Genomic DNA, 72,089 nt, shown 5'->3' with positions numbered 1-72,089 from the left:
TCAAGGTGCCCAGTCTTTTATGTGCCCGGGCAGAGTCTCTCATCCGGTATCAGCCATGGCTTGGACTCTCGCTTGCTGAGATGTTCCTACGAGTATCTCTGTGTATCTTAGAAAGCTATTTCTTGATTTAAGGTGTTGGCATGCTGGCTGATATCTAAACAGATGATTTGTTTTATTTAGTTTTAGTCTATGGTTTTGTCTGATAAAATAAATTAGGAGGATTTTGCCTTGAAAAGTAACAAAAAAGTTTGAAAGAAACTCTGCATATTTTAACAATTCATGCCTTAATTATGTTAATTTTGGATTGGGTGTTACTGATTTTTTTTCTAGTAAAAGGTAAAGGTTTCCCCTGACGTTAAGTCCAGTCGTGACCGACTCTGGGGGTTGGTGCTCATCTCAATTTCTAAGCCGAAGAGCCGGCGTTGTCCATAGACATCTCCAGGTCATTTGGACAGCATGACTGCATGGAGCGCCGTTACCTTCCCACCGGAGCGGTACCTATTGATCTACTCACATTTGCATGTTTTTGAATTGCTAGGTTGGCAAGAGCTGGGGCTAACAGCGGGCACTCTTTCTGCTCCCGGGATTTGAACCTGGGACCTTTTGGTCCACAAGTTCAGCAGCTCAGCGCTTTAACACACTGTGCCACCAGGGGCTAACTGGGAGTCTTTTCCCTTGGAAGGTGGCAAACCAATTTTGAAAGACACAAACCTAAGTATCCACCTAATATTAGAGGAATTATCTACTGAAGCACTTTCAAAGAACCATGGAAATTGGAAATCATGAGAGAGTACAAGTATAAATCTGATGGCTTTATTTTTCATACTTGCTCCAACAGCCCCTCTTTCAATCTGATGCATTCATCCAAAAACATGAAGATTCACTATGGGAGACAGACATATTTGTGATAGACAACAATATTTTCATCTTCAGTAAAGCCACCAAAGGATTAATTGATTTCTCAGCAGTTGTAACAAAGCCATCACAACAGTTGCACATCAGAGGCTCCTTCTACACAGCTGTATAAAATCCAGATTATCTGCTTTGGACTAGATTATATGGCAGTGAAGACTCCGATAATCCAGTTCAAAGCAGATAACGTGGATTATCTGCCTTGGTATTCTGAATTATATGGCAGTGTGGAAAGGCCCTGAGGCATGACTTTAGATCAAAGTAGATTCCCTAAAACATTTTATCAGAAATTTTATAACATTTTTAGGTTCATTGAATGACCTTGGATGTTATTGAAATCCAGCCTCTTATCATGGGAAACAAGAATAAATCAAAATGGGATAGAATTTTGCTTGGCTTGTTTTTCATAAAAACTTTCCAAAAGTCCAACATATTTTCATGTATATATTCATATATATTTGCAGTCGTCCTGTTTTTAAGTGGTCTTAAAGGATCTGCTGTGCACCTTGTCCACTGACCAAATTGAGTATTTGGACCATAATAAAGATTGATGCTGATGATAAAACATAACAGAAAGAATTTCAAATGTTTCTTTAAATGACTATGGAAGAGTGAGAGAAACTGGCAGATCTAGGATGTGAACACTTTGCACTTTAAAAATTGGCCAAAATAATACATCATCAAATTTAGCTACAATGACAGAGCTCATATAACAACGCCACTCCTTAAAAAAAACAACTATTTATTCCTCCTGGCAGGCCTAACCTGAAGGATTCCCGAGGGGATGCAGATTGGGTTGTTGTGTAATAACCATACCATTCTATTTATTGCTAGATTTTTCGAGAAGAGGCAGCTGGTGACATATTTCAGGTACTGGCAAAACTGCTTGCCCCAATGTACCTTGTGACCAGCGGATTTTTGCATCATCATTTCTAGGAGCTCCACTTCTTTGATTGGGATACTGCCAGACACATAGGTAGTTTTTGCGGGTCATGTGTGACCATAGGAGCCTCTGGTGGCCTAGGGGATAAAAGCCACGTGACTTGAAGGTTTGGTTGCTGACCTGAAAGCTGCCAGGTTCGAATCCCACCCGGGGAGAGTGTGGATGAGCTCCCTCTTTCAGCTCCAGCTCCATGCGAGGACATGAGAGAAGCCTCCCACAAGGATGGTAAAACATCAAAACATCCGGGCGTCCCCTGGGCAACGTCCTTGCAGATGGCCAATTCTCTTACTCCAGAAGCAACTCCGGTTGCTCCTGACACGAAAAAAAATGTGTGACCATTAGTGAGTGACTGTAAATGCAAACCCCAGCAGATATGAGGTTGTGAGTCGAGGTTATGATCTTTCAATTACTAAAGATATCAGGCTTGATTTTAAATCCTATGCATTTAGACATGTTTCTTATATTGATCTAAGCTTCTTGGTTCTCTCTGGACCTTTACACACAGCCATATAACCCAGAATATCAAGATAGAAAATCCCACAGTATCTGCTTTGAACTGGATTATCTGAGTCCACACCGTCATATGTTCCAGTTCAAAGCAGAAAATGTGGGATTTTATTCAGCTGTGTGGAAGGAGCCTCTCTTTTCTTTTCAGGGTTCTCATTTTTAGAAGCTACATGACAGGCTGACACACTGGAGATTTGGGACTTCTTCACATGCGCTGCTGGAAATTGTTCGGTGACGGCAGGGTTTTTTTCCAGTTTGGCCATGGAGCCGCCCAGAAGTACTTCTACTGGGTGTGATGGGAGCTTTAAGACTCTGTGGCCAAACTTGCAAAACCCTGCCACCACTGCCAAAAAGAAGACTGTGTGAAGAGGTCCTACGCCACACAAAGGTGAAATTCAGCACAGAAACAGGACCAATACGTTTGGTGACTGTCCCTATCACATAATGTTGTGTAATAGCTGTTGCTAGTCCCCAACCTTTCTGAGATGAAACCACCATCAACTACTGATAGTCAAAGCCAATTAATAACTTCCAACTGAGTCATAGTTCTGGGACTTACCTGATGAAAAATATATAGAATGTAGAAAAGCATCACACATTTATTTCTGTGAAGGACAGAAAAAACTTGAGATTTTAAAAATTCAAGTGGTAGAGAGAAGAAATCTGACACAACGTGAGCCAATATGTCAAACATCTCCACCATTTAACTGTAAAATGTAATTTACAAAATTATAAGCTACATTGCAGGATGAAAAAATATTTTAAAAGTTGTGAAGTAAGTAATTGGGTAAACTTCTTTCTGTCTCAAAGAAAATAAACCCTTTAACAAAAACAAACTACAGTAGAGTCTCACTTATCCAACATAAACGGGCTGGCAGAATGTTGGATAAGCAAATATATTGGATAATAAGGAGGGATTAAGGAAAAGACGATTACACATCAAATTAGGTTATGGTTTTACAAATTAAGCACCAAAACATCATGTTTAACAACAAATTTGACAGAAAAAGTTGTTAAATATGCAGTAATGCTATGTAGTAATTACTGTATTTACGAATTTAGAACCAAAATATCACGATGTATTGAAAACATTGACTATAAAAATGCGTTGGATAATCCAGAATGTTGGATAAGCGAGTGTTGGATAAGTAAGACTCTACTGTATTGATTTTTAAAAAATCACCAGAAAATAGTTTTTTCCAAAAATGTTTCTAATTGCACCAGATATCCCAAACCTGCTATATAATGGTCTGATCTGCTTGGCAGTGGGTCGCCTACAAATGATCAGTTCTTTGTTCTAATTATAAAGGTATAATTGCATTGTATTGTGATTTAAAACATCTGTACCTTATTGAGAGCCAGTGGCAATTTCCTTGCAGTATAGCTATAGCTTTGTAAATTTTGTTTTACAGTTAAGAGTCTGTGTGACCTCTCCAAATGGTGGAGATGTTTGACAATAAGATTGTAGCTGCAGCAGCAACTTCTTTGAGGCCTTGGACTTAGAACGGTCCTAATTAATATTTAAAAGTAACTTTCAAATCTCTGAGATAGCTACAGACTCACTCAATGCTGGTGTTTCTCCCCTTAAATTAGATGAATTGGTGAAAATTTGTGATAGGGCTAAATAGGTCATTGAGAAAGAAAAAACACATGAGTTTCAGTTGAACAGGAGGACTACTGAATATATTTAGATTCTCTATTTCACTAATTCATTTATTTTGCCTTAAACAGAGGACTTCCGTATTATTACCGATGTTCTTACACACAACTTACCATGGGTTCATTCTGCCCTCTGGTGCCAAAGAGTGCTAACTGCAATTATGTATTTTCCAAATCTTGACAAGTGCAGTAAATTTCTTATTTAGGAAAATGTTTCTTTTTCCCCCACTGAGAACAAGGGTAGGGAATACACAGTCTTCAAATTATGTTACATTACACTTTCCATCATCTCCACCAAGAAGGAGATATGGTAACAGTAATAGTCCAGCAGTATTTAAAGAAAAAGACATTCCCTTTTCCCCACTTATACTGTGTTGGTTTGATGAGTTATTGAAAGTCCTATCAGGAACGAAAGCTGGCAGGATATTTGACCTGGAACAATATAGCTGGAGAGCAATGGAAATTAATGTTAGTTTCTAAAACAATGAAGGTGCTACAGATGCGTTGGGGCATAACCACATTTGCATACAAGAAAGACGGGTTTAGGTTGGTTCCACAGCCCATTGCAAATGAGGTGTGATTATGTGAATAGGATTGCATTGTATGAGGCACAGCCAAACCATGGGCTTATCATCTGCAGACTTTCAAAGTGAAACTGTTGTAATGGAGTTTTCAAGTAGAGATACTACTAGTTGTATTAGAAGAGGCAGGAAAACGACTCATGAGCAAGACTCTGATGAGGAGCAACAAAGGAAGAGAATCCGGGAAATACTTATAGAACCTACTGATGATGATACCTTTGAGGGTTTTGAAGGGGATTATGGGGCTGGGAGTCAGGAGGATGGGATGTCAGACTCTGGGAGTGAGGAGATGGATTGGACTAGGGTTCAGGAGATCCGGAAGATTCTTGAGGAACCCACAAGCAGTGGTACATTTGAGGGATGGCACAGAGAAGATACAGACGGGTCCTGGGGAGTTATGGGTTTGGATAGAAGGTGGTCTGGCTGGAGAGATCGTAGAAGGGCTGCAGCTGGAGGTGGGGCATTGGGCGACTCCAGCTCTGATGAGGATTTGCAGCAACCAGCTGTGGCTCAACTTGTAGATAAAAGTAAGTTTGTTGCTAATGTAACTTTGCAATCGGCAAGGTGTTTTGCTGGGCGCTTTTCGGGGTCTCTGTTTCAGAAGACGTGTTTGGAAGACTGCTTTGGGACTTAAGTGTTAACCCGGGTTTTTAAGTGGCAACGGGGGCTGGCATTGTGTGGGTTTGCGCTGGATTGTCCTGTGTTGGTTTTATGCATTAGCTGCCGGCTTGCCTCCGTCGCTTTGGCTCTTTGTGTTGACCGTGGACTGGAACTCGACATTCGTGACTTCTCCCTGACAACTTGGACTGGAACTCAGCACCTGTGACTTCACCTTAACGGCTTGAATTGGAACTCGATGTCTGTGATTTTCCCCTAACGACGTGGACTGGAACTCGACGCCTGTGACTTCTTCCTAACAATGTGGACTGGACGTGGCAGCTGTGACTTCGCTTTTTCAATGTGGTTTTGCTTTGACAACGTTTTGGGGCATAGCGTGGCTGCTGGACACTGTGGGTGGTTGCTGGTAGCTTTCTTGTGTTTGTTTAGCTCCATCCAGTAGGTGGAGCGAGTTTCCAGCCATTTCGTCTTAGTTTGTTTTTAATCCGGATTATTTCCCAGGATAATCCAGATTATATCCCGAGTTTGGGTCTTTTGAGTTCTTTTTGGACATTATTTTCTCACACTGAAGAGAAAGTGTTTTTGAGCCTCTTTTGGTTGTTTCTTAGGCTCCTTTGTGTTGTTTTTGCAATAAACTGAGTTGTTTATATTGGCTGGCGTCTGACTCGTAACAGAAACAGTGATGAAATACTCCATGAAAAGACTTTAAGTGTAGATTCCATGGTATCATTACTACTCTGTTCTCCCTACTCCCTGCTTTACTTTCTTGGTGGGAAAGGTACAGCTGTGGGACCTAATACAGCCCACAAGGCATCTGTGTTACCCCTAATCCTTTCAGGTCCCATGAACTGCTTTCTTTCCTTGCCAATATTGAAAAGAAATTGACTTGTAGAAAGCTTCCAGAAATAGCAACTCATATTTTAATAGGTTTCAGAGACCCTTTGCTCTCTTTATTATTTTAAAATCCATTTTTAAGTCTCAGAAGTGGAGTCCTGGCCAGTGCCAATGTTTTGTTTTGTTTCAGACATTGGAGGCAGTCGGTGACACCCCTCAGGCAATAGAAAGTTATCTTTGGCTGCACCTCAAGAGATACCAGAATTAATGCAGTGACATCACTTAAACTCTGCAGAATTAATGCAATGACATCACTTTATGGATCAAACTAAGGGTCCTTCTATATAGGCCCTAAAATGCAAAAGAAACTGGGATTTAAAAGGGGTGTGACTAGATGACAATTGCCAAAAATGTGAGCTGGATTGCATTATCGGCTGAAAAACACATGTTAAAAAGGTGAGCTTAAAATCCTATTTTGGCCAAAAATGCACATATTTGCATCACTGTATATCCTTGCACTCAAGAAAACATTGGACTTTGTTACTATTCACTGGTGTTAACAGCTCCAGTGCATGTGTGCTTTTTGAAATCCCAAAACAACTGGTAAGGACTGTAAACAAATAGAGCTATGGACACACAGGTGGCTAAATGGAAGCACAAATGGGAAGCAATTCCCACGAGAATTCTCTGTAACAAGTCCTTTATTCTCATATATATGAAATTAAACAGAGCTTGAATTTGCACAGTGGGCACCAGCATGGCAGGCAAGTGACCCCAAAGGGAAAACGGGGTTCAAGAAGGCAAATACAAAGGTAGCAGGGGGGTGAAGATAGATAATCTGCTTGTACGCCCATTAATATATCCGCATCAGCATTTATGGTGTACAACTCATCTCAGAGCATCAATAAAAACATTAAAAGTAAATTTTCAGTCAACTGAAACCTATCAAGATGCTGGGGGACTTTTTACTGGAACTGACAGCTGTGTCTGGACTCTCCTTAAGGTCCTGCAATTTTTAAACCCACTTCCTTGTCCCACATTATGAGCCTGTCTGGAAGGGCCCTAAGTAGTTTGGTGAGGCACCAGCCTTTTTCACAGAGAAAGCTGAAAGTCTAATAAAACCACAACTCCCATGATTCTACAGCATTAAGCCAAAGCAGTTAAAGTGGTATCAAATCACAGTGTAGATGTATCCTCAATTGTCCACTAGGAATGGAATTTATTAATAAGTTTATTCTCAAAGGAAGCAATCACCAATTTTAATCTTTTTCTTCCTGCTATGGGAAAGCCTTCAAAACCTACAATGTTTTTGAAACCTATTCACAATTTGGAACTTATCTTGCATAAAATTCCCACATGGTTGATTTATATTGAGAACAGAATTCTCTGTGCATAAAATATTTTCTATACAGAAATGCTATTTAGTGTGTAGAAAAAATACTGTTTCTTGTACCTAAAATACTCTTTTGAGTGAAAAACCCCAAATGTAATTTTTGTATAGCATATCTCAAATTGCAGAATACTCTGCTCAGGAAACATTTTTTTTTCTGTGTACGAAATGTTTATAGATTGTTTTGCATTGATTTTCTGAGCAGAAATTATTTTTAGACAAAAATAATTGATTTCTGCACAGAATATATGTGCATAATAATAATAACAACACTTCATTTATATTTTGCCCTATCTCCCCAAGGAGACTCAGGGCGGATCATAGTATACTTTCATGGCAAACATTCAATGCCATTTGGACAAACAGGACAGACAGACAGAAAGGAGATATGTTGTGTTGACATCCAGCTTGAATCCAGCCACAGTGGGATGCTGTCGCTCCATCCTCTATGATGAAGAGCCATCAGGACTTCCGCCTTCCTTTTGGTCACTGGCAATTTCTGGTCTTTTTCTTTATGGTACTGTAAAATACCTCTTCCACTTTTTAGTGGTATCTAATTTCTCTACTTACAGCTCTAAACTGTTTTCGAACTGCTCAGGTAAACACTCAGCTGGGCTGACAGTGAGGTGCTCATCCCAACCCGGGCTTCGAACTGGCGACCTTGTGGTTGGTAGATCTTACTGCTGCTGGTGAACTCAATGTGAGTTTTATATATTTTTAAATCATTTCAATTTTTTAAAAAATTCCTTTCATCCCTATTGCTCACTCCTGATTGAGTTTGAGGAAGAGAAAAACTCAAAACCACTCATATAATTTTGTGACTGCATTTGGGCTGCTAAATATATTTCCCTATGTATACTTTGTTTTTTTTTCAGGTTGAATTCTAATAGTTTGCTAGTGAGAAAGCGGAAATATATTATTGCCATCACTTAAACAATTAATTAATAAGCTGAAATCCTTACTGATAACTCATCATAGACTTATGATGAGATCCCAATCTATATACTATGTACCCTTGAATTAGAGACAAAATTGTTCTAGAAGTAAATGGGGATGAGGGCAGCCATGTGGGTAGCCCAAAACAGAACTGTTACATGTGGCTTTTAATGGTTCAATTTGTTTCTACAATTATAAAAGTGTATTTTAGTCCTGCTTTTAAAAGTTTAAAAATGTTTTTTCCTTGTGCTGTTTTTAATTTCACATATCATGACTTCTGAATAAAAGTTTAATTTTGAAAATTGTGAACTGTTCTTGTTTTTGTGGTGCAGGATCCTACCTCCATTATTTCTCTGTCATGCTTTCTGCAAAACTAGAACCTGGAACATATCTACTTTGCTACCTGAGGTATGTCTTTCCTTGTGAAACATTTGCTCAAAGCCTGTTGTAAAGTTTAATGTTTTCATATTAATTGTAGTTATTTATGCCCTTTTTACCCTTTAGTCCTATACCAAAGAGAAGACATATTGCCAGATCAAAAAAGGAGCTGTGTGACTGATCTGTATTCAACACAAACCACTAAGGTGCCTGAATATGAATTCATTACAGATAACATTATGTCTTATTCAAAATGGGTGGTATTCAAATGATATTGTTAACACAGTTTTCATCATGTCATGGTCTTAATGGAATACCTTATCTTTATCTTGCTGACCTTTGGTTTTCTAGTGTGGCTTTTATGTCGAGTAATTGCACATGCCAATTAGCTGCATATTTAAGTATCAAGATTATAATTGAAATGAGTCTGGAATGCTCAAATGTCTGTAGGGGAAAATGGCTAATGTGCTGAATTGAATGCTAAATGAATGACAGGTCAATGTTAGTAGTCAGAATAGGATTCTTTTGTATGTGTATCAAGACCAATGCTGAATTTGTGCAAGTGCACCATTTTACATTTCCTTCATATTTTCTTCCAGTGTGAAATCTAACATAATTTCACACTGGGATGGAAAACATTTACTAGTGTAAATGACTAATCTGAAAAAATGGAGACATGACTATTGTATAGTCAGAACGGCATTCTCTCTTTCTCATTTTCATGGAGTAAGCTTCAAGGGCACCCACAAAACACATCTGTGTTTCATCTCATTCCTCACTATAGTTATCCACGATTGCTAATGTGGCAATGTTCTTTGAAATTGTTTGTGACTATAAAAACATTTGAAGGGGATGTTGGCTTCCCTACTCAGAGTGGCAACCAAGGGGCATCAACACTGTTTGAGCAGTGTTAATATGCACCGGAGAGGTCGGCTCCAACCTGGTCCCAGGATCTGCAGTATCTGCTTCTTCACAGCCATAGAGGATTTGGGTTTTCTTTCTTGATGCTCCTCTCCCCAACACACATGTACAGATCACCAGAGTGCCTATCCCTTAATTGGTTTCTCCATGTGATGTGGTTTACACCTATGGCATTGAAGTACATTAGGAGGCTTATTTTGGTTTTAGGCCTCAAAAAAGCATTCCTGCCATGCATTATTTGGACATTGCATTTTTGAGTTGCCTTCCTTCTATACATGCCTAAAATCTCAGAAGAAACCAGAATAAAAGGGTCAGCAACTAAATGATATTTCAGCAAGTCTATGCAGAACTGGGTTAACAGCTGAAAAGTACATGTTCAAAAGGTGTTCTTAAAACCTGATTCTGGCTCAAAAATGCAAACCGTTGCATGACTGTACAGCCATGGAAAAAACGTGACTCCTTCTGATTCCTTGGTGTAGACTGCTCCAGTGTGTGTAAATGTTTTAAAAGCTCAAAACAACTGATTGGGCTGTCAAAAAATGGAGCCATGGACACACAGGTGGCTCAATCTAAGCACAGTTGGAAAGCAATTAGAACTCTCTGCAACCATCCCTTTGTTAAGATCTTTATAATATTAAACAGAGCTTGAATATACAGTTGGGTGAGGAGAATATGAAATCTGCTTGTGTGTACATTTAGATTTACGCATGCATGTGTATAAGGTCCAGCGCATGTAGGAGAGTCAATAAAAAGAAATTCCACTGGATGTCACCCATCCACAGAGGCGGTCCAACGGCGAGGCAACATAGGTGGCCGCCGCTGGCGCACACCAACAGGGGGGTGCACTTGAGGCTCCCCCATTAAAACATGGTGCCACCTCAGCCCCACCGTCACCCACCGCCACCTCTATTGTATTTTTCCGTGGCAGAATTCCTACACATGCGTGGAAAAGTCCCATCGCCCAAAATGGCCGATGGGACCCTGCCGCGCATGCGCAGAGGGTCGCTCGCTTGCTCGTGTGGTGACGTAAGGTGACGTGTCATTTCTCCATACCTCACAACCTCTGAGGACGCCTGCCATAGATGTGGGTGAAACATCAGGAGAGAATACTTCTAGAACATGACCATACAGGTCGGAAAACATACAACAACCCTGTGATCCCAGCCATGAAAGTCTTCGACAACACATTGTTCAAGTTAATTTGTGTAAAGGACAACTGGATGTTAAAATATCCAATCAAGTTAAGGGGCCAGAGGCTGGCTATGTTTGTTTTTGTGTGTGTGTGTGTCAGGAGCAACCTGAGTTGCTTCTGTTGTGAGAGAATTGGCCGTTTGCATGGATGTTGCCCGCGGGAAGCCGGGATGTTGTTTTTTGTTTTTTGTTTTTGTTTTTAAATTATTTTTTATTGAACAAATTTTCATGAATACAAATAAAAACATAGATTCATACCAGGTGGGGGGAGGGGGAGTATACAGGCGACAGTGGGGATCTCTATAGAAAAGGAAGGAGAAAAAAAAGGGGGGAAAAGAAAAGGGGGGGAGAGGGTAGGGGGGAGAGAGGGGAAATTTTAGGTCTTCCATTTTCATCGGTCTAGCTTTATTTCAATGTTAGTCCATATATATATATATATATATATATATATATATATATATATATATTCCTTTCAGTCTGGATGGTTTTATTCAGAACAGATTTTTTTTCTTTTTCCATTGTATTTTTTTGTTTGCTATTTATTTCTGACTCTTTTTCTTATATTCCTCGAATAATTTCCAGTCCGTTTGTCTTATAGGTTTGCCTTTATGCTGTCTCAATAGAAATGTTAGAGTGTCCATATCGTATATGTCTTCTAACTTCTCAAGCCATTGTTCCCTGTCCGGAGTATACTGCATTTTCCATACTTTTGCAAATGATATTCTAGCAGCTGTAACCATTATAGGTGAATAGAATATCTTCGTTGCGATTGAAGTCTGTATCTTCATCCGTAATCCCTAAAAGGAAATACTCAGGTTTCAGAGGAAAGGTCTTTTTCAGTATTGTTTGTGTTTCCGAGTGGATTATTTTCCAAAATTTTTGAGATTCCTCGCATGTCCACCATATATGGTAATAAGAACCCACCTGGGTCTTACATTTCCAACAAATTATTTTGTACATTTTTGTACATCAGCCCTAGTTTTTCCGGTGTGATGTGCCATCTGTGGAACATTTTCAACCAGTTTTCTTTTAAGTCTGTTCCAGATCTGTTCCCATTCGTTTAATCTGATTGGTCTGCCTAGATTTTGGGCCCATTTCACCATGCAGTTTTTAACCCCTATTATTTCCGTAGACCATTCTAGTAGCTTGATGCATAGTTTGGTTATGCCCTTTTTCTCATTCTTGAGTAGCTTATCCCAAGTAGTTTCGTTGTCATTGAATCCAATTTGTTTATCTTTTGTATAAATTTCTTTAATTTGGGCATATTGAAACCAAGTTAAGTTGTTATACTTCTTCTTTAGTTCACCCTGGCTCTTCAACTGAAATCCGTCTTTGGTTTTAATCAATAATTCCTTATATCTGGGCCAGTTCCTCCAGCCTAGGATTTTCCTTTGAATGGCTTCCAGGGGGGAAACCCACATAGGAATTTTCCCATACCAGAATTTTTTATACTTTTCCCAGGTTTTAATAAGAGGGGACTGCACAAAGTGATTCCCGATGTTGTTTTTTGTTTTGATGTTTTTACCATCCTTGTGGGAGGCTTCTCTCATGTCCCCGCATGGAGCTGGAGCTAATAGAGGGAGCTCATCTGCACTCTCCCTGGGTGGGATTCGAACCTGGCAGCCTTCAGGTCAGCAACCCAACCTTCAAGTCACAAGGCTTTAAACCTCTCTGCCACCAGGAGCTCCTTCAATGTTGCCACACAGCATGACCAGGAAACCTTTGTGTAGTACTTGTAGACTAAAAATAACAAAAAAATTGTTGCTAAGTTTAATTTTAAAAAAATTGCATTCTAGAATGCAAGTATGGTGTTAATTCTATATAATGATACTATATGAACATAATGTTGTTAATAAAGTTCTGGTTTGAAAGGAAAACTCTGTTATCCATTCTGTTCACCTCTATCTTCTACCTTTTCTTTCTCGGTGATTGGTTTGGGGGGGGGCACCAAAATTCTGTTTCTCCTACACTTGAAAATTACCTTGGGCCAGCTCTGCCCATCCATCTTGCAGATTTGTAAAATCTGCTCCAAATGAAGGTGTGAAGTTGGCAGGGAACCATTTCCAAGGACTGACAGGTCTGTGCCTGGTTTTGCTATCAGGTCCAGGGATTTTTAAACCTAACTTTTAAATACGCATTTTGATGTTCTCTGGAAGTGCCCTAAGTAGTCAGTGCAAATGTTCCCAGAGTCACCATAAATCAAAGTTGATTTGATGGCAGTTAACAAAATCATGATGTAGAATCATACCAGGATGTTCCAGAAATTTAAAATTATGGCCAACAGTAGCATGGAATAGCAATGTGTTCCACACAGCACTGCCTGCTACATTCATCTCAACAAAAACTATCTGAAATGCCTCCTACGCAAACCTGCAAACAGAATTGTATACAAGGGTAGACTTTTCCTAAACCCTAAACATAACTATAATTCTGAGATATATTTTCCAGAAAGTTTCTATCATATTGGAATTATGGAGTTAATTTGTATATTGAGAAAATCAAAACTACTTTGTATGCTTTAAAAAAATTATATGTACTCATGCAGCATAGAAATACTAAATAAAAATGTGATTTTTTTTTAAAAAAAGTGTATTGATAGACACACTTACTAGAAAACTGGAGTGTGAACTGGCTTCCAAAAGTGAGATTTTTTCAGTCGGTTAAGCTAAAAGCAGGTGATCTCTCTGAAGACAGACACCCCATGAACGTAAATGCTATTAAAGCTGGTATAATCTGTTTTCCTGTGCGGTTTTGTTATCGGTCTGGGACTGAGGATACCCAGCTCCCTATCCATCCTCAGCAGTGAAGCTCACTGGGTCAGTCATTATTTTCAACTCCCCAGAGGAAAGGCGAGATAAAATAATAAGTAATGAGCACTGGCTCAAGCTCTGGGATTTCTGATCCATTCCCCCTTGACAATACACAACAGCTGTTTTTCAACTGGTGACAGAGTTTAGGTCACTATCTTTTGCAGCCATCAGATCCCAAGTTGAAAAACTGCTGCAACAGCTTTATGTTTTCTCTCTATCACTACAGCACCACTCCTTCCCTACCCTGCAATATCAAAGTATCTGCTTTATAAATGAAAATAGCTTTGAGGAATGTAAAGCTTTTATTCTGAAAGCCACAATAGCTGGAAATTCTGAACATGATATTTTTTTCTCCTGGTTAAAGTTGCTGGGATGGGGAAAACCATTGGTTTTTGTACTTTAACGGTTTAAAAAAAAATTTCCAGGAATTCAGCAATTTTAGTAAGGTCTTCAGGAGGAAACTGAAATAAAATTACTTCACATTTGCACCAGCCAGATTCAGCAATAAGGACCCTTCCACACACAGAAAAGGCAGATTGTGTTTTTTTGTGTGTGTCAGGAGCAACTTGAGAAACTGCAAGTCATTTCTGGTGTGAGAGAATTGGCTGTCTGCAAGGATGTTGTCCAGGGGACACCCATATGTTTGATGTTTTACCATCCTTATGGGAGGCTTCTCTCATGTACCTGTATGGGGAGCTGGAGCTGACAGAGGTTGCTCATCCACGCTCTTCCCAGATTCAAACCGGCAATCTTCAGGTTAGTAACCCAACTTTCAGGTTAGTAGTCCTGCCAGCACAAAGGTTTAACCCACTGCACCACCAAGGGCTCCTGGCAAATTGTATATACCTACCACATACGTTAGAGCTAAGAAGGCTCTCAGAAAAAAAGAAAAACAAGTGGTAATTGTAACTCAGGAGTAACAGACTTGTATACAAGCATACAAAACTTTGAAGACTGAAACATTTTGCACCTGAACAGATGAAGACACTCGTTTTCAGTTTTATTCACATTCAAATAGATTAAATGGTGTGGTTTTTCCTATCCAAATATGAAGATATTTGTAAAAAATGGTAAATTCATATTAAGAATATATCCAAAGCAAATTCTTTCCTCCTAGTTACTAGATTAAAAAGTGTTATTGTTATGTTGCCAGGTTGTGTTAAAACAGAGAGACAATAAACAGTTCACAAAGCACTATTATTATTCCTATTATTATACCTATGAATTGCACATTACAGGCAACTCTATTAAAAGTCTATATTTTATTGTTGATGGAATACAAGGACCAACTTTTGAACTCTGTGTATCTCATACATGTCTCTATGCATTTCTATTTGTAAAGCAAACAAGGGAACAATACCCTGAAATGTACTTTATGGTCAAATAAAAGGAGCACCTGGATCAGCAGAATATATGATGGTCTTACATTTACTTTGTGCCCCACAGCACCATTGTCAGTTATTATAGCAGAACAAGTTGGTCTTCTTTGGTCACCTTGAGTCCCATTACAATTTTGAGGGTGCCACAGGAGAGACAAAGATGGGAAATACCAGAGTCCAAAGCAACCACAAAATGCAGACAGTAAGTATCAGTGAAGTTTAATTCCAGGAAGGAAAGGAAAAATGTACTTGATGCATTTAATGTTTAGAAGTTAGGTCGTTTGTATTATATGGGTCTCAATTCTATTCTTACTCCTAACAAGCATAGAACTACTGAATCAATGCAATTTACATAAATATTGACTCAGCATTGAACAATTGATTCAACGAGACTACTTTAATTGATAGTAACTAACCAGAGTCTAGCTATAGAATGTTTCGTCTCAATATACACCACCTGATATCATCCTTAAAATGAAAGTGATGATTCCAAGTTTTTAAAACAAACCAACCAAAAGCAAATAAAATAAAATAACTAATGGAAGGATTGATCTAACTGGGGATATTGGACTTTAAATTCCTATTCCATAATAGGGAATTGTGAGGATTAACGACATTACTACTGATCATAAGGTACAGATAGAATTTCTAGATCTACTACACATCTTTTCAGAGCAAACATTTTTCAGTTGAGTCCACTCATACATTGGGCTCTGCCTCTGAGACCTCAAATATGGAGATATAAATGGGCATGTCTATTGGCTCCAGAGTTTTGGGCTCAGTTTCTATTTACGCTTATGTCTTGGGTACATATTTTTGAGTTCGTGTGGAAGTGGTTTCCTGAAACACTATGCATAGTGCCTTTGTCACTTAGTGTAGGACAACCAAACCACCACCACCCATAGCTATTTTCTTAGCTACCAATATGCCCTGCAGGTTCATCACTGAACTCTCCAAGTGATCTTACGTAACCGAAACCAAAAAAATAACCTCCATCCTTGTCTGGGTTGTGTGTGTGTGTGTGGGGGGGGGGGGGTAGGAGATAGCAGATTCCTTCCCCTTCTTCCATGTGCACAAGGGCAACCAAATTGTTTCCCCACAGCCAATCAGTTTTAGGCTGTGTCTGAGAGCTATTCAATTGGCCCTACAGACTTAGGGGAGGAGAAGAAGCTGTTCCTTTCTGGACCACCAATATAAGTATGAAGATATTCCACCTTCATAACTATTGAGCAAGAGTCCCTGCTGCATTTATATAAGGATTTCTTATCTTATAGTCTGTTCTGTCACGTGCTGGGCCTGTAGCTATTGTCTTTGTATAGGATGTAGACTTTATGCCCAGCAGGAAGCCAGGGCGCCTCAAAGAGAGGTTCTTGAGGATTTTCCTGAAAAGGATAGTCCTTTGAGTCTTTAATGAGATAACAAAGTCTTTATTATTGAACAAATAATAACACTTCAAGGTTTCCTTAATAAACTGTGGCCTTTTCAGTCTTGTCCCCAGGGGACAGACAATTGGCTTTGGATAACTGTGCTTTCTCTATAAGAAGAACACCCCCTTATAACCTCTCCCAGGCTGTCTATTATATGGGCCTAGCTGATGTGGGACCCACTACTGATTCCAAATGCGTCTGGGTATCGAGTGGACCTACCAACCAAGGCTTGCAGATGTTTCAGCTGGGGTTGCGTGGTTCTGTGGTGCTGTTCCCTCTCCAAGGTTTCTTTGGAAACTTTAGGGCTGTTTCCCTCAGGAGCTGTGAGGCTGAGGGGCTGTGAGCTCTTAGCCAGAACCTTTGGGACCTTTCCCCTGGAATTTCTGTTTCTGATTCCTCGGATGTTCTATATTCCTGGATGTTCTATATCCCCGGATGTTCTTGAGATATGAAGCTTTTCTACGGGATGAGCTGGTCTATGTCCTATAGCTTAGCTTCCTTAAGTGAGACTGACTTAAAATGGCTCCTTCCCTCCCAGAGCCCTGAACAAGGGGCGGAACCAAACTTAATGATGATGGACAGGCGGCCTGCCCTATGACTGCAAACATTAGCAGAAAGAAAATAAAGTTTGAGCTTCTGGTACAGCCGTACCAGCACATAGTCAATAGTGCTGACTACTGACACTATTGTTAGGGGTAAAGCATCCTTATGAGTGGGGACCCAACATACCTCTGCAAGATCCGTTTTGTGGATGGCTAGTCATAACATGACATTTCCACATCTTCTTCTGGCTGTCCTCCACTTCTCGCCCCTTTCCTCAATCAGGAGTCGGGGAACACCCAACTCTTGAAAACAGACTTGTCTCTCCATCTTTCCACACTGGCAAGACAGGCAGCCACCAGAAGTAGTTGTGCATTGTGGCAAGGCCTCAGTTAGAATCTGTTTTGCCAGTGTTCAAAGATAGCAAGAAAATTGGGAAAATTAGAGTTGGATAATGTCATCTGATAAGTGTGATTTTCTCCCAAGTATGGGATGGCAACTTTGTCATCTAAGAGCTAGGTACTCTGACAGATGTGATGAGTATTACATTATAAATTAGTATATACTAACTCAGTTCAACAAATTAAATCAAGACTGCAATTGATGTTGGTGGAGAACGTAATATATACACCCTTTGAGGTTTTGGATAGGCAATCAAAGCTTCTATAATCATTAAAAGCAATACTAAAATTTGAACTGACATGTTTTATAACAGAGCACAGATGCAAAAATATATGGGTGAGTCATTATTGCACAGAGAAGTTCCATAAGACCATAAAAGAGCTGCCCAAGGGAAGTATGTATTACCTGTGAGGATAAAAGCTGCTGCAGAGAAGCAGTAAAAGCACATCCTCAATTTATTTTACACCTTCTATATGCAATAGAGATTCTCCCCCTAGAATCTCATCAACTTCAGCAAAGTCTACAACTGAAATCCTTCTCTTAAATTGTCATGTTTACCCAGGACCTTTCCACCACAATATTTCAGAGAACCCAGTGAAACCCAATACAAACCAAGCAAGCTGCTATTGCATAAAGAAACAGACTGGTTGATCAATTTTTTAGTTATGGTGCAAATATCTGCTGGGCTACAATATTCACGTATGCAGCTGTTTCAGCCGAACTTACCTCTTTCCTAATCTGTACCATACAAAACTATTTGCACTTTTCTGGCCCACTACCCCTTTTAGGAGCCAACCCAGGATTTTATCAAAGTGTGGTTATTGTTTATTGGTATATGTGATTTTATTTGTTTATGATTTGTTTTTATTGTTGAGTTTTATATTGCTTGTTGCCTGGACTTGGCCCCATGTAAGCTGCCCTGAGTCCCCTCGGGGAGATGGGGCGGGGTATAAAAATAAAATTATTATTATTATTATTATTATTATTATTATTATTATAAAAGAAAATCTACAATTTCCAGAATTCCTCAACCAGCATGGCTAATGACCCTGTTGGCTGCAGGATTCTGGAAGATTCAGAGCAGAATTATATTTTTAAAGCTCTGGATTCAAAATAAATTAGATCATTAATCCATTTGGTTTACTCCTCTTTTTTCCACATCCAGTGCCTGCTGGGGAAACTGTATGCACATCTCTCTTGCTCTCTCTTTCTCTGTATATGTACAAATACATGCTATTCCACAAAACATCTCACCACATACCCATGAAAAAACTCCCCAGCACTCACTGCTAGAAGTAGGGAAATAGCAGTCTCAGAACCTGGGGGATAGCACATCTTGGAAGGTGAAAAAAGTGAATGGGGGTCTCGATAGATTAAAAGGACAGACAGGGAAGCAGGTAAAGGCTACTTGTAGCCCAAGGACCATAGGTTTCTTCCACTGGTTTACTCTGGCAGAATCTCTTCATATTTGATGTCCAAAGTATATATAGAATGTAAGAAATGCCAAGATATCAAAGGCATTGATAAAACTTAGAGGGACCATTTGAATCAGGAATGGGGCAAACATGAACAGATAACTCATTCTATTCTATTATGGAACAACTTCAAATTGCTAAATTTCCATTGTGAACAGAAAGCTTCTACTTTGGCTCTGTCACCAGACCCCACCCAAAGAAATTGAAGAATTTTTGGTTAATTTTGAAGTAGAAAATAGAGGACTCTGGTTGACCCGCTTCCCTACAGGAGAGGCTAATTTCTTGATATTGAACTATAAGAAGATCTGCATATTGATCTGTTAAACAAGATATGAAGAAGAGTCTTACACTGAAAGGTGTCTCTCCCCCTCCCCGACAATATATGTAATGAGATAACTTCGAAGAACATCTGTAAATATGTAAATTTATTTAGCATTCATTCAAATAACAACCATGGTTCCACAGTTCTGCTCACTGTCCAGTGAATTATGTGTAACTTTCACAAACTGGTCTCTTTACTGACTGAAGCATAACTCCACACTGTCAATGCACCTTATAAATATCAATGCAAAACACATATACATTTCTAATAAATATGCAAGGATTTCTTCAGACTAACTTTGAAATATAAAAATATATATAATTCATACAAATTTTATAGAAAAAAAGAAATATACTTCCAGAGTTTGGAATCCATGTGTTAATAATAACCTTAAAGTGTGTGTGTTTTGAGGGGAATGAAACAACCCTATATATTCATGTATCAGTCTAGAAATGTTAGTCAAACAATCAACCCAACAAACCTGGATTGACCTATCCATGGGTCAGTGCGAGTACTATATCGTAGCTGTGATCAACAACAGAATCATCCTCTTTTCTGAAAGGCAGGAAAACCTAAAAGAAGCACCAGCCTCTCTCTACTGTGCCATGGCACTGCTTCTGATCTTTCTAAATGCCTAGGTATGGAAATGATATGTCATAAACTACAGTATGTTTTCTCCAAATGAAATGTACAATAAATTGGAAATTCAGGCATATGAAGATGAGAGGCAAGAGGAAAATAGGAGAGGTTGTGGGTATGACTCTTAATGACAGCTAGAAACAAACAGATTTAATGGGAAATTAACAGACTTTGCTATAATCATTCAAGGATTATTGATGTTGCTGTCGCTTCTTGTGGAGCTCCATTCATCAAGCAAGGGGGGTGGCAACATAACCCACTCTGGGATGAAAAGTATACTGGCATCAATATGGAACTAAAGCAAGTATCCTGACATGGATATGGAATTGAGGGAAAGAAGAGGAAAGACCTGCAAGTTCACTAATTTTCTTGTTGCCTTTCAATATAAACAGCTATTTCTGCAGATACACTATTCTGATACGGTGTGGAGCAAAATATTAAGATAAAATGGATATCATAGTTTCCACCAATTAACTTTTGATTTTCACAAAACAGTGAGGAACATGTTTGGTGTTTTGAAAGAATCTAGTTGTAAGCAAGAATCTAGTTCTAAACTGCCATACAATCCAATATTTCATCCCAGACTATCTGTTTTGAACTGGACTACATGGTAGTGGAGATACATCTAATCCAGTTCCAGCAGATAATCTGGGATCAGATACTGGGCTATAATCAGTGTAGATCCAGCCTCAATGAATCAATGGGTAAATCAAAACATATTTAGTTCCCACCAAACCTACTGTAGTTGGAAATAAAATGGATTTATATGCCTAAATAATCTTCCCATCCTATTTTCATCAATTGGACATGTTCTTATAGTACCATGGAGTTCAGTCAAGGAATTACTATATATTTTTGAGTGCTGAGAAACACTGTCAAGAAAAATCTTGGACTGATGTGAATCTTTGCAGTTTGGAATTTGTTCTGCACAAAGTTTGTGCAGGAAACAGTGTTGTCTATCTGGGAAACAGTATCGTCTGCATGGAAAATAACATTTCCATATACAAAATGCTGTTTTCTGTGCAGAAATGATGTAATTGTGGATTTATACTATGTAAAATTAACACATGGTTCATTTACATAGGAAACAGCATTTTCTGCAGAGAAAAAAAAATCATGCAGGAAATTCTGTTTCCTGCACATAAAATACAGTTTTATGCAGAAATTGGACACATACCAATTTTGCACAGAATAAATCCTGAATTACAAATAAACTTTGAAAACTAAATTTTTAAGGCTTTCTGATAACTGGAACAAAACTGCTGAAATTATTTGTTGATACCTTTAAGAACAAACTTAATAAAGAATTGAATTGAATTGAATTGTTCGGGATGCTAGAATGTGTAGGAAGAACCCTGCAATACTATGAATATAAAAAGAATAACAAAATAATCTTAAAAACCTTTTAACACTTATAAATTCCCCCTCTGTTACACAAAATTTCATCAAAGTTTCCTTTTTCATTCAGTCTCTTTCATCTCTCTGTCAATTTCCTACTGAAATGCTGGGAAAAAAGGAAGAGGATAAAAAAAACCAATATGCAGAATAACACTAACAAAAGTTTACACCGAACCCATTACTACAATATAGACACAATGCATACTGGCATTTTTAATAGTAGCACAAAGTATCACAAATCCTTCCCAAGTCTTTCAATTTCTTCCAAGAGGAAATCAATGTCAGATTTCTTAGTTGCGGAATTCGAGAAGACCATTCTGAAAAAATTCACATTGTTCCCATGAGGCTGATAGCTAACCATTGTTGTGCCCTCTTCAATCATCCTTGCTTTTATTTTTGGTGCGATCTAAAGGAAATATGAATTTATTTTTTAAAAAATGAAATACTTTCTGGGATAATACAATGAATATTGCCAACAGTAGGATGCATGATACAGATACAATATAGTTCTAGAATCAAAATGGAAAAAAGTACTAGAAAGTGTGCATATAGCAGTTGAGGTACATTGTGCTAAAAATATTGAAAACTAAAATTTTGAATGACATGCCAAAGTGATAGGACTTCAGTGTTACACAATGATGTGTAGCCTTTTATAAAAGACATGAAGCATAACCATAGAACAACTACCTGATGAAGCCTTCTTTCTCTTTCTGATCCCCTTGGGATCTTCTGAAGACTTGGTGGGATGTACCAAAAACACACGTTGGTGAGTTCAGGCTTTAAAACAGCAAAACAAAATGTGAAACAGCTGGGTATATCTGCAACAAAGGTTTATCTTTATTTAACCCAAGTGGCAAAATTCTAAACTTTATTGCCTCTTAATCCACTTGCATAGGTTCATGTTTTTATTCATAAAACACACGATCATCATGTTATATTGGCCCAAACAAATTAAATTTGGATTCTTATGTCACAATCAATAACTTTTTTGGATTGAATAAAAAGTTTGCATTGTCAACATGTTTATAATGAGTAAGAAAAAAACGTGTCACTTTTTCCACACACCCATACATACATACATACATACATATAAATAATCTGTTACGGTAAGGAAATAAGTGTAGGTGTGTAGATGAAAATGACACTGTGATTGATACTTTCCTTAGTTGGATGAGAAAGACAAGAATGAGTACAATGGCATGATACAAGTTACTTTGATACTCGAGTGACATGTGTCATTTGATTTGTTATTATTAAAAGTGACATAATTGTTAAGTTGTTGTGACAGTAATTGTCGAATCTCTTACAGCTGAAAAAACACTGGTAACACTTGTTGAGTGAGAGAGGTTTATTTGGAAAATTATATAACTGGATTATAACAGAAAAGGAATTCCTCGAGGAATTAGGACTTCATTGCATGAGTAGACAAACACGCACAATGTTGCATGCATCCCATTGCTGGTCTGCCACCTTCCTGTGATTCTGCTCTCCACTGCTATTAATGGATAAAACCCACCAACACCACCCAAACCCACAATGTTTCTATCACACCTACATCGGTGTGATACGTCCATTCCACTTCTATGCATAACGTATGTATTAAACATAATTTAATATAGATGTTGATCTCTGCTCCAAGATATCTTGCATATGCAAATAAAAATATTCCAAAATTGGAAAAAAAATCCCAAATTCAGAACACTTCTAGTCTCAAGCATTTCAATAAGAGATGTTCAACCTGTACTTCCAATGTGTGTGTGTATGGGGGTGGGGGGAGTAGACTAATCCATTTTTGTTTCTATCATTCGAAAAGTTACGAAATAAATTGAATCAACAAATAATAAGTTGTCAACCGAAATTACCCAGTGCCAACTTAATTTACATTTTAGACAGTTCTTGTAATATTTTTGGATAGTAATACTTTTAAACCTGCTAACTAAACTGATGAAAACATCTTGCTTCTTATGTCTTTTTCTTCTAACTGAACTCATTTTCTAATCTATTTTCCCTGCCATCAGAGATATTGTAAAAACTAAGGATTGATCTATCTGATGTTTACATCTTTATGAGACATTTTACATACTAATCCCTCGGGGAAATCAGTAGGCTTAACTCTGATACACATTTATATCCAAGATTAGAAAGCATTTGCATGAACCGATCTATAAAAGTTGCTCAAAATATTTTATGGATAATCAGAATTCTGCACCAGCTGAAATTTGGGGCTCACAAACATACTTAAAAGTAAAGACTTTGCATCTTATTTGCTCACTTTACCTAATTCGTTTGGTTTGTGCTAATCATAGAGAAGGATGGATATTTATGTAAGCTGCTGTTTTCATACTCCACTAAATCTTTTTGATTTCTACAAACTCCATACAACAACAAAAATGAAACCTCATGGAATTGTGCTATAGGTAGAGTCATATAACAGTGATCTAAAAGGCTGGGTCTGGTGTTGAGATACTGATAGAAAACAGGAAACTGGCAAAAGGGCTGGGCTTCACCTTACTGATCAGCCCTTCTCCTGCCTGCCTTTCATGGGCCTCAGGGAAATCCTTTGTGGGCTACATCCAGCCATGTTTTGTGCAGGCCTGCTTTAGAATGTCACCAGTTTGGTTTCTATGTCAAAATGGTATAGAATTAAAGAAATCACAACTGTAATGCTAACTCTTTTTAGTTCCTTGGTGTCGCAACTGGGTTTTCATTATTCTCTTACCTCCATCAAAGTTACTACACCTGTGGTGGTCTTCTTCTTGCCATGATAATCAATACCAGTGTAGCAGTTTTGACATACAACCTCATCAGATGGGCCACCAGAATCACTACCCATCGTGGCAAATCTGGCAGTGCCTGGTGGGTGGAGTGAAGAACTCATCACCCCGCACTCCGAATCTCCTGGCTCCCCCCCCCCCCACTTCATCCCACAGGGGAAAGCATTCTCTGCCCAGCTTCCCTCCATTGACTCAAATGTAGCATGGGAAGTTTCCCATGTTGCTGCTGTGGCATAGTTTTACAATGGAACCCTGTAGGAAGTAGTCCAACATCATGGGATGGGAGCTGGTGGGCTTAATCGTAAACCTATAGAAGATCCAGCACATGGGGCCGGGCTGTGGCGCAGGCTGGTAAACAGCTGCTGCAAGAAATCACTCTGACCATGAGGTCATGAGTTCGAGGCCAGCCCGTGGCGGGGTGAGCACCCGTCAATTAAAAATAAAATATAGCCCCTGCTCATTGCTGACCTAGCAACCCGAAATATAGTTGCATCTATCAAGTAGGAAATAAGGTACCACTTACAAAAGTGGAGAGGCAAGTTTAACTAATTTACAACGTTGGAATGAGGAAGTGAGGAAGTGCCATCAGAGTGGATGATGAAGCAGCTGCTCCCCCCTGTGGCCAGAATCGAACATCCCCTCAGGAGAAGGTTAAATTGCCTTTGCGTCTGTCTGTCTGTTGTCTCTGTTTCAGTTCGATGTGTTTATGGGCATTGAATGTTTGCCCTATATGTACATAATGTGATCCACCCTGAGTCCCCTTCGGGGTGAGAAGGGAGGAATATAAAAACTGTAAATAAATAAATAAATAATGCTGTCAAAAGTAATCCCATCTGATGAGATCTATAGGCCCATCTACACTGCCATTATAATGCAGATTGAACTGCATTACATGATCTGTGTAAACTCATATAATACAATTCAATCTGCATTATAATTGCAGTGTAGATGGCGTCATAGTTGATTGTAATACCCTAAATTCATTTCCACCTTATGCTGTCCCTAAAATAAACTGATAACAGGATTTTCTTTTCAAGATTTGCTCAGAGGGATTTGCCATTCCTATGAGGCTGAGAGAGTGTCATTTGCTCAGATTGCCCAGTAAATCTCCATGACGAAGCAGGAATTTGAACCCTAGGATTTTACTACAGTGTAGAATTAATGCAGTTTGCTAACACTTTGACCAGCATGGTGTAAAGCTAGGGAATCAGGGGAGTTACAGTTTTACAAAGTCTTTAAGCTTCTCTGCCAAAGAGTGCTACTGTCTTACTGAACTACAAATCCCACGATTCCATAGCATTGAGCCATGATAGTTAAAGTGGTGTCAAAATACTTTAATTCTACAGTGTAGATGCAGCCCTAATCTTCAGAGTTCTGGTCTAGCATGCAAACATATCACCATGCTGGTATCTCTCATATTGCTTCAATACAAATCATTCTATTATTTGTAGTAACTGAATTTTTAAACTCCCTACTTACCTCAGCATCAAAAACAAGCTCATAGTGTTTTCTTTTCTTCAATTGTTTATAAAGGTATTCTGTGAGTTCTAAAAATCTGTTGATAAGAATTTCAAATCCTTGTGTGCCCTGTAAGATATCAGATGGGACAAAAATACTAAGATACGTTTTTAGTTTTCCATTCAGTTTTCCATCCTTACAGCTTAAATCCTCATGTCATTCTAGCTAGCTAGCTACTAGCTATCATCATCTATCTAGCCATCTGATTTATAATCTATTTTTCTCCTCATTGAAAAAAAAATCCCAGATTTTAAAAAATACTTTTGGGGCTAGAAAATCCACAACCTTCTAGCTATGTTGGACTTCAATTGCCTGGGAGATACAATTCAAAACTCCTCCAACTTCACAGCTCTGGGACAGTAAATCTAGTTTTCGGCTATTCTCAGATTGGTTTATATAAACGAGATTTCTATTATCTATAAATACAGTAGTATATAGATGCATTCCATTTGCCTCCAGAAATCAAGAAAACAAAGTAATTCTCATCTTACAAATAAAGTCAAATAATCAAAGCATTTGAATTCAGGCTGGATACAGTTGGCTCTCATATACATAGTTTCACTTATCCATAGTTTCATATATTCATTTATTCACTTATGGCTTCCTCTATAAACTACCACCCATTTCCCATTACCTCCATAATTTATCCCATTGAATACAATATAGTTTTCTATTATCATGATGCCATGTGTCCCCCATAGAGATGGGAGACACACAGTAGACACTGAATACCTCTTAAGCTTTATTGTACATCACTACCATTAATGTGGGTTTTATGGTGTGTAGTGAATTTTGATCTTAGGCATAACTATTTGAGTGTTTTGTTTTTATTTTTCACTCATTCATTTTTAATATATTTTATTTTCATCCATTGGGAAGTAAATGGTTCCCATATGCCACGTCCTACCTACAAGATAAGTACTGTTGTTTATTCATCACTTTCTACTAGGGAACCTAGGAAAAACATATTTGGGGTTATTCTACATTATTATCATCACAACAACTTTGGAAGTAAAATTAGTCTGAAAATTGGTGACTTAACTTTTGCCAAATAAAAATCTTTATGTTAAAGCAGAGATTTGAATACCATGAGGTCTAACAGTATTTATGCATTTGTAAATTACAGACTACTCTTTGGATTCTGAGAAGAGTTCCTTTTCGGATATATTAGGTCCTCCTTTTATGAGAAATCCCATAATTGGGAAACCAAGTTGAATAATATGATAGTTCCCCATTGTTCCATTCCATGTACCAACATCATTCACTATATAGGAGAGCCATAAGTAGTGTTATCACTCAGAGTCCAGATTTTCAACATCTTGCATCACTCTCTGCTTTTTAGCATCTGCTGCTGGAGGCACTTGTTTCACTTTCCTAATAGCAGATTGGTCTTGATATTCTCTATTGTTAACAATATCTGGTGTTGTCTAGTTTTGCATTTATTACAGTACAATTAGAAGTCTATTGTTCTCATCCTATATTATGTGTGAAGTCAAAGTGTCCTTTGGGACATCTCTTTAAAAATGTCTCTTATGTTCTGTTGCTCTGAATTAGTTCCCTGGTAGATAAGATAACATAAAAAGGAGTTATAAGCTGCCTTTGGTCAAGTGGTTGGTAGATTAATCTCATTTGTTTTTCTTCTGATTTCTTTCTTTCAGTCCGTGGCTCTCTATCTTACCTTCCCCTTATGGCCTTACGTTAAGAATAGGCAACACATGGCCCATAACATATTTGCAACTTCTGCTTCCAAAGCCTAACTTTAATTTTTTTTAAAAAAATTATTACAGCCACAATCCTAAACGGACTGAAGAATTGAAACTTAGTTCTTATATCACTTAATATGGGTCCCAGAAATTGATTTTAACTGTATATCAAGGAGTGACTTTCATTTTTACTCAGAGAAGGTAGTGCTATGAGTTTAGGAAAAGAAAACATTTCCATGTCTTGTTGAAATTTTCTATCCATGTTTACACTCATCTTTTCATTTTTTTCATCTGAGGATAGTCCCTCTATTTGTAGTCCCAGGTGACTGCCATGTCAATTTCATTTAACTTCCTACCTTGGCTCTCCACATTAGCCATAATTTGAAGACATCGACATGACGGCCACACTGGATAGATTTGTCCCCGGTATCATAAGCTGTGTCATATTGTTTGTCTGGTTGGAAGAGATAGCCAGCGCAAAGCTGGTTACAGGCTTGAAGAAGACCCTAGAAAAAGGACAGAGCTGTCAAAAGATGCAGCATTGGAAAACATCCTTTACCAAAGAACAGTCCCTTGGCACCAAATGTAACTCATCTGGTGCCAGGTTTTCCTGATCACTATTTGGGTGGCTGTTGAATATAGGCTAGAATACTGTATGAGAACTGTCAATCATACTGGAAAATTTTCTAGTGAGAGGAAATGAAGTTAAAAATTGTAAGGTTTTTTTTCATAATTGTACATAAACCATTTTATAGGTCTTGCATTTGCCAGATTTATCAAAATAATATACAATATCTAGAATGAAACCATGCTTGTCCCAGAAGCCAGCTAGGAAATTCTTGTCATAATTGGTAATCTTCCAATCCACCACCCATGTCTCATAAACCACTAGGTGTTTAGAAAGCCTCGCTTTTGCACTGACAGCCACTAAAATAGGGGTTACAAATAAATAAATAAATAAATAAATAAATAAATAAATAATCAGGACCTCAAGATTAAACTTCAAAGACTCTGGCAGAAACCAGTGCAGATGGTCCCGGTGGTGATGGGTACACTGGGTGCCGTTCCAAAAGATCTCAGCCGGCATTTGGAAACAATAGACATTGACAAAATTACAATCTGTCAACTGCAAAAGGCTACTGGGATCTGCACGCATCATCCGAAAATACATCACACAGTCCTAGACACTTGGGAAGTGTTCGACTTGTGATTTTGTGATATGAAATCCAGCATATCTATCTTTTTTGCTGTTTCATACAATAATAATAATAAAAAATAATAATAATATTTTGCTGTTTCATACAATAATAATAATAAATAATAATAATAATAATAATACTTTATTTATATCCCACCACCATGTCCCAGGGAACCCATGTTCAAATCCCGGGAGCGGAGTAAGTGCCCGCTGTTGCTCCAGCTTCTGCCAACCTAGCAGTTCGAAAACATGCCAATGTGAGTAGATCAATAGGTACCGTTCCGGCAGGAAGGTAACGGCGCTCCATGCAGTCATGCCGGCCACATGACCTTGGAGGTGTCTACGGACAACGCTGGCTCTTCAGCTTAGAAATGGAGATGAGCATCAACCCCCAGAGTCAGACATGACTGGACTTACCTTTACCTACCATGTCCCAGTGGGACTCGGGGAAGCTCACAAAACACTCAAGCTGTGACACAAAATATAACAAGTGCAAAACAAAACATAGGCAATAAACAGTCAACACAACATCATAAATTCACAATACCTTCCAACCAAGAGTACATAGCAAGTAGAGTGAATTTAGTTTGAGGTCTCACATTACAAAAGCCTGTGCTAGGATATATATTTATGAATATACAATACACAGGAGTGTGAGAACTATGGTCTTCCATGTAGTCTAAGTTTTTAGTTCTCAAAAGGGAACACTAGTCTTCATGGTCAGTTAGGAGGTTATGGGAATTGGAGTGAAAAACATCTGATAGGTCAATTATCATCTCTGAAAAGGAAACTAAACTACATGGAAGCGGGGAGACACCAATCAAATGTATCATTCAGAGTGGGAAGCAAAGGGTACTTTCAAAAGCAGGAAAATATCTGAAATTCTTGAGAGTTTCTAATTTTTTATATTTTAATTGTACCTACTTATTCATACGTTTCATCCAGTATATTTAAACTTTGTTGGGTTTGCTTTCCTCCTCTTTGGTGTCTTTCTCCCATCACATGTCGCATTGTCCCATGGAACATTTCATTTCTACCAATGTTCACTGATCCACTGTTGTTGTTGCTGAGTTATAGTGTGTTAAAGTGCTTTAGCAATTTTAAATTAGTGAAGCATTAGGATAATTATGCTTCTGCTGAATCTGTGGCCTGGAAACAATAGCTTGTGGCAGTGATCTTTACAGCTTTGGAGATAGTACAAACACATAGGCAAGTACAGATACATTTCACCTTGGAAAATACTGTATTAATTTAAACTGACCTGAAGAGTGGAAATTAAATGTCTTTGATAATGCTGGGAGTCCCAAGAAAATACTTTGAGGGTTGTTGTATGTGTTTCGGGCTGTGTGGCCATGTTCCAGAAGTATTCTCTCCTGACGTTTCGCCCACATCTATGGCAGGCATCCTCAGAGGTTGTGAGGCATACCTCACAACCTCAGAGGATGCCTGCCATAGATGTGGGCGAAACGTCAGGAGAGAATACTTCTGGAACATGGCCACACAGCCCGAAACACATACAACAACCCTGGGATCCCAGCCATGAAAGCCTTCGACAACACAAAATACTTTGAGATGGAGCAAACATCATGTGGGTCTCAAAATAAAATTGGAAAACACAGTACAAAACCTGGGACTTGATTCACTTTGCCAGAAAACATATACATCTGCCTGTGCTGGGAAGGGAAAGGGAACTACCTTCTCATGTACTAAGAAAGCTGAGCACTGCAGTGGAACACCCATCAATTTGTGCGGATTCCAGGTGACAGAATTGGCCCTAGATGAAGAGAATTAAAAGATAATGAACATGTCAGATTCGGCCATATAATCTCAAGCATACATAAATATTAGGAGGCAGCATCAGCACAAAACCAATAATATGACTCAATAATATTTTATAGCTAGGTTTTTAATATAGGAAACCTTGAACCATAAAGTTCAAAGCATCATCAAAATCACTCAACAGAATATGAGAGTGACAGAAGATAAACAAAAGGAAATCTATTTGACTCTCAAAAGAAAGGAAGTGTTGGATTTGCTGCTGAAAAAACCTATTCTCACAGAAGACAGATATTTATGCACATATTCCATCATATAAATTCTATGCTTTTCCTTGTCCTCCACAACTGCTTTGTTCGATAAAAAAGCCTTACAATTTCTCCTATGAGTCACTATTACTACAGCAAAATTTTTACATAGTCAGTCCTTATATTCTATTGCAGAGAGGAAAGATGGTAAAGGGACTGACAGAGAAAGATGGTACTAATAAAGAACTCAGCAGAGTGCTTACCTTTCAATACCACTTAGTTTATGGGCATGCCTTCTTGACAATAGCAAACCTCCTCCCCATGCAGCCTATCAGAAATAAAATTGTTTCATTAGAGAAATCTGCCTTCTCTAAAAGCTTTACAAAATTGATCAGTAGTGCTGTTTGTAATAGCCAACTGTGAGTAGTTAGGGATTCGGGGGCCAAATCCTGGGACTTAGGGACGATCCTTTCTGATAGTGGACTCTGTTGATATTCTGAGAGGTACCAACCATAGTTGTACAGAGTATGCTAGTCAAACAACCACCTCAAAAAAAATCTATAAAATACATATTGACACACTTTTCAAGGCAATGTTTTCATCCTGATATTCCTCTTTCTACAACCAGATATCTGACATCTATAGAAGAATAGGACAATTCTCCACTAGAAATATCTGGTGTTCCGTAGCTCATTTTGTGTTATTTCGGGAAGCATTAAGATACATCTTTGGAAGAGGGATGGTATATCAATAAAGTAAAGAGAGTAATATGAATATTGACTTCATGTTTATAGTTGCACAGAACATAATATCATTTATTTCTAATGAGATATTATATCCTATAGCAGTGATAGCGAACCTTTTAGAGGCAGAGTGCCCAAACCAGGAGGAGGGAGTGGGGTTGGGCACTCGAGGAGGTGATGGGTGGGAGTGCTGAGCAGGGGGTGAGTGGGGGGTGATGAGCAGTGGGAGTGAGTGGGGTCGTGGTCTGGAGGATGGCAAGAGGGGGCAGGGGGAAAGTGGGGGGTGGCAGGCAGGCAGCGAGTAGCAGGCTAGCACTGAGCAAACAAGGGGCCGGGTGATGGGCAAATGGTGAATGAGTAGGGGAGTGTGGCTGGAGACTGACGGCTAGAGGCTAGTAGCAGGCAGGCAGCAGGTAGGTGGCAGGCGGGCAGTGGGTGGGTGGCAAGCAAGCAAGGAGGCAGGCAGGGGGTGGTAGCCAGGCAAATGGTGAGCAAACAAGGGACATGGGCATTGGGCAGCTGGCTGGTGGCAAGTGGGCAGCGAGTAAAAAAGGCGGTGGGCAAGTGGGCAAGCAAGCGATTTGGGGGTGAGTGGGAGGGGACAGCTCACATGTTAGGAAAGAGGGCACTGCATGCCCATTTTGGCATGGGTCCCATAGTGTTATATCCCAGCCACCTTTGGGTTCTGAACCTGGTTCAGAAATGAACTTTGACCAGAATGAAGCTTATTCTAACTTTTTACCCAGTTCTTCTCAGAGCTCCTTCCAATTACAGACCCCAACTGTGGATAGCTCTGAGGTTTCCTTAATTGGGAGATATACTGAAAACATTACTCCCGTGGTAGAACCAGATGTCCCAAGTTCCCCAGAGAATGTATCCTTTAACAGAAGGGAGTTTTTGCATCAACAGAGATCACAGAAACAGGAACTTCAAAGGAGTAAACGTTTGGCATCTAGAGGGGATACTGGATAGCAGATTGCCTTGGGAACCTTTGGGGAGTTGCTTTCCCTTTGCTGTGATTAGATCTAAGTTCTATAAAAGTGTCTTGCACTGTGAACAAGTTGTGATGTCAACGTAGCGACTTCTGAGAACACTTCACCGTTTCCAGTTCCCTGATTTCACCAAGCCAAGTCTCCTGTTCCTGGCGGCCAAGCCGAGCCGCAACTCCCGATGTAATCTGGAGTAAATTCACATTCCTTGCCTTGTTCCTGAATCCAGATTGCTTTCAGCTTTGTCCTCTGCCTGCTTGATATCCAAGACTTCCTAGTGACTTTGGACCTTGTTATTCACTCCTGCTTTCTTGTTGTTTTCCCGCTCAAGAACTTCTCAACAGTTTTGAGCATGTTTCGGTTTCTGGACTTTGGACAATAATATTGGACATATCTATTCAACTCTTTGGACTAATTCATACCATTTCTTAAAGGACTATTGCTCACTCATCCTTTCCACTTATTCTTTCCTGAATTTATTATTGTTTTAATAAAGATATGATATGATTATTGGTCTCTGTGTGGTTTCCAGTGCTTACGCTGCCTTGGGGTGCAACACATAGGTTCATCACCACTGTCCTAAGGAACAATGCAACTTTTTTATCCCAGTATTTTTTCATTACACATGATTTGACACTTACCATAATGCTTTATACACACATCATCGTCATTCAATTATTTTAAGTACACTTATCAATCTAAAGTATTATTTAAAAGAGTTCCCCAGCCTTGTGTGCTGAATAAATTATTAGTCATGGGAGGTAAAAAGAATGAAGTGAATCAATCATCTTGACCATGGGTGGTGTTTCTGATATGGTGAAGATTTCAATTTGAAGTGATATTTGCATTAGGTAAATAATATAAAGAAATCCAGATAATTTTTATCCATCCCAAAAGGGATACACTCTTGCAGATTACCTCTGAATATCATATACAATAACAAATCATGTTTGTAAGGCACTATCAGATCTCTTTTTTGTTCATCATCCAATATATATATTTGTACACACAAACAGAGAGAGAGAGAGAGAGAGAGAGAGAGAGAGAGAGAGAGAGAGAGAGCTAGTAAAACCTTTAAGCATCCCTTACTAAGAAGTAAGTAACTAAAAGCAATGACAGTCTTACATCCACGTGCATCCAGAGGTTGTACTTTTGACAAATGTCAGCAATGTTGGTAAGAGGATCAAAGGCTCCATATACTGTTGTCCCAGCTGTGGCACTAACATACAGGGGAACCTTGCCCTGAAAAAGAACCCAAGATGACAGCCTGCATTAGTGCACAGTCAATAAAAACATTTCCATTGAGCTATCCCAATACTAAATAATAAAAATAAATCATTTCATTGAGCATCTCTCTTGGAACAGGCAAAGATACACCTTGCCTAAAGGAGGCAGTTGTGAGACCTATATTTTAAAATGCTATCCCTGAACCTCTACACAATGAACAACTATTGGCCAGTGTCCAACCTCCCCTTTTTGAGCAAGGTTTTTGAGCATGTGATGGCCTCTCAACTCCAGGGATATCTGGATGAAATGGATAATCTAGATCCATTTCAATCTGTTTATAGGTCTAACTGTGGAACAAAAACAGCTTTGGTTGCCTTGGTGGATGACCTACGAAGAGAGCTAGGCAGGGAGAGCATACTCCTGTTGGTTCTCCTTGATCTCTTAGAGGCTTTCGATATCATTGACCATGGTATCCCCTTGGGCCATCTCACTGGGATGAAACTTGAAGGCACTGTCTTGCAGTGGCTCTGGTCATTGGGGGACCAGAGATGGTGCTGGAGGACTCCTGTTTGAACCCCTGGCCATTGACCTGTGGGGTTCTTCAGGGTTCCATTTTGAAACTGCTGGAAAAGATCATCAGAGTTTTGGAGTACAGTACCACCTATATGCAGATGATACCCAACTCTACTATTCCTTTTCACCTAGTGCCAAGGAAGCTGTCCTGACACTTACCCAGTACCTGTAATCAGCAATGGACTAGATGACGGCAAAAAAAATGGAAACTTAATACAAATAATACAGAGGTACTCCTGGTCAGTTGGAAAGTAGATCAGAGAATAGGGATTCAGTCTGTGCTGGATGGGGTCACACTCTCCCGAAGACACAGGTTCAGTTTGCGTGTCCTTCTGGACTCTGCAATGAACTTGGAAACCCAAGTGTCGGCGATGGCCAAGATGGCCTTTGCATAATTAAACTTGTGTGCCAACTGTGCCTGTTCCTTGAGAAGCCAGATCTGGCCACAGTGGTACATGTCTTAGTCTGGATTGCTATAATATGCTCTACATGGGGCTGCCTTTGAAGAGTGCTTGGAAACATCAGCTGGTCCAAAGAGCTGCAGTCATGTTGCTAACTAGAGCTGGCTACAGCAGCTCTACTGTCTGCCAGTTTGTTTCCAGGCACAATTCAACGTATTGGTTATGATCTTTAAAGCCCTAGATGTTTCAGTTCCAGGCTATTTGGCTGATCAAATCCCCTTGTATGAACTTGCTCAGGCCCTGAGATAGTCAGGAAAGGCCCTTCTCTCAGTCCCACCTCCATCTCAAGCTCAGTTGGTGGGAACAAGAGAGTAGGCCTTCCTTCTCAGTGCTTGCCCCTCAACTTTGGAACTCCCTGCCCAAAGAAGCCAAAATGGTCCCCTCCTTGCTGTCCTTCCAGTGGCAGGCTAAGACCTTTTTATTCAGGTAGACTTTTGAAGAAGATTTTTAAGATCATGTCAAGGGCTGCTGTGCTTTTATATGTTTTTATGTATTTAATCTAAATTGTTTTTAATACTAATGCTGTTTCATACTATTTTAATATTTGTATATTTGTATATTTTCAATTGTATTGCAATTATTTTAATGTTAGCCGCTTTGAGTCTCCTTATAGAGAGAAAAAAGGAAAATAAATAAACATAACAACAACTGCAACGATAATAGAATGGGGTAGCTAAGCTATCAAGCATTTAGCCAAGACATTCTAGTCATTTTGTAGCAGACTATATTTAAATAGTTTCCATCCTCTTTTTCTTTTTATCCTTTTGAGTTAGCATACAGTTTTTTAAAAGACTGCAAACTTTCAGACTAGGTTTCTTGATTGTCCTTTTAGTAGAACTGAGACTCTTCAATACTAATTATAATATAACAGTGTAATGCTAATTTTAGTAGAATTGAGACTCTTCAATACTAATTATAATTTCACAGTCTTACCCTTATGAGACATCATAAGTGGTTTTGTATTTTTATCTACCTCTTCTTTCTGCCCGGTATTTATATTAATAACAAAGAAGAAATAGAAGAATAACAGTAATAGCTGCCAAGTCACATGTTCACTTAACCCTCTTTCTTTCCAGGAAAAAACAAAAACAGAACAATAACAAGATGACCCCCTCCATCCATTTTCAAATACTCTACACATGACCAATTTCAGTCATTTTGGATATTGCAAATTTATAAATAAGAAATAAAATCCAAAAGTGTAGCCATATATTCAATACCCGAAAAGTTTAACAAAACTTTGGAACCTCTGTTTGTGTAAGCGTTCATGCCTTCTTCAAATACATAAACATGTCTAAGATTATAATAAGCAAATAATCTGCTATTTTTTCTTTGAGGGGGGGGGATGGACATATCAGACCTGTCTTTTGACTTTGAGAATGTTTCCCTCCAGTTCAGATGGTATCATTTTCCCTCTGTTAAGATAAGAAGTAAGGATAAGCAGTGGTCATTAAATATCACTAATAGTTCTGGTTTCCATCTTTTTTAAAAAAAAATCCAAAACAAAACAAAATAAGGATCCATTCTTTTCTGCAAACATAATAGATTTTCATGCTAGAAAGCATCCAAGGGCATGGAAAGTTGCTATCTTAATTTACAATTCGCAGAATCCCCCAACTAGTAAGCTCTTGGATAACTCAGAAAACACAAATGCTATCTGGGTGAGTTCTACCAGCATTAGAGTCATATGGAGGTGAGCCTGTATGACCTTACTAGCATGAAATCTTCACAAGAAATCTTCAAGAATGCAATCCTGTGATCTACACATTTTCTGGACAGTCATACATCTACTAGAGTATCTTCTCTACTTGATCTGTTCCTCTTGTGAACCCCAATTTTTCAGGGTTTAAAATCACATTTGGCCTTTGTGGGCAGAGAAGTCATTTTGCTGCCGAGTGGAAGACTATGAAAATTGGCAATGAAGTAAATGCAATCCGTTTCAGTTTGTTTCTCAGTCATCTATACTGTTGTCTCCTCAGGACTTCCGTGAGCAAGAGTAAACTGTATGCTTACTTTGAAGATTTGGGCCTCAATCCTAGTGGTAATCTCAACTAGAGTAGATCTCATCAACTAAATGAAATTTACATAATTTTCATAATTTTTGTTATTCTGTAACTTCAAGTTGTTTCTGACTTATGGTATTCCTCGGACAATTCTATTATGGGCATTTTTAGCAAGATTTGTTCTGAGAAAATTCCCCTTTGTTTTCCTCTGAGCTGGATGTGTAGGTTCTTGTACCATTAAATCTGTTCTCTAGGCTGGTGTTTGTGCGTTTAGATAAATGACTACTTGGACTGATGAGTAAATAAGCTGATTGAACTAACTCATACCTTCACTGCAGAAAAGAACATGATCACTTTTTGTCAGCAATTGGTGTGGCAGAAGGTGAAAATATTAAAAGAAAGAAAAATGTCATACAGACCTTAGGAAACATATCTTTTGGGATTATAGCTCCCAGAATCTCCCATGGCTATTGGGCATGCCTGATGGAGAATTCATGGAATTGTGTTCCAAGAAGTAACTTTTCCCAAGTTCTAACATGCATATATCAACTTAATGTGAGGGCTCACCTTTCATCACACTTGATGGCAATCACATTATCCATCCCGATCCCAAGAACAGCTGCAGCTTTCTTTACAGAATAATGACTCTTTAGATATTTAAAGATGGAAAGGTTAGAAAAAATCACAACATGCATAAGAATCCATATAATAGCAGTCTTGAAAAAAAATCTAAAGAATGAAAACATTTGGGATCTGTTGGCACTATAATTCAATTGAAATACTGCAATTCTATACCAATTTACATGGAGGCAAGGCTATATTTTCCTTCAAGGAATTACATCATGGTTTGAAATAAAGTTAAAACTAGAGAAAACAAAATGAATGTGTATAAAATTAAACAAGAACCAAAGAATTAAAGAAGCCAGTTGTAATTGTAATTCTTAGTAAAGTTTTTCTTAAACTCAAGCCCTCCAAATATTCTGGAGGGCATGTCTCACTGGTCTGTGCCAAGATGGCGAAGATAAAGGAATTACAGGATTGTAGTCCAAAATCTGGAAGGGCCCAGGTGAGCAAAGGACTTCTTCACATGCACTGCCGGAGTAACTGTGTATCGCCCCCAATTGCCCCATCTCCATTCTGTCCCAGCTTCCTTTCTGCCTCATCACATGGGGGGAAGCCTTCTTGTGCGGGCTTGGCCCATCTTTCCTAATGGAAAGACGGGGAGCCTCCCGTCGACTGCCGCCAGCAATTTTGCAGTGATAGCAGGGTATTTGTGGCAGTTCATCCACTGAGCCAACCCGGAAGTACTTTTCTGGGATGTGCTGGGAGCCATTAGGCTCTGTGGCTGCTGCCAAATTTTGGATCGTGTGACGAGGTCTCTAGACTATATTACTGCATCATGAATATGCCTCTGAGATAGCTAGTATAAAACTAGCCCAAGAAGTTCGTTCTTTACTAAAAGACTGAATATGGAAGTTATGTACCATGTCTGCATGTATACTGATATGTGAGAAGAATATAGGCAGCATTTTTCTTCAAAACTAAGTGAGATATCTGGACAGGCATATTTAAATGCTGCTTTATTAAATTAAGTTTTTAAGGATCAAGTTGTAAGTGTTATGATCAAACAGGTCGAGATGGAATTTTTAGTCAGATCTGGGACCTTTTTACACTACACAGTTAAAATACTTTGCTTTTACTTTCTACTTTAATAATCACTCTATCTTATGGTGTGCTTAAAGGTTTCAGCCATGGATCTAGTGCTTCACCCCAGCATAAAGCCCATTATTCCATCAGAAGTAGACATCGTTGTTAAAGGGGAATCATCATGCTATCATTGTGTAATATGAAATAACATGTGTTGATTCATGTAATGGTGACAAACTCACAATATTTAGAAAATTTGCCTCAAAGCAAAAGTTAAATACAACTGCAGCAGCTTGTTAGACTAGGTTTTATTTTATCAAGCCTTAGATTGTAAAGTTAACATGGGACATTAACCACCTGAAGTCAGTTGGACACTTTGGTAAGCATTTGTTAAAGCAACAGAGCCAAGATAGTGTAAAGTCAAAACTAATACACCATCAGGATGAAGAGGATATGAGTAATAATAGCACATAAACAGAGATGGATGGAAAATCACACAATTTGTATTGCTGCACAAAATTTGACTTGGCAATAGGAATGTTCTTCACAAAAACATCTTTCTTGGATGTTCTGAACAGTTGAGAGTCCTAAACTGATGTAAATCTTCGCTGTATGGGACATACTGTACACAAAATCTGGTTTTGGGGGGCAGAAAATAGTATTTTCTGTATTAGCAACAGTATGACCTGCGTAGAAAATAGCATTTCTGCATACAAAATATTTCTGGACAGAAACATCTCCTAGTAAGAAGTAAACCCCTAAAATCACTCATTGCTATCTTTGAGAAGAAAAATTATAAATAATTGCCATCCCTATGTGCCGATCGCCAGGGCTAAATCACAGGAGAGCCCACATTATAACTGATGCCACCAGCCTTCATGCTGGAACAATGTTGATAGGAGTGATAAGAAACTCATGCCCAACTTGGTGTAAACTTATACTGTGGGCACACACAAACATGCTAGTGTGTGGTGGGCTTGAGCCATGAATTCAGATTCCCTTATAGCGTTTCCTCAGTAAGGGGCGTGATGTGAAACCCAATGATACTTGCCCCTGTTTTTTTCTTTCCCTTCTTTTCCAGAAAACAGCCACTAGGATTCCCATCCTGGCTGGCGGATAAGGGAATCTGATTGATCTCAGCCCCAAAAATAACTTTTCAAAGGAATAAGCCCAATTATAAACACACTTGTTCATCCAATTAGCTGATTGGCTGATATAAAAATATTGAGAAGTAAAACAAGTGAGAGAAAGAGGGAAGTCAGTGATAATACTAACTTGTCTAGATAATTCCTTATTGAAAGGTGTAAGTGTCTATCAGAGACAAATAATTTACACAAATCTTATTACAACATGTATACTCACATGCTCAGAAACAAATAGTACAATGTCTGGAAGGGCTGCCATGCCTTTGGTTTTAATCTCAGGGTACCGTTTATAGCGGGCAACTAAAACACTGTAGAGATTTGATATGCTCCCTCCTGGAAGACAAATAATTTATATTGAATTTAATCAGAACGGTCTTGTTGAGCAGAGCTGACTAGACTTCAGTGTAGTATCTGCTATTTTTGTTAATCTGAATTTCTCTTCAGATATTTTGTGTCCCTCCAAGTAATTTCCCATTTATGGCCCTAAGGTGAACCTACCATAGAGGTCCCTTGGCAATATTTGCTTAATTTAGGTTTGCCTTTCTCTTCCTCTGGGACTGATAGAGTGTGACTTACTAAACTCACCCTATGGACTTTCATGCGCAAGCAGGAATTCAAAAACTGGTCTTCAAAGCCATAGTCTAAACCACTATACCATACTGGTCCTCTCTTAAAATACTAAAACAGCATTTTATTTTTATTTTTTTATTATTTGACAGTCTGAATTAATGCACTTCTTCTGTGTCTTTACTTTTCTCTCCAGTGTATGGAGCATACTCTTATTCTTATTTTGTAGCATTACCTATCTTTAAGGAAAAGATTTAAAATGGCAGCTACTTGCACATATTGCTTCCATAGTTTGAATAAAGGATAACAAATAACAGGTTTGCCTACCAGGGGAAAATATGCCGTCTGCTTCACTTTCATCCCATCCAATAATTTCATACATTTTCTTCAGAAGGATCTCCTCCATTACAATGAACACTGGAGCTATTTCATATGTAAACCTAACACAACCAACATATCACAGTTAGAAAATAAAAATACAAGGAATTCACCAGAATTACCTGTCAAAGGAATACGAAAACAATACTAATGTTCATTTCATTCAAACAAAGAAGATCTTTATAGTGTACCACACTTCACAATTATAGTTCTTTCTGTTTCATTCTCAGAGTCCTATTATCATCATCCCATAGACCATCTCCACTCTGATTATTTGGTAGATGATCCAAATTACTGGATTAAATGTAATATTAATGAACATTTTTTCATATATTATTGTCAAGTCATTTGTAAGTTGGAAGTTTGTAACTTGGGGTCTACCTGTACACAAAAAGTTACAAAGGGTTTAATGAGTTATCAAGTTATCAAGCTTGATATCTCTAAAAAATTATTCCTGAAATGGAGACTATCTCATTAGGCCTTATGTTGTTGAGTCAACATCTTGTGAACCACTGAGGCTAGGGGCTTTAGTAACTGGGAGAGGCAGTGGGAATCATTTGAAACTCTATGGCTCACATTTTCAAGTGGTAAGGGTTTCATTAATAGGAAATTCATGGTTGCAGAGATGTAGCAGTTTCAAATTGGGTTCATCTTTTTTAAACACCATGTATTATTATTAGAAGACCCTGACTAAAACATACTAACTGGTGTGGTGCATATTTATCCACTTTTTAAAATATATATCCTGTATTCTCATATACCATGTTTCCCCGAAAATAAGACAGTGTCTTAAATTATTTTTTGCTCCCAAAGATGCGCTAGGTCTTATTTTCAGGGGATGTCTTATTTTTCCATGAAGAAGAATTCACATTTATTGTTGAACAAAAAAATGAACATTTTTTATATACTGTACAGTAGTTGTCATCACTAACCAGCATAACTAAACAAACTGTGAATCTTATCAAGAATTTCTTGTTACTACCATTATTTCCATGTACAACAATCTATTGTACGTACATTTACCGATCCTGCAAGCTCTGGTGTTCTGTTCGGCGGGCATGCTTCCAAACAAAAACTTTGCTAGGTCTTACTTTTGGGGGAGGCCTTATATTTAGCAATTCAGCAAAACCTTTACTAGGTCTTATTTTCTGGGGCTGTCTTATTTTCGAGAAAACAGGGTAAATATGAAGGCCAGAGTCTTGCCTTCGATTTACTAAGATTTTAAACCAGGATTCCTTGCATTTATTCTCAAAAGCTTAGTCACTGGACTAGGCTATAAAGAAATGTGGTGGCTTTACTTCTAAGTATAATAGTTTAGAGATGTGAAACTAATTGCTATCAAATTGTTTAGGGGAATAAGTATGCTATTCTAGCATTGCATGTACAATGACGTAAAAGAGGAAATGACTAAATATTACCAAACAAGATTGAAAGACTATTCAAAATTAAATGAAATAAAAACATGTTTGTTGACTGTTGGGAAAGCATAGCAGGGTGAATCATGGACATAAGAAACTTTCCAGTGTGGAACTTATTCTATACAAAATTTTTCACATTGGTGTTTTGTGTAGCAAGGTGCCTCTTTTTTTAGAGAAACCACTATTTTCAGTGAGAGGAATTTAAAAAATATTCATTCCTTCTTTCAGTACTGAAATTATCAAGAAATTACATCCCTACTGTAAAGGTAAATGTTTCCCCTGACATTAAGTCCAGTCATGTCTGACTCTGGGGGTTGGTGCTCATCTCCATTTCTAAGCCGAAGAGCTGGCATTGTCCGTAGACACCTCCAAGGTCATGTGGTCGGCATGACTGCATGGAGCGCTGTTACCTTCCCGCCGGAGCGGTACCTATTGATCTACTCACATTGGCATGTTTTCAAACTGCTAGGTTGGCAGGAGCTGGGGCTAACAACAGGCGCTCATTCTGCTCCCGGAGTTTGAACCTGGGCCTTTTGGTCTGCAAGTTCAGCAGCTCAGTGCTTTAACACACTTTGCCACCGGGGCCCTACTGTACACACTTATTTATCCAAATCCATATATAGTTTTATCTTCCATATGATCTGTAAATCTCTAAAAGATACATAAGTTAGCATTTTTAAAAAAAAAAATCAAGCTAAAACTAATAATGAAAGTCTTGGAGAAGAATTTCTACTGTCATCAATACAGTAGAGTCTCACTTATCCAACATAAACGGGCCAGCAGAACGTTGGATAAGCGAATATGTTGGATAATAAGGAGGGGTTAAGAAAAAGCCTATTAAACATCAAATTAGGTTATGATTTTACAAATTAAGCACCAAAACATCATGTTATACAACAAATTTGACAGAAAAAGTAGTTCAATGCACAGTAATGCTATGTAATAATTGCCGTATTTATGAATTTAGCACCAAAATATCACGATGTATTGAAAACATTGACTACAAAAATGCATTGGATAATCCAGAACGTTGGATAAGTAAGTGTTGGATAAGTGAGACTCTACTATATTAAAGTTTGCCAAAAAAATGTTTTCTCTCTATGAATCCAAGAGTGACCATAATACTGCGAAAATATGATGTTGTTGAACACAAAGTGGAAAAATACAGTGCTTTATAATACTCCTTTCCGGCTTGGCAGAAGGTCTGGCCAAGGCAATTCTTAAAGTTTTGTGCTAAATGGTAAACAAAACAATTATACGGTAAATGTATAATAGATTCAAGACCAGAGGCTAAGCAATTGAGTTTTCCTTTGATCAAAATCCCCTTTTGATCACACTGCACCTTTCCTCTGTGTTTTTGTACTTTCATCTTTCATCTTTCCCTACTGTCATCAAATTGTAGAGTCAGATGGGACCTCACCTTCATCTGGGTCATAGATAAAAGGTTTGAAGAGCATAGGGCCTAGGGAAGAATTTTCAAGACATCCCTCTGGGAGGGTACTATAGCATTAACTAGCACTACAGCTTGAAAGCTAAAATGCAAGTGGATCCATCAGTTGCAGAGTTGTCCAACCCATCCTTTGACCCATCATGTTAAAAAGATGTCATGGGACATTGGGTCAAACATTTTGCTGAAATCAAGTTACAGTCAAAACATTGGTTGGTCTAGCACAATGGATTCTGGCATATGATTGAAAAGAATAATACAGTGGTGAAAACATTGAAATTTTGGCCTATACTTCATAGTTCCTGATGCATTTTTGGAACTTATTCTATGCAGAAATACTTCTGTGTATGTGTGTATAAACATTTTGTTCAGAAAGCCTCATATTTTCACATCAAAAGTATTACTGGTTCCAGAGAGCCAGGGTTCTTTTCTGCAATATTTTTTCCCTGCAAACATCCAGCAAACACACACACAAAAAAGTCCCCCAAAATATGTGACTATCTTGAAATGGTTTTTTGCAAATCAAAACCTATTATCTGACACAAAATCATTATTACCGTTTTCGTCAATATTTGTCTATATTTCTACTCAAAATAATTTCCCTGAACACTTTAGGATGTGGTAATACAGGTAAGAATACTTGCTGCCTCCTACAGCAAAGAGAAAACTATGGATTATTTTTCTTGTTATGTAAGAATGAAAAAGTTGAATAGTCGCATTCTGTTCCTCACTTTTGTACAGCTGGATAAAGTTAATTTTTGGACTGAAGTTCCCAGAATCTCATAGTCAGTGTGGTGATGTTTGAGGAGTTGTGAGTTTTGGCAGTCACAATTGGTTGTTGATGACTGTAAAAGTGAATCCCCAAAATTAGAAGATCATAAATCTGGTTTATGGTCTCATAATTATTAAAGATGTCAGCAATGGGCAGAAAACTTGGATTTTCTTGTTGTCATATATGAGAAGAAAATATGCAAAGATTTGAGTTTTTACTCTATAATACATGCTCACAAGTTAGCTCTGGATTTTTCTTTTCTGAAATTAATTGAATACCCCTCCTCAGTCTAGGAGGTTTTTGAAAAAATGTTAAAAGACACATATTATTCCACTATAGACCCTTCCACAGAGCCACATAACCCAGACAATCAAGAAAAATATTCCACAATATCTGCTCTGAACTGGGTTATCTGAGATCCCACTGTCATGTATAGTATTTTCCTGCTGGCTTATGTTTATCACTAATGACTGAGCTTAGCAAAGTATACTTTTTAATAGTTGAGTCGTCACAATAATTGCAATTGGATTTTTAAAAAATTAATGCTTAATACTTATTTATATCTTATTTCTGGATGTTATTATTCTTTGTGTGACTTTTGTATTTTATGTTAAATGTACTTTGATTTGTATTATATTATATTATATTTATACACTGTATTTGCAATGTGGCACTGAAGTGGCCAAACTGTCAGCCACTCTGAGTCACCTTTTGGGTGAGAAGAGAGTGGTAGAAATATAATAGACAAACAAACAAACAAACAAATATACTCCAGTTCAATGTGGATTTTATATAGCTGTGTGGAAGGAGCCAAGGTAACATGATTTTTGTTCCTGAGTTATAAATGTCATTTCCTAATTGGTTCTATCATAAAAACATGGAAAATTTTAGTAAACTGCACAAACTTTGTTTTTGCAGGACAACCTGTAGCACATTTTGCTATAGTTTTTTAATGAATATATCTCATAGGATCTCAACCAATTTCACATAATTTATGGCAGCCACAAAAACAAAATTTCTAGAGTATAACAACTACTTTCAAAGGATCATATAATTAAATAGTAAATAACACTTTCAAATCAAGAACAGAATTTTTTAAACAATTATTTCATAGTGTTATCTATGAGGAGAAAGGGGTAAGAAATAAAATAATAATGACAATAGTAATGATGATGATGATCGAAGTGAAAGCTTGTGGGGGAGTAATTCACCTTTTAAATGTGTGTTAAGGGCTCGTTGTCATTGGCCCTCGGACATGTTATAGAAAGTATTTTATTTTGCAATCCTGAAAATGTCCAGACCTGAAAAAGTAAGAGGCCATGCTCAAGATCAGGAGGTTTCCTTGACATTGTCCTCCAGACTCACACTGATACTGCCACATAAAACTTAATGCATTTCTCTACCAATGCTCTGACCTTTTACTAGAAATGACTAATAAAAACACCAATTGAACCATAAATTCCTCCACTGTCCCACCCAGAGCCCTATATTTTTTTGGAAATGCATTTAATATTTTTAACTATTTTATTTGTTCCCACATGGATATGTAAAGAAAAATATTAGTTGTATAGTCTGACATTATATCGCAGTTTAATTACATGCTTTAGGAAGAAAGCATCCTCCTCAAGATAACATGTTCAGTGAACACATGGCTGGCTCCTCCCTTTCAGTTGAAAATCTCCCCAACTATTATCATAATTCTTGCTAGATTGCTGGTTAAATTCTTCACAGAAAGACCAGAGTGAAATATTCTGTGTTCTATGAAGCAGAGAATGGATTCTATGTTTAGGATCAATCTCCATGCAGGGGGATCAAAAATGTGGTGAAATTGTCCTCCATCCCTGTCATGGGGCATTTTGAATGGAAAGCATGTTTCACTGACACTTATTGAGTAGCACAGAATGTCTCCTTAATCCTACAGTCATAATCTTCCACTGTCTCACCTCCTTTTTTCCTTCATCTTCTTTGATGATCCCCCTATTTATGTTAGCCAACTCAACTGCCCTCTTTTTCAACCATTTTTTAACAATTCTGAATATGTTTAAGAGTATAGAGGCCTGCCTTGAGAACTTTCTCTTCCAGTGAAGTAGTAGGATTGCACTTGCTGTAGGTGTAGTTCCTGTTGTCCTCAGGCAGGAATGTGGTATATACCCTGCAAGTTGTTGGAGCATCTCTCCGTCTTTTATAAAGAAATGTGATTGTGCTCCATTGAACTCAGGAAGAGGTCCACTAATAATCAGAAAATGTGGAAATGTGGACTTTTTTCAGCAATTCTTGCTACTCCTGCTGAACTGTTGCCATCTGCTACTGATTCATGCTTTGGCTTTGAAGTTACCTTGATCTTCAAAAGCAGTATGCTATGCAATTCTGGGTGGCAGGGAGGCTGATTGAGAAAAAGAATTTCAAGACCTTCTGGGCATGCTGAATTAATTGCACAGCTCTTTGAATCTTGGACTCTGCCTACAAAGCTCTCAAGACCTATTCTGGAAAGTAAAATCCAAATGCTATCATTCATAGTGATCTGTTTTGTGTGGTTTTTGACACTACTTGGAGCTATATCTGAGCTTTGAATTGTTACTTTTGGGGATTTTACGAGTTGTAGTCCAAAAAACTAACTTTTCTAAACAATGTGTGTTGTGAATGAGTCTTCTGAGGCTGTGAGTGATAATGGAGGGATCAGGAGAGGAAGGAAGAACCCTCGCGAGGAGGGCTCGCTGGAAGATTTATACAGAAAGAGAATCAGGGAGATTGATGAGGAGTCTTCTGAGGAAGATTCATGTGGGGACTTGGAAGGGGATCTTGAGCTGGAAATGGATGCTGAGGAACCAGTGGTGACGGAGGAAGTTGGCATAGATTGGGCACGGGCTCCGGAGGATCTTGGGGAGGAATCTGGGTCCATGGATGCTGTAAATGCTGGAGAGGCTTGGGTATCTTTAGAAGCAGATCCCACATGGTCTGCCTGGAGGAATGAGGGTATTTCCACAGGTGTGGATAGAGTTGGTGTGGGCAGGATGATCTTGATTCTGATGAGGAGCTTGGGACGCCTGATCCAAGGGCGTTGGCTGTTTGGAGCTCAGATTCTGATGAGGAGTTTGGGACACCTGATCCTAGGGCGTTAGAGGTTTGGACGCCCAAGGAAACCTAAATAAATTGGGCGTGTTGGGTCACTATGCTTTACGTGTGGCAATGTGTTGCTGGGTGCCATTGGGTTTCCTGAACGTGATTCTGAAGACTGGCTTGGGACTTTGCAACAGATGTAAGTTTGATCCGGGTTATTCTGCAATGGAGGGCTGGAATTGTGTGGGTTTCCCTGGACTGCACTGTTATTACTATTTTGCATTAGCTGCTGTTCGCCTTCGTTGTCTTGGCTCTTTGTGCCATTCCATGACGTGGACCTTCTTGTGACGACTTCACCCCTTGGACCTTGGACTGGAACTCAACACAGCTTAACTCTTTGCTCCCAAACTTGGTTTGGCGTCGTTCCTGTCTTTGTGGCTGTCTACTGTTGCTGACTACTGGCTTCGTTTCTGACCCTGACGCATTCTCCTTATCCCGACCTCGGACCGGCTTGACTACGTTACAGCGTTCTGCTCCTTTAACTCCTGGCTCAGCGTTTGTCTCTGCAGCGGTTTGCCGCTAACTCTTCAGTGTCTTCCAGTTTCGCTTGTTTTTGCCGCTCACAGCAAAGAGCTTTTTAGCCTGGTTTGGGTTCTTGTTTCAGTTTGGAATCGCTGTTGTACTTCTGGGTTTTGGGAAAGTTTTTAGGGCTTCATAACTGTTTGCCTTTGTTTGTTTTGCCATTTTAAGCCCATTTTGAGCTTTTGGGCTAAGTTCAAGTACTCTATGTTAAATCCGGATTATATCTCTGGTTAATCCGGATTATATACCAATTAATGCAGCAGCAGTGTGTTAGATGGGTGTGTTAACAAGCCTTGTGAATAAAACAAACTGTGGGTTAGCTGCTCACTACTGGTACTGGTAGCTGGTGGTATTGACTGCTCGCCACTGGTGCAGCCACAAGTTGCTGCTGCTGGAGTTGGAAGTTGAAAAAAGCTACAGAAAGAGCCAAGAGTGAGTGTTTGTCTCACTGTACCAGTCAAGGGCACCGTGGAACTTTGTAAGGAAAGAAGTTTATGTATTTTTATTATTATTATGTTTTAGTATTATGTTTATGTATTTTTATTATCCTTAAAGTGAATGAACTACTTTCAGTTTCTACTTTAAAACACAGCTGACTCAAGCGTTTTTCTTTTGTCAGGACTTGAGTTCAGGGACACACAGAGTAATATCCTTAAAAGGATAGGGGCAAACAATCTTCCACACTCTGCATATCAAACTATATGGGCATGATACTAATGTGGTTTGACATTTTTCAGTGAAGCTTCTGTTTTGTTTTGAAAAAGCACCTCCTCCATATCTGTTCAATAAGTCCCAGTACTACAAGTTGAGCATCCCTTATTGAGAATTCTGAAATTCAGAATACTTTAAAATCAAAGATGGATGGCTGAGATAGTGACAACTTTGCTCTCTGATTGTTCAGTGTGAATATAGGACGTTATCACACACAGTGGAAATGCCTTTCAAGTAGGTAACCTATGGCTTTTGATGATGGGATACATACAGTCCTGGATGAACACAAGCCAGATCTCCCTCATGGTTGTATTCTTCATGTATATAATAAAATAATGCACTTTGATTGCACAGCTGGTAGTTGACTCTTCCCAATTCATCTGATGTCTCCCTGCATCACAGCTCCTGAGTTAGGACTCCAAATGGGGTAGCCATAACTATCTCCCTCACCTCCTGTCTTTTCTCTTTTCCTCACACTACCTTCCCTCCTGTCAGCCAAGCCTCCTTTCCCAGACATCCTATCTTCTCTTAAAAATATAATGCAGTAAAAAGAGAGGTTGCAAGCCAAAGAAGAAGTCCTTCCCAAAGGCACTGTGTTCCTCTTTTCTTATTTTTTTAGGCAGACATTTCGTAACTGCACAAGTTGGTTACTCCCATTTCAATGGGGAAACATAAAAACATTTTTATGTTCTTGGAACTGTGCTGCTCAAATATTTAAAATAACAATAATAATGGTAATGTTAAAAAGTAAACAATAATGTAAAGGTGGCTTTACTTGGGGACTACTGCCAACGTATTCAACAAAGAATTTTGTGTGTGTGTATGTCAGGAGCAACCTGAGTTGCTTCTGGTGTGAGAGAATTGGCCGTCTGCAAGGATGTTGCCCAGGGGACGCCCGGATGTTTTTGATGTTTTTACTATCCTTGTAGGAGGCTTCTCTCATGTCCCCGCATGGAGCTCGAGCTGATAGAGGGAGCTCATCCGCGCTTTCCCTGAGTGGGATTCGAACCTGGCAGCCTTTAGGTCAGTAGCCCAACCTTCAAGTTACAAGGCTTTACCCCTCTACGCCACCGGGTGCTCCTTGGTGGAGAGGATAATGAGCTGGTAGATAGATTTAGTTTCCATAAATGGCCACAGAGCTTGTTAGAGAAGAGGCCGTTATCAGATTGTCAGGGAAAACGGCATGACTTCATGTGTATATTAGAGAGGCCAGGGGGATTTTTCCAGCAGGCTGGTCAACACTGGTAATTGAGGCAACATCTCTTGCCAAGTCCTAGTCAAGACTGCTAAAAGAATTCAAGTTCCATGTCTTTATTTGTTTTCCTGGATTTCTGTATTGATTTTATGCTGCCCTCTGTATCCTGGTTCTTTTGTATTCTTGTGCTGGATGCCCTGCTGTTCTGGGCATCCAGCACAAGAATAAAGAGCAAAGAATTGAGTGGTAGGAAAACACTACCCACAAGCATGCCACCAAGAACATATCACTGGTCCAGCAGAAAAGATACATAGAGGATTACTTGTCACACTTGAAAAGTCGAACCTTTGACATCCACTGAAAAATGAACAATGGGTGAAGACAATATAGAAGCAGTCTTACAAACTGTACCAGCTGCAAATCTTTTTCACAGGGATGCCTTTGAGCTACAGCCTAAATGGGCAGTAAGCAATGTGATCACAATAGTAGATACGAGCATGAAAAGGATGTCAGCTACATGTTATTTCCCTTTGTGATAAGGCCCACAGACTTAATTTCATGGACAAAATTATGAATATATTTTGAATAAAATTACCTTCAGGTTATGTGTATTATAAGGTATGTTTGAAACCTAAATGAATATTGTATTTAGATTTAGATCCCATATCCAAAATATCTGAGAATGAATATTTAAATACTGAAATCCAAATACTGAATATTTCTGATCAGCATTTCGGATAAGAGATACCTAGTACTAGCATTTAGGTGCATGCCTAAGGCTTTTATGTCTTTTCTTTTGATTGTACATTAATTCAACTTTGAAGCTTGATTGTCCTACTCTCCAGCTATTTGTCTATCTGTCTGCTTGTATTGGCCCTCTGTTCATCTTATAGGTTTTTTTTTTGTGTCAGGAGCGACTTGAGTAACTGCAAGTTGCTTCTGGTGTGAGAGAATTGGCCGTCTGCAAGGACGTTGCCCAGGAGATGCCCAGATTTTTTTTATATGTTTTTCCATCCTTGTGGAAGGCTTCTCTCATGTCCCCGCATGCAGCTGGAGCTGATAGAGGGAGCTCATTCACGCTCTCCCCGGGTTGGATTCGAACCTGGCAGCCTTCAGGTCAGCAACCCAACCTTCAAGTCACAAGGCTTTAATCCACTAGGTGATACTCCATGACTGCCACGTCATTTTTTTCCCATCAACCATTCTTCTTCCTTACTCATACACTTTATTTTTATATCATTCTGCTCCATATGTAGGTTTGGCCTTATTGACAAAGCCTACTCATTTAATACTCATAATAAGAAACTGACCAGTTTTTCAAAGAAAGAACAGAGTTAGTCTGTTCATCTATAATTAAATCTAATAATTAATTTGAATATAATCTCTTTTCATGTTCCCTGCTCTCTTTGCTGTGTTTTCAACTATCTTTACTGGAGGGAAATAAAGTCAATAATGCTATGCTTTTCTACTTTCTTTATATTGCCAGAAGAGAAGTAAAATCAACAGAAAAATAACACCCAAGATATCCTATATCAGTGCTACGTAGCATAAATAACCACGAACAGCTTAATACTGTAATTCCATTATGCAACCATTAGGCTAGTAACATAGTGCAACAAATGTATATTGAAAGCCAATATGTACAGCTGTCCGCATACTACTATCTGAATGTCAGTGTGTAAACACATACATAGCGGTTTTGTTTGACACAGAATGACATTTTACAAAGTCTTTCCAATGCAACTTTGCTGCTTTTGTGTAAATTCAAAATAAAGTTAAAACATTACATACATGTTTGTATTTGCTGTAGCTGTCAGCCATTCTCCAGCCAGTCCTATAATATTGAGGCCACTCGAAAGCTGATTGAAATAACGTGGATGTCCTTAAAAAAAAGATGAGTTAAAATAGATCAAAGTTTTGGAAAAAATATTAGAAATGCATCATATTTCAGCAGAAGTGATTAGTGGTAAAGCATTAATTAGCCATTAGATAGGACAGTGAACAGAGGTTAATGTGCAACCTTAAGACCACTAAGGTAGGTTAGATGTTAAATTGATGCTGAGTTAATTTTTATGGTTCAGCCAAATTTTAAGAGACATTAAAAGTGCTGAATCAGTTTTGAGGATGGATTTCAACATCTTTTAAAGTTCCAACTAAGACAAAAGGTACACTGAATAAAGCTACAGCTGTGAAAGCAAGTCCAGTAGAGTCTCACTTATCCAACACTCGCTTATCCAACGTTCTGGATTATCCAACGCATTTTTGTAGTCAATGTTTTCAATATATCATGATATTTTGGTGCTAAATTCGTAAATACAGTAATTACTACATAGCATTACTGTGTATTGAACTACTTTTTTGTCAAATTTGTTGTATAACATGATGTTCTGGTGCTTAATTTGTAAAATCATAACCTAATTTGATGTTTAATAGGCTTTTCCTTAATCTCTCCTTATTATCCAACATATTTGCTTATCCAACGTTCTGTCGGCCCGTTTACGTTGGATAAGTGAGACTCTACTGTATATCCTTATTCCGGGGACAGCAAGGACAGTAGTGCAAAAATATCTTTCCAAAGAAAAGTAAAATGTTGACAGCATGACTAGTAGCCACTGATGGCCTTATTCCTCATGTCTAGACGTGGATGTAGAATGTCATGATTCACATATTTTAAGATGAACTTTAGAGAATTTACAACTCCATTCATTAATCTGACATAAAGAATTTGCACTTAATCAAGCTTCTTCTCCTAACTAAAACAGACACATGCAAGTACAGTAGAGTCTCGCTTATCCAACGTAAACGGGCCGACAGAATGTTGGATAAGCGAATATGTTGGATAATAAGGAGGCATTAAGGAAAAGCCTATAAAACATCAAATTAGTTTATGATTTTACAAATTAAGCACCAAAACATCATGTTATACAACAAATTTGACAGTAAAAGTAGTTCAATACGCAGTAATGCTATGTAGTAATTACTGTATTTACAAATTTAGCACCAAAATATCATGATATATTGAAAACATTGACTACAAGAATGCCTTGGATAATACAGAACGTTGGATAAGCGAGTGTTGGATAAGTGAGACTCTATTGTATTTGTTAAATAGTATGTTGAAATATCCAATGGGGCTATACTACTTGATATTTTTATTTAAATATGCATTCATGTATCCAAAGCCATTACAGTAGAGTCTCACTTATCCAAGCCTCGCTTATCCAAGTTTCTGGATTATCCAAGCCATTTTTGTAGTCAATGTTTCCAATATATCGTGATATTTTGGTGCTAAATTCGTAAATACAGTAATTACAACATAACTTTACTGTATATTGAACTGCTTTTTCTGTCAAATTTGTTGCTTAATTTGTAAAATCATTACCTAATTTGATGTTTAGTAGGCTTTTCCTTAATCCCTCCTTATTATCCAAGATATTCGCTTATCCAAGCTTCTGATGGCCCATTTAGCTTGGATAAGTGAGACTCTACTGTATATACTGTCTGTTCCCTGGACTCAAGATAACTCTCAAAGTTAAAAACAGGTACAGATTTTAACATACATACAGAAAACAAGTTGTTTTTAAAATGTAAAAAATGATAACATTAACAATTACTTGAAATATACACCCATAAAAAGTTAAAAAAAAACCTGCTACCTGTTTTGACTCCATATTTCAAGGTATCCCTGCAGTCAACAAGTATTTGTTCCAAAGGTTGGGGTTGATCAGAAAGTTCCACACTGAAGCCTTCTAGCCCTTCCAGAAGCTGATGCGGATGATGGAAATCCAACACTTTACTTTTTCTGTCATAGGTCTTCTTGATGTAACTCAAGAGAATATCCACCATTTCATGAAGGAAATGTCCTGTGAATTCCTCTCCATTCCGTGAAGGCAGAAGATCTAATGAGGGGAAAGAATCAAGCAAGTTACATTGAATGAATTAAGGATTTGGGAAATATTATGAAATTGAAAGTGTTTTCACAAAACATGCTTTTGGAAATCACTTTGAGTCCCACCCTGGGAGTTTGCAAGGAGAGTCCACTGCACAACTTACTGCACAACTTAGAAGGTATGAACAATAAAAAGAAAAGAAAATATTTTAAACCAAAGTTAAGCATTTCTAAATCCCTTTGGTTTCAACAAGAGAAGTGATCTCAGTTCATGCTTGAGCTGGAATCCTATGGGAGTAAAAAAAATCCTGCATACCTTCAACAGAATTGACTGTATATACTATAAATAAAAGGATAAAGTTGTGGGCACCGTGACTATAACAACACAACTATACGCCCCAGAACCACCAAACTTGACAACACGACGGAAAAGCCTTGCCTCCAGGTTCATACAACAAAAAAACACAACAGGAACCTAAAAAGGGGTTAAAAAACCCCCAAAAAAGGCAACAAACCATCTGCGCCTGCGCCAAAAGCGAGCCTGCGTGCGGACAGAACAACCCCCACCCCACCTCTCAACGGCCGCACCTGCCCCCGACGCTGCTGCTGCCATCTTGCCGAACAGCCCCAAGCCACCACGGGCCAGGAGTAGGAAAAAGGCAGCCCCCACGGCTGGCCGCTCTACCTAGGCGAGCCTGGGAATTCCATTTAGGCCTAAAGGGGCGGGTCTACTCACAGCAAGTCGAGCCGGTGGTGGTGGTGGACGATGGCGCAGAAGACGAGCCTATTGCGGAAGGAGCTACTGAAGTCCTGGACCTCGATGCCGGGGTAGCCCTCGCACTGCCGGCGGCAACAGGCCTGCAGGGCGCTGTGCCGGCCCAACATGGGCTCAAGCCTCCCAGTTGCCTCTCCTGGCTCACCCCTCACCACCCTGTGGGAGGGGGAAGCCGACTGGAGACCAAACTGGATAGTCAAACTCTGGGCCTCCCGGCCCTCTGGATGCGGGGGGGGGGGGGAGGCCGCGGGGCTCCTCGGTCACTTCTTCCCGCACCGCCGCCATCACTCGTCCGCCAAACCCCAAGAAGGAGCACGCCCCACACCACCCGGAGATTAAGAGCCCACAGGCACACCGGCGACTCGCTATTCCCGCAATCGCCACACTACTCCACAAACCCAAGTGGCCTCCCAAGTGACCCGGGGGAGGGGGGAGTGAAAAAGGGCCAGGTGGCCACCTGAGGCCTCAGAAAACACCGTGCTGAAAAGGGCGGCAGCTCGCACCCCTCTTCCTGCGCCGCCCCTCACCACCCTGGGGAGAGGGGGAGTCGGATAGAGACCAAACTGCCCACCCAAACTGTGGGCGTCCTGGCCCTTTCGATGGGAGGGGACAAAAAGGACACACACTGCCTCGCTCACACTTCCCAACACAGCATTAGCCCAGCCAGGAATCACCCAGGCTTCAAACCTACAAGGCAGGAAACAATCAGGGCCAGCTAATACCTCCCAACAAAGGATTCCACCAGGCAGGAATCAGCCAGGGCTTGAAGCTACAAGGCAGGAAACAATCAGGGCCAGCTAATACCTCCCAACAAAGGATTCCACCAGGCAGGAATCAGCCAGGGTTTGAAGCTACAAGGCAGGAAACAATTAGGGCCAGCTAACACCTCCCAAAAAATGATTACCCCACCCAGGAAGCAGACCGCCTTTCAGATTACAAGGCATTAAAATCTAATCAAGGTGACTAATAACAGCATTCATACCTGCTGCACCAAGACTACTCATTGTATTCCAGCTCACCAAACAAGGATTCCCATATAAAGAAAGCGGCCAGGCTTTCAGCCTGCAAGGCTATTCAGTGCTATTCCACCTGGCGAACAAAAGATTACGAAAAGCCACAGCAACGCGTGGCCGGGCAAAGCTAGTAAACTATAAATAGGGTGAACAAAATGCATTTTATAGGCTGTTTCCACCAAAAGCTGTTTTTGCAGATCTTATACCCCTGGTCATCATTCTGTCAACTGTCACTTTTGAAGGACACACACATTTGTCTTAAAGGACAATTTGCATTCTTTTAAAGATTTCTAGAACCATGATTCACCTTCAAATCAAGTAGTGTATCCCCTACACGCTTTGTTCAAAAAAGAAAGTTTGTAAAGCTGTTGAAGTTACTGACTGTAATATATAACATGCACCAGAAGAGGACTTTGTCACTCTTAACAAACAGAAATATTAAGATAGTAAAAGAGTCTTTTAATATTTCTGTTTAAGAGTGACAAAGATAGTAAAAGATAGTAAGGAAGAAGAACGGAAGTCAACCAATTTTTATTTTCATTTTAATTTATTTTTCTTTGTTTCTTTGTTTCTTTTTCTTTTTTCTTTTTCTAATATATATATATATATATATACACACACACACACATACATACATACACACATACATATATATACACACACATACACATACATACATACTTTTTTACTTTTCTTTTTCTTTTTTCGGTGGTAGTATTTTAATTACTTTCACTTTTTACTCTTATTCTATCTTTTCACACCCCTATCCTATAGATAAATTGTTCTCACACTTTTGCTGTATATTTCACTTGAAATTTCAATAAAATTTATATAGACCCAAAAATGTCTATGAAATTCTAGGGACCCTGAGGACCTAATCTCATGAGAGAGGAAAGCGGGGAAAACCATGGGGGAACCATCTTTTTTAGCATTGTATTTCATGTCTTTCCATGTTGTTAACAATTGGATAATTGCTGTCTCTCTAATCAAACTTGTTACTCCTACTGTTTTAACAGCAATTGCCATTCCATTGTCTTCATAAAATACAAGGGAGACATCCAACACTTGTCATCACACTCAAGTATCTGCCTTTCCCCACTTCCAAGTGAATTGAGAAATTGGGAATTGATAGCTTCCTGATTTTAAAAACACCAATTTCTAGAAACTTTAAAATTGGAGTCCCATGAGCAACCCCCAGAAGTAGTCTTGTATCATTTGATGGCCTCAATGGGCCTCCGTTTTTAAAGTGTCTAGAAACAGGGGTAAGCCTGGAAGTGGTGAGGTCCTAAGTGATGTTTTACATCTCATTGATATTAGCAGAAGTTTATTCTGAGAAAATCCTCTTCTATATACCTGTGCATTTGTACACTCAGAGATAAAGAGGTATGGAGGCACACATTATATAAATTGACTAGCTTTGCCCGGCCATGCGTTGCTGTGGCTAATAATAATAATAATAACTTTATTCTTATACCCCACCCCATCTCCCCGAAGGGACTTGGGGCGGCTTACATGGGGCCATGCCCAAACACAACAATATAAAAGCAAACAAAACAATAAAGCAAATCATTCAGCAATAAAAACAACAATATTGATAAAAACGGTCATAAAAGGTCAACATACAAAATAAGGTGTTAAAAACATGGGTTAAAATCACAGATCTGGGCCAAAGTGCAAAATATGTCAGAGTCATCAGGGAGGGGAAGTTGCCCAACTGACGTAGTGCTAAGTTTAATACTGAGAAGGCATAGCTATGGGTCTAAGCTAAGTAGACAAATAGGTCGAACCTACGAAGGCCAATTATCAAAGACCTTTTGGAAGAGCCAGGTTTTCAGGCTCCTCCGAAAGGAGAGGAGGGTGGGGGCCTGCCTGATCTCCCTGGGAATCCTTTGTTGGCCAGGTGGAATAGCAGTGAATAGCCTTGCAGTCTCAAAGCCTGGCCATTTTCTGGAGTTGCTGGAGCTTTTTGTTGTATGAACGTAGAGGCATGGATGAAGGGTTGTGCTGCCAAGTTTAGTGTTTCTGGGATGTGTAGTTTTGTTGTTTTGTCCTAGGCCGAAATTTCATTACCCTTTTATATATATAGATATGACAGACTAACAAGAACCTTACCTGACTCATAGATGTTTGAAAAATTTGTCACAAAGCTCTCAATGGTAGAATCTTTTTCTCTCTCATCACATTCTCCTTGGAAATTAGGTAGATGCTTTTGTCTCCACTGGTGACCTTTGGTATGAACCTGTTCATCTGGGAAAGCAGTATGAATGTTATCATTTTAAAAATATACACATGACAGATATATTAAAATAGCCAGCTGTTCACAGCTGTAATCAGCTTGGTTGCATCACTAAAGTCGGCATTGCTGTATTTGGAATAGGAATTTTTAATGCTGTTGTTTGGGCAGAAAAAGGGAAATCTGACATAAAAGAGATAATTCTTTTTAATTCTTTGCCTCCCTCCCATTCTTAGGCCTTCTTTTGTCATTATATATAATACTAGCGATTTACCAAACTAGATTGTAGTTATATCACATAATAGCTATAGAATATGCTCTAATCCCTCCATGTAAATTCTCATCAGCTTGAATTGGTCAGTTTCCTCTCTGCTTTTGTTCTCCATTATCTAACTTTGGACTTTGTTCTCAGCAGACATGCAAACATTCCCTCCCTTTGATTTCTTTCAAATATATACTTGAAAGATAGACTCATGTGCATTTTATGTGGGAATTCAATTCACATAGGAGATGATAATCATATGAATAGAGGGTGTGGATCTGCCATGACTTTTTAAAAACATTTGGGACTTTCATGAAAAATTCACTTATGCAATACAAATTCTATTTTAAAAGAAAAAGAAAGAACACAAAGCTTTTCTGCAAACTATGTTTTTAATTTTTTAAAAATCTTATATGGAATTTTTTTTTAAAAAAAATTCTTGTAATTTTAACCATGAAGACAAAACTTAGCAAATTCTTCATTCCAGAGTGCAAGAATGAAATAAGTGAAGAAGGGTTTGTGGATACCACCTCATCCTAGAATTCAGCTCTACTGATATCCACAAACTTAAGTGGAGTCTCTGAGCTTGCAACTCTATGGTACATACATGGGAGCCATGCATAAAGTTCTACATCACATGGGAAATACACAAGGTATAAATTCCATATATCTATAGAAAAATATCAGATTTACTAATGTTTGCAATTTTGGGGAGGGCGATTTTGTACACCATTCATGTAAGTAGACAAAGTGAGAGATTTTTAATATTTCAGATCTTCCTGACCACTGTGGAGGAAAAGGAAAAATGTTGGGCCAGGGAGTCTCATTGACTCAACCTCTTTTTGCTCATGCAGAAAATTCTCCAAGGCTATATTTCTTTCCTTTCTAGCTCTTTATAAAGCTCAAACCAACTTTAGGTAAAATCACACTTTCCTGATATGCATGTTTTTAAAAACCTTTTAATGTAAGAACATGTATTCTGGGTATCGAATATGTTTCATAGATATATAGCACCTGCTCCATGATTTTTCTGAAAGTTTTATTTCCGTTCAAACTAATACAAACTCAGCCCCTTGGGTCTTCTCTCCATGGGTATTATGGTAAAGTGTAAAATTATTTGAACATCATCTCTTAGAAGGGGTGTTACATGCTCTGGTACTATGACAGCACCTCCTGTTTTCGGAGTTGTTGCATGTTTTCTGGGTTGTATGGCCAGGTTCCAGAAGTATTCTCTCCTGACGTTTCACCCACATCTATGGCAGGCATCCTCAGAGGTTGTGAGGACAACCTCTGAGGATGCCTGCCATAGATGTGGGCGAAACGTCAGGAGAGAATACTTCTGGACCATGGCCATAGAGACTGGAAAACATACGAAAACCCTGTGATCCCAGTCATGAATGCCTTTGACAACGCTCCTGTTTTTTGTTTATTTATACAAGGGCCCCATTCATAATCATTATCTTGCCCAGTTCATAACTACATTGAGAGTCAGAAATTTTGCTTTTGGCCAGGTAAGATAAATTACTTTGATAACCTTTTTACATATCTTTATCTAATGATAGCATAACTGGTGATACAGTCTACTTACTGAAGTCAACAAGCAGGAAAGCAGTTGAAGGGTACATCTCTATTAATGATCGCTTAATACAGGGGTCCTCAAACTTCTTAAGTGGAGGGCCAATTCACAGTCCCTCAGACTGTTGGGGGGCCGGACTATGATGAAATAGTCCAAAATTAGGATTGTTGTTGTGTGCCTTCAAGTCATTTCAGATTTAGGTCAACCCTAAGTATAAAGTTTAGGACAGAGGCCAGGTCAATGACCTTGGAAGGCCTTAGTTTGGGGACCTCTGATCTAGACGATCTCATAAGATCATAGGTAAGCAAAGAGGCCTCCAAAGACCATCGAGATGGTCTCATAAGACCATAGGTAAGGAAAGAGACCTCCAAAAGCCATCTAGGTGGCCTCATAAGGCCATAGCTAAGCAAAAAGACCTTCAAAGACCAGCTAGACGATCTCATAAGGCTATAAGTAAGCAAAGAGACCTCAAAAGACTAGGTAGACTTAGGTCAACCCTAAGTCTAAAGTTTAGGACAGGGGCCAGGTCAATGACCTTGGAGGGCCGCATCTGGCCCCCGGGCCTTAGTTTGGGGACCCCTGGCTTAATATGTGACGTTACCCCACTCTAGTTTCCCCCCAAAGAAGATAATCTGGATTTTATATTGTAGTGAAGATGTGGCCTAAACCCCTATACTTCAAATTGGTTTGGTATTTTGGATAGTGCCTTTAAAAATCAACCAAAGCCCCAGAATACATTCATTGCTTCAGTAACACAGCTCCTATGGGTCTTATATTGTTTTTATTTCTTTTGTCCTGTATAGAGTTTTTCAACTTTTTGGAGGAATTTCTGCATTGATAACAGTTTTAAGAGGTCTGACAACAGTATTAAAAATAAACAATTACACAGAAAGAAGAAGGTTTATACCACACAATATAACTATAAATATTTAAATTGCCCCATGACAGTTAAACAAAGAAGTGCATTGAAAAAAAGAGTGCCTTCTTTCTCACATGTCTTTGTGGCATTAAAATAAAAGACTGAATCCATTGCCCATGCAGTCACCTGTTGCATGGTCTTGTGTTTCCTATTGTCCTGTGTGTCTTAAAAACATCAAGGAGAATTCCAGGAAACCAACTTTTGTTTCCTAAATTCTATTGAAAGCTTAGTTGAATAGCATAATACAGAGTAAATCTTTTACTCTTCTGTGGCAGTTGTTCTCCCATTTTCTTTTCATGGGGAACAAAACCTGTTATGAAGTTTTTCTTTCAAAAGATATTTCTAGTCCTTATTTCCTTGTCTTCTCTCCAAGTTCTATGAGGAGCAGATTAGGGAGCTAGATGTGTTTAGCTCAAAGAAGAGAAAGTTGAGAGGGGACATGATAGCCATGTTTCAATATTTGCAAGGATGTCAGTCACACTGAGGAGAGGAAAAGCTTGTTTTTTGTTCGTCTAGAGATTAGGACACTGAGCAAGGATTCAAACTGCAGGAAAATAGATTCTACCTAAACATAAGGAAAAAAATTCCTGTTGGTAAGGGCTGTTTGATAGTGGAATATGCTACCTTGAAGTATAGTGGAGTCTCCTTATCGGGATATTTTTAAGCAGGCTGGATGGCCATTTAGTGGGGGTGCTTTGATTGTATTTTCCTGCATGTGAGAGGTTAGATGGGATGTCCTTTGGAGTCTCTTCCAGCTCAATGAATCTATAATTCTATAATTCCTCCTATAATAGACCTTATTCCTAATAGCTCCTCCATTTCTTTCTTAATTGTTTTGTGGAACTTTTGTATTTTTTCGCAATCCCACCACATGTGGGTGTATGTTCTGGTTTTCCCACAGTTGTGCCAACATTGTTTTGGGGAGGTTCTGGTTATATGGGCTAGTTGCACAGGCGTTCTATACCATTTTGTGTGGATTTTACGTTGCATTTCCTTTATCTTTAAATGTTTTATTTTATTAATTGAATTTATTCAATTTTCTATTTTTCTCTCTCATTACAACTTAATTCCTCCTTCCAGATTTCTGTCAAGGTATTTTTATATTGTATAGTTTTCCTGTGATTATTTTGTAAATGTATCCCATGGTTCTTTTATCTTTATCTACTTTCCATTTTATTATTTTATCAAGATCTGTCTCTGGGATTTCCTTGCTCTTCCATTCTGTTAACTTTTTAGATAACCCTCTCCATAATAACCAATTTCCGTGACCACACTTATGTTTTAGCTCCTCCCATTGCATTACTGTTCCGTCGGGTTTCAGTATGTCCTGGATCTTTGTTATGCTGTGTTGTTCGAATTTCTTTAACATGTTCCGGTATAACTGGGGATTTCTATTCTCTATGGAACCTATTGGGAACATATCTATTTTATTTATTTGATCTTCTCTATAATAGACCTTGAAGCTTTCTAGGCTTAGCAAAATCATCCTCACTTCATTGCATGTGGGTTCAGTCCATCGTTTTGTTTCATGTCTTACCTCATTGATTCTTTCCACCCTCCTAATTCAGCCACTGGTTTTTTCACATCTTACTCAGGTTCCTAGATAGAGAACCAGTGTAGTGTAGTGATTTGAATGTTGTACTACCACTCTGGGAGATTGGGTTCAAATCACTCTTCAGCCATGGAAACTTTGGGCAAGTTGTATCCGCCTCAGAGGAAAGCAAAGACAATCTCCTACCGAAACAAATCTTGCCAAGAAACCCCTATAATAAGTTCCCCTGAAGTAATTTTTGTTTTGATCCATAGAATTCCTTCAGCATTTTCATATCAGATTGCAAGACTTTTTCTTCATCCCACAAGTATCAGTATATCTCTATGTGGGTACGTACATGTTCTCAGGATGCTTGTTGACTTAAGGCAACCCCACAAATGCCAGAGGGTTTTTATTGGGCAAGGAATACTCAGAGGTAGTTTTACCAGTTCCTTTCTTTGAAATATAGCCTACAGCGCCTGACATTTGTTGGCAGTCTGATATCCATGAGTCCCTTCTGGGAGAGAGGGTGGTCTAGAAATACAGTTTTATTATTATTATATTATAATCAGGGCTCATTCTGCTCTTAGCTTCCAAGATCAGGTTCGATCCGATGCCTTCAGGATATTTAGGCCTTTTCCCTGTACAGATCTACTCATCATGATTAAAAAGAACTTTTTTAAAAAGCAGCAGCTTTGTTCATGCAGACTTTCCATACCTATCTTTCACATGTGCACCAAGATATAAACTAATGTATAGAGATGCTTGTCCTACTTCCAAATGTTGCTATGCCCTACTTCTGAAATCCATGGGTTGAACAGTTATGATATTATAGGATGGCTAAATGTGTACAATAGCATTAATGTCTTCCTTTTCTTTTCATCTAATTCTTTCCCATCAAGCCTAACAAAGACCTCAGAAGAACTAAAATGCTTTCTCACTGTTTTGTAAAACCGAGGTTGTTCCTAACAGAGATATTGCCCTATTTTGGGTTTTAGAGTATTTAAATTTTTTGTTATCCTTGTTATTAGGTAAAGGTAAAGGTTTTCCCCTAATGTTAAATCCAGTCGTGACCGACTCTGGGGGTTGGTGCTCATCTCCATTTCTAAGCAAAAGAGCCGGCGTTGTCTGTAGACACCTCCAAGGTCATGTGGCCGGCATGACTGCATGGAGCGCCGTTACCTTCCCGCCGGAGTGGTACCTATTTATCTACTCACATTTGCATGTTTTTGAACTGCTAGGTTAGCAGGAGCTGGAGCTAACAGCGGACGCTCATTCCGCTCCTGGGATTTGAACCTGGGACCTTTTGGTCTGCAAGTTCAGCAGCTCAGCGCTTTAACACACTGCACCACCACCAAACAAAATAAAACACGAAAAGCCTGATATTTGCCTTGCTCCCTTTGATTTTTCCGTAAATGTTCTCTGTGGAGAAGAAACAATATTTACATATTTAATTACTTGATTTTACATACGGAAAGCAGGTGTCTCTAAACTTATTTGCATACAATTATCTGCATGTGCAAAATTGCACCTGCTTCAAATTGAAGGCTACATTCTGTTTACTGATCCCCATTTATATCCAGGGTCTTGGGTTTATTTTATGGCATATATTGCAATTAGGATTTGTCATTAAAATATTTTGCAGTGAAAATGCAAATGTATTTTCATATTGCCCAGAATCCATTTTTGTGTGTGCACACGTGCTTTTATATTTCCAAATGGAAACATGCGAATTTTAAATGACTTCTTCACTTACGCAAAATGACACTGAAGTAATTATAAAGATATCATCTTTCTACAAAGCCAACTCCTTTCAAACCCTTGCCAAATATGTTCTAGTCACAGGCAAGGTGAGCAAGAGAAACAGAAACAAGGAGTGTCTATTTGCAATTGTATCCATTCATCCTTCCTCACCCTTAGCAAAAAGTCAGCAGAAGATTATGGATATTTCCTGGGTAAATAAAGGTGGCTGATTATAATACCAAGACACGTGAAGTGCATGAAATGGACAGGATTTATTTATTTTTATTTGCAGTGAAATAATAAGGTAAAGGTTTCTCCCTGACATTAAGTCTAGTTGTGTCCAACTCTTGGGTGTGATGTTCATCTCCATTTCTAAGCCAAAGAGCTGGTGTTGTCTGTAGATGCCTTCAGGGTTATGTGGCTGGCATGGTTGCATGGAGTGCTGTTACCTTTCCACTGGAATGATATCTATTGATCTACTCACATTTGCATGTTTTCAAGCTGCTAGGTTAGCAGAAACTGGGGCTAACATTGGGAGCTCACTCTGCTCCCTGGAGTCGAACCACCAACCTTTCACTCAGCAAGTTCAGCAGCTCAGTGGTTTAATCCGATGCCACCAGGGTGAAATAGTGGCTACTTATTGGTAATACTATATGGTTCATTTGTATCAGATCTAATATTACAGCCTTTTAGATATTACTGATTTGCAATTTCCCTAATTCCTCACCATTGACTATAGTGGCTTGAAATGCTGGTATCTGCAGTTCAACAATACTTGAAGCAGAGATGGAAAGAATGTTTGTATAGTTATGTATGTGTGTGTGTATGTATATGTGTGTGTATATATATATATATATATATATATATATATATATATATATATATCCCAGTCAAAACATGTTTCTTGAATGTCAATGGATGGATAAAATCTTCTCAGTTCAGTACTTAGTTCTGCACAAAATTTGCACACAGGTATACAGTGCGTTAAAGCACTGAGCTGCTGAACTTGCGGACCAAAAGGAGCCAGGTTCAAATCCTGGGAGCGGAATGAGCGCCCGCTGTTAGCCCCAGCTCCTGTCAACCTAGCAGTTCAAAAACATGCAAATGTGAGTAGATCAATAGGTACCACTCTGGCGGGAAGTTAACGGCACTCCTTGCAGTCATGCTGGCCACATGAACTTGGAGGTGTCTACGGACTTAGAAATGGAGATGAGCACCAACCCCCAGAGTAGGTCATGACTGGACTTAACGTCAGGGGAAAACCTTTACCTTTTTATAAAGAGGGAAGCTAGGCAAACCTGTTTAGTGTCATCCAATGATGGCTATAATTAGGGGATGCTACAGAGAGAAAAGGTATCCCTTCTCATCCTTGCTATCATTTTCTGAACCTGCTCTAAATTGACTATATCCTTCTAAAGCACCCAAAATTGAACATAGCACTAAAGACAAGATCTGACTAGTGCAAAATGAGATGGAACCATTACTTCCATCAGCTTGGAAAATATGCTTCTGTTAAGGTAGGCGAAAATAGCATCCATCTTTTTTTGTTGCAACGTTTCACTGCTGGCTCATACTTGGCTTATAATCAGAAATTGATTGAGTCTACATTTCTCCCAGTTGCAACTAACTCAAGCTACTCCCTTTGTCTACAACTAATAATCAGATGCCAAACTGGAACGTTCATTTGGAATAGGAGTGGTAAGTCACCTTACCCCAAACATGTCCCTATGCAGACAAGTCCAGATAGACAGAATCATTTCCATAATTAGAAAAGGTACCTGCACAAAAGGATCCCCCAGGTGGTGCAGCGGGTTAAACTGCTGAGGTTCTGAACTTGCTGACTAAAAGGTTGGTGGTTCGAATCCAGGGAGCAGGATGAGGTCCTGCTGTTAGCCCCAGATTCTGCCAACCTAGCAGTTTGAAAACATGCATATGTGATTATATAAATAGGAATCGCTCCAGCGAGAAGGTAACGGTACTCTATACAGTCATGCCGGCCACATGACCTACAGACAACACCGGCTCTTTGGCTTAGAAATGGAGATGAGCACCAACCCCCAGAGTCAGACACGACTGGACTTAACATCAGGGAAAATCTTTACCTTTATCTTTTCACCTGAACATTTCAGCACAACCATCAAGATAACTTCCAATGCACCAGTTCTATTATCCTTTCTTTTCTATAAGCTAACAGGATTTGAAGGGATCAGCTATGCAAACCTCATTTAGGCTCTCAAGTTCCATCAAGTCAAATGGAATTGCACATTTAAGTATGTCATACAACCTGTTCACACACATTCCAGTTTTTATTTGCACCTGAACACATGACCAAAATGTAATATCTAAAACCTTCCTAAGAGGACACAATTTTTTCTTTATATGCATACTATAAGTTTGAAACAGATAGATCAAATGCAAAGGGTTACTACGTAACACCAAACCATTTTCCTTGCAAGAATAGAAAGTAAGTGTGAGGCATTAGGGGTAACAACTGCGATAATATCATATAATACCCTCTGTGAATTCAGTTCCAAAATATAAGCAACTATCACAACGATTCTCTCCAGTTGTTTCTTTCTCTGAATCATCCAACAAGGAGGAAAGTGTTATAGGATGTATGTTTTTGGTGGTACTTTTTAAAAAGAACACATTAATTACATAAACATCTGGTTATTTTTGAATAAGTCTTTTGAGAGTATGAGAATTAATTTGTAAATAAGAGATCTATCCATATTTCTTCTTCTTCTCTTGGCTAAAGACTGAAGGATTCTGATGCCAACATTTCCTGAACTTCAGAGTTGTTATTGCAACACTTTTTCTTCTTTATTAACAGCATTTTTAATAGCTAGTGACATCTGAAGACTTACTTTTTGTGTGGGTAACCATCTGGAAATCCATTTCTTTGCCTCTCCGAATAGCCATGCATGTAGAGAAATATCCACTGTAGGACAAGTCATCAACAACCTACACACAGAGACATCAGGCGTATTTGCTGTTAAACTGATGTGTTTTCTTATGGAGCACATCTTTTATATTTGTTGAATGCTCAGTGCCTCTGGGTGTGTCGCTTCCTTGTTGAATAAGAGAGGTGGAGACAAAACATTCTGACTTCTTTTCTGTGGGTGTTTCCTTTGAAAGTGATATTGTTCCTCTACAGTTAATGGGATTCTCTCATAGTTTGTCAGGCACAGTAAATTGTTGATTTCCAGGAGTAAAAAAAAAAATGAGAAAATAGCGTTTTGACATAGGAAAATGTATGGCCCCTTTCACACAGCTAATACAAAATCTACATTGAACTGGATTATATGGCAGTGTGAACTCAGATGACTCAGTTCAAAGCAGACATTGTGGATTATCTGCCTTGATATTCTGTGTTATATGGCTGTGAGCCCTTTTAGACAGGACCCAAAATCATTTTTGGGAATAATTATTGTTCTTAAATTATAATCCTTTATTGTAATCCCTGAGCCCCGGTGGCGAAGTGCGTTAAAGCACTGAGCTGGAGACCGAAAGGTCCCAGGTTCAATCCCCGGGAGCGGTGGGAGCGGCCGCTGTTAGCTCCAGATCCTGCCAAACTAGCCGTTCGAAAACATGCAAATGTGAGTAGATCAATAGGTACCGCTCTGGCGGGAAGGTAACGGCGCTCCATGCAGTCATGCTGGCCACATGACCTTGGAGGTGTCTACGGACAACGCCGGCTCTTCAGCTTAGAAATGGAGATGAGCACCAACCCCCAGAAAACCTGGGGAAAACCTTTACCTTTTATTGTAATCCCTATCTACATTCAGTATCACACTGTTCTGAGTCTTTTTCATTGTTGGATTAGTGCTACTCTTTCCTTCACTTTTAGCTTTTTACCTACTCGAAGAATATTTAGCTGGGACAAATAATGCCAAGTTATAGGATTGGCCCTACCATTGGGCAGACTGACATGTAGCAGAAGATCTATGATAAGGAGTGGCAAGAAAATAGCAGACGATCTATAAAAGAGAATGGCAAGAAAATGCTTATGTGCATGTGGCAAAGAATTTTGGGATTCTATGGGATGCAGCCATGTATTTTATTATGAGGTGCTACTAAAAGTGATGGTCCAGGAATCATTGGCTAGCAATATGTGGCGGGTTTCCAGAAAAGAAACAATTTTACCCAATGGGCATAAATATGTCACTGGTCATAGACGTAATGGGGAGAAAGTATGGATTCTTCAGATCAAATATCTTGGGAAGCCCTGGTATAAAGTGAAACAGATCCTGAACTGAAACAGCTGTTTTCCCCTGGTTTTTAGAGAGTTGGGGAGAAGATGAATTGCCAAATCATGCCAGTTCTATTATCCTCTACCTACTTGAAAGTGATTTTGTGAGCAATTGGCAAACATATATTTATGTTTCTGGGACATCTGACTGTTGTTCTAATGAAGAGAAATCCAATCTGATTTGCAGGATTCACTTAAACGAGTGCAAAGTGAAGTCTTTGTTGATTATAGCCCTTTAGAATTCCTTAGCTGTTGGAAGAATTTACCCTGGGTTAGACTGTCAGCACTTGCATTTTATTCCTCAGCGGTTTTCCTGGGATGCAGCAATGTCAGCCATAGATCTCCACCAGCAGCCCAGCACTACTTCCGTCCTATCAAATGTGTTGCAATAAAGAAGTGACAGCCACTTCCTTTACCACAAGCTTTTTCCTGCTTATCTATGAAGCAATGTTATGAAGATGACATGAGGTATTTATTTATTATTGATTTATTTAAAACATTTATATTCCACCCTTCTCATCCCGAAGGGGACTCAGGGCAGAGCACAACATATTTCTGGCAAGCATTCCATGCTGGGATATAAAATACCTATAAATATACACAAGCATTAAAATCAGTTATAGCTACATTAAAATCAGCTGTTTAAACCAACTCAAGACACCATGTTGGCTCCAGTCAGTGGAGTAAGTTTCCTATTATTGCCTCATTTCAATAGGCCTGGAAGAAAAAGATAGATATGATACTTCAGGTTAAATGAATTATGGAGAATATATTAATTCCAATGGAGAAGCATTATCCCTTTCTCTTTCCAGATGTAGGCTTATGGTGATTAAAAATGTCCACTACTAGTTCAAGGTAAATCCTCTGTTGAGGAAAGCAGGACATAAGGTGCATCTACACTGTAGAATTAACGTAGTTTGACACCACTTTAACTATCAAACCTGTGGAATCGGAGTTGTAGTTTGGCAAAGTAGAGAAAGACTAAAAACCATGTAAAACTATATTTCCTATGATTTTTTTAGTTTCAAGGCATGGCAGATAATGTAGTATCAAACTGCATTAAGTCTATAGAGTAAACTCACCCATAGAGAGAGCACAACTTGGAAACAACTGCTAGAATTTGTCATTTAACATAGGCATTCTTAGTCCACTAAGCTACGCATTAAGGAGATAAGATATACAGTGTTCCCTCACTTATCACTGGGGTTAGGTTCCAGGACCACCTGCAATAAGTGAAAATCCGCGAAGTATGGAACCTATATTTATTTTAATATTTATACATTATCTTAGTAGTTATACACTATTTTAAGTCTTTATCAACCAATTGTATGTTGATAAATCGCCTCCTCCTCCTCCTGTTGTCACTTGGGCTCCTTTTCTCTCCCCTCAGCTTCTCCTTCCTCCCTTCCTTAGGCTGTAATTTATAATTTTTTATGATTTATAATAGTCTTTTAGAGTTGATTGAAAAACCGCAAAACAGCAAATCCGCGAAAAGTGAACCGCAAAGTAGTGAGGGAACACTGTAAATGTAAAGTCTGTGCTGGCCTTTGTTCCTTGTAGTCCGGGATAGCTGCTCTGGCTGTTTTCAGTGTGTACTTTAAAAAAAAAAACTTGTTCTCAGCTTTGTAAAAAACAACAACAACAACCTGTCTTTCTTTGGAAGCCTGCCTGCATAAAAAGGTTTTAGCTTGCTGCTAGAAGGATAGCAGGGAGCGGGGCATTCTTGTCACAGTTTGCAAAGATACTACGAGGGCTGAATGAACCTTCATTACTTGGCTTTGGATGGAAATATTTATTCACAACAAGCTGGTGTTTATTAAAGTTCCTAAACCAGGAAAGATGGTAAGTTTGGGAAATTGGAAAATTAATGTGATAGGACTTACAAATAGTGTTCTATTGTGGGATTGTATACTACTGATACAGACCAGATTGATTATTTGCATAATGACTCAATCAGAGCTGGCCCTAGGTATTTTTCAAGTGTAGGCAAACAGAATTTTGGCGCCCCCCCCCCCCAAACCAATCACTGAAAACTAAAAGCATTGGATAAGTGAAAATGTAGGATAATAAGGAGGGATTAAGGAAATCCTATAAAACAGGCCCGGTTCTTCATTGACACCGCTGAAGCCCCCGCTTCAGGAGCAGCCCTTCCTGGGCGCACCTGAAGCGGCGGCGGGCTGTGGCGGCGGCGACCATTGGGTCGCTCACCACGGAACCAGGAAGGATTTTGTATTCTCACAATATTTCACAAGATCTCACAAAATCTCACGAGATCTCACGGAAATCTCGAGAGAATACAAGTGAAGGGAGGCGCGGCAGCGGAGGTAGGCCGCAGGAGACAGGAGTTGCCTCGATGGCGCCCCCAACAAGATGGCACCACAGGCAACTGCCTAGTTGGCCTGGTGGTTGAACTGCCTCTGGACTCAATGTATGTTGATGCCATAGTCTCCTTTATCGACCCAAATATAGCTAAATTTGTTATGAGAGCTGGAAATTTATTTTCAAAACAAGGCATTATGATAACAGGATCTTTAAGGATGTCTTCACTCAGGAAGTCCTAGATGATACAATGAGATTGGAGGAATAGCAACCAGCAGTGAAGGAGGGAAATTAATAGTTGCTGAACCCCCCTTAAGGTCCAAGCCACCAGGCCAATGAGGGAAAAAGTGCCCACGGTCTGGGAAACCTGTATTGCGAGGAGGAACAGTCACTCATAGAGGCATATGCAAATTTGCCAAAACAAAGGGGGCAATGGTCTATCCTAAAGAGGTTGGGAATGCTAAGTAGCCATTTAAGAGAAATATATACAGAAGGGCTATATTTAAAATGAAGCAGGGCATACTAAAGAAATGGCAAAGAGCAGCCCAGAATACTGCAAACTGGTTGGAGATGAGATTTTTAGACTCTAAGGAGAGAGTTGAGCCCTCCATTAAACACTTTCCACTGACCCCGGAGGTCAAAGTTGTGAAACCTCAAATTACTAACCTATATGTTGTTTATAATTATTCTCTTACTATATGTCCCTGGGAGGCCCTTATGGGTACTGAGGCAAGGGGTCAATTGCGAAAAAAAGAATGAATGCCATATAGGAGGACTGCAAAGGTGGGGCCGCAGATGAGAATTACCTAGGCAAGCACAAAATGCGGTTTGAAACAGACCTCAATCACGTAATTTTTTCAACTTGTGGTGCCTAGAAATTGAGAAGATAAAAGACCACTGGAGAGGAGAACTCTACTCGCCTACTTAGAAATAGGGATATCCAGAAAGGTAGCTATCAAAGAAAGACAGGAGGGTTATTATTACATTTGATTAAGAGACAGAACAACAAGCTAGTAGAGCCTATGCAGGCTGAATTACACCTAATTGGTGCTGACTTGAACAACTATATAGGAAGGAAAACAGAAAAGGAGCTACAGTGTTCCCTCACTACTTTGCAGTTCACTTTTCACAGATTCGCTGTTTTACGGTTTTTCAATAAACTCTAAAAGACTATTATAAATCATAAAAAATTACAATTTACAACCTAAGGAAGGGAGGAAGGAGAAGCCAAAGGGAGAGAAAAGGAGCCCAACTGGCATTGGGAGGAGAAGGTGGCGATTTATCAACACGCGATTGGTTGATAAAGACTTAAAATAGTGTACAACCACTAAAATAATCTATAAATATTAAAATAAATATAGTGTCCCTACTTTGTGGATTTTCACTTACTGCGGGTGGTCCTGGAACCTAACCCCAGCAATAAGTGAGGGAACACTGTATATATTGCCCTGGAATATATTGGGATGGGCTGGAAAATTAGTGGATAGTGTTTGTAGAATATTTATAATAGTACTCTATTATACTGTTTCAGGAAACTTTCATTATTCCATAACTCTCAATTATCTGAAGCTAGGATGGAAGAGGACAGGAAGGAAGCAATATGGGGGTGAAAAAAATTCAACATAATCTGAAAAGCCTTCCTTAAGCTACAAATCGCTGTGCCAGAAGAATCCAAAATGTTAATCTAACAACATTAATTATCAGAGAACATCCTCTCCCCTCTTTAAAGACTCCATTTCAAAACCTACAAGACATCCAACCTACAAAAACCAAATCTCTAGAAACCAGTCTGCTCACTTCTAGGAACCAACCTTCCTGTTAGTACAGGCAACAAGTATGAAGGGAATGATCAGAGAAAAGGAGCAGGAGATTCCAAGTCAGGGCCCCCTACTTTAAATACATTCCTCTCCTCCTGCTTGAGAGTGGTAATCTGGCCCTGGAGACATTGATCTAATCAAGGTTTTGTCACAGTCAGTTGCTCACATAGATCTGCAACTGCTGCCTACATCACCCTATCTCCCTGGCTTCTTGTCAAGGAAAGGATGGGAGTGGGTGGAGTTACTTTTCTCTTGTTATCTTAAGTGAATTTCAAGTCTTTGCTGGAGCAGTATTGGCATCAGAGAAGTTGTCTCCTGAATAAATTCCTGCTTTGTGGTTCTAGCCTTGCCTGTATACATCACCTA

General features: G+C 39.0%; 1 protein-coding gene across 4 annotated transcripts; it reads right to left on the bottom strand.

Annotated features, from left to right (window-relative positions):
* Positions 1-19,313: 19,313 nt before the first annotated feature.
* On the bottom strand, positions 19,314-66,519 carry LOC100559936 (glutamate decarboxylase 1). Of its 4 annotated transcripts, XM_062977639.1 has the most exons (15): positions 66,203-66,519; positions 57,184-57,318; positions 53,051-53,293; positions 51,186-51,276; positions 40,162-40,274; positions 39,485-39,600; positions 37,043-37,122; positions 35,833-35,887; positions 33,337-33,453; positions 30,743-30,807; positions 30,151-30,229; positions 27,614-27,763; positions 25,516-25,623; positions 21,950-22,039; positions 19,314-21,668 (listed from the first exon to the last, which is right to left on the bottom strand). In XM_062977639.1, exons 1-15 carry the CDS (start codon positions 66,255-66,257, stop codon positions 21,495-21,497), a joined length of 1,671 nt encoding a protein of 556 aa, XP_062833709.1. In that variant the 5' UTR covers positions 66,258-66,519; the 3' UTR covers positions 19,314-21,494. The 4 variants fall into 4 exon arrangements, with proteins under 4 accessions (XP_062833709.1, XP_062833711.1, XP_062833710.1 ...); XM_062977641.1 differs by lacking the exons at positions 57,184-57,318; positions 66,203-66,519 and adding an exon at positions 54,020-54,606; XM_062977640.1 differs by lacking the exons at positions 57,184-57,318; positions 66,203-66,519 and adding an exon at positions 53,872-53,992.
* Positions 66,520-72,089: the final 5,570 nt, after the last annotated feature.

The sequence above is a fragment of the Anolis carolinensis genome, chromosome 4 (assembly GCF_035594765.1).
Source record: "Anolis carolinensis isolate JA03-04 chromosome 4, rAnoCar3.1.pri, whole genome shotgun sequence".
Classification (NCBI taxonomy): domain Eukaryota; kingdom Metazoa; phylum Chordata; class Lepidosauria; order Squamata; family Dactyloidae; genus Anolis; species Anolis carolinensis.
Note: the sequence above shows the minus strand (reverse complement) of the source record. Positions and strands in the feature narration are given on the sequence as shown.

Coding starts and splice junctions, on each gene's coding strand:
- LOC100559936 (XM_062977639.1), bottom strand. CDS start 66,257: ATGGCTATTCGGAGAGGCAAAGAAATGGATTTCCAGATGGTTACCCAC. Junction 33,454..35,832: donor TTCTCAAAGTCAAAAGACAG/GTCTGATATGTC, acceptor GTTCTTTTTCAG/GGCAAGGTTCCCCTGTATGT. Junction 27,764..30,150: donor CTTTCTTAGTACATGAGAAG/GTAGTTCCCTTT, acceptor TCCTTTTTCTAG/GGTCTTCTTCAAGCCTGTAA.